This window comes from Cornus florida, unplaced genomic scaffold, assembly GCF_030987335.1.
Source record: "Cornus florida cultivar Cherokee Brave unplaced genomic scaffold, ASM3098733v1 CherokeeBrave_3.0.0_Hap2_Chr09, whole genome shotgun sequence".
NCBI lineage: Eukaryota > Viridiplantae > Streptophyta > Magnoliopsida > Cornales > Cornaceae > Cornus > Cornus florida.
This window is the reverse complement of record NW_026775579.1, coordinates 82217811-82280988: the sequence shown is the minus strand read 5'-3', so window position 1 is coordinate 82280988 and position 63178 is coordinate 82217811. Positions and strand designations below refer to the sequence as shown.

At 35.3% G+C, this 63178-nt stretch overlaps 5 protein-coding genes and 1 long non-coding RNA gene across 8 annotated transcripts; 3 read left to right on the top strand and 3 right to left on the bottom strand.

The window, feature by feature from the left end:
• Positions 1-2868: 2868 nt before the first annotated feature.
• Positions 2869-7321, bottom strand: LOC132274665 (uncharacterized). Its single transcript, XM_059775989.1, has 2 exons — positions 6988-7321; positions 2869-4534 (listed from the first exon to the last, which is right to left on the bottom strand). Exon 2 carries the CDS (start codon positions 3851-3853, stop codon positions 3284-3286), a length of 570 nt encoding a protein of 189 aa, XP_059631972.1. The 5' UTR covers positions 3854-4534; positions 6988-7321; the 3' UTR covers positions 2869-3283.
• A 3823-nt stretch (positions 7322-11144) lies between these two features.
• LOC132272985 (putative F-box protein At3g17490) lies at positions 11145-12302 on the bottom strand. Its single transcript, XM_059774034.1, has one exon. It carries the CDS (start codon positions 12300-12302, stop codon positions 11145-11147), a length of 1158 nt encoding a protein of 385 aa, XP_059630017.1.
• An 11526-nt stretch (positions 12303-23828) lies between these two features.
• LOC132272984 (uncharacterized) lies at positions 23829-26000 on the top strand. The gene is made up of 3 exons (XM_059774033.1): positions 23829-23976; positions 24232-24345; positions 25444-26000. The coding sequence occupies exons 1-3, from the start codon at positions 23829-23831 to the stop codon at positions 25998-26000; spliced, it is 819 nt and encodes a 272-aa protein (XP_059630016.1).
• Positions 26001-26037: 37 nt separating this feature from the next.
• LOC132274664 (uncharacterized) lies at positions 26038-28630 on the top strand. The gene is made up of 2 exons (XR_009470486.1): positions 26038-26777; positions 28359-28630. It is a non-coding gene; the product is annotated as an uncharacterized LOC132274664 (long non-coding RNA).
• A 10371-nt stretch (positions 28631-39001) lies between these two features.
• LOC132274663 (F-box protein At3g17710-like) lies at positions 39002-43318 on the top strand. The gene is made up of 2 exons (XM_059775987.1): positions 39002-39187; positions 41859-43318. Exon 2 carries the CDS (start codon positions 41876-41878, stop codon positions 43142-43144), a length of 1269 nt encoding a protein of 422 aa, XP_059631970.1. The 5' UTR covers positions 39002-39187; positions 41859-41875; the 3' UTR covers positions 43145-43318.
• A 5569-nt stretch (positions 43319-48887) lies between these two features.
• Positions 48888-55125, bottom strand: LOC132274661 (F-box protein At5g03970-like). 3 transcript variants are annotated; one of them, XM_059775984.1, is made up of 3 exons: positions 55086-55125; positions 52356-52482; positions 48888-50369 (listed from the first exon to the last, which is right to left on the bottom strand). In XM_059775984.1, the coding sequence occupies exons 2-3, from the start codon at positions 52447-52449 to the stop codon at positions 49153-49155; spliced, it is 1311 nt and encodes a 436-aa protein (XP_059631967.1). In that variant the 5' UTR covers positions 52450-52482; positions 55086-55125; the 3' UTR covers positions 48888-49152. The 3 variants fall into 3 exon arrangements, with proteins under 3 accessions (XP_059631967.1, XP_059631968.1, XP_059631969.1); XM_059775985.1 differs by lacking the exon at positions 55086-55125 and having other exon boundaries at positions 52384-52482; XM_059775986.1 differs by lacking the exon at positions 55086-55125 and having other exon boundaries at positions 48888-50391; positions 52356-52402.
• Positions 55126-63178: the final 8053 nt, after the last annotated feature.

Sequence of the window (63178 nt, the reverse complement as noted above, 5' to 3'; positions counted from 1 at the left end):
ATCTTATCAACTTCTCAGTAATCTATGAAGTGCAAAATTGTACTCATTCCACCATGGATGTATGTTTTTTTTTCCTTCTTCACAACATCTGATGGCCTAGATAAATAGGCACGAGAGAAAGTGTTGATTAATTAGTGTTGGGATTTAAGTTTGAGAATATTCAGACAGCATCCTGTTAAGACTTAAGATTACTACTAAGCATGTTATTACTATTGCTAATTATAGGACTGCAAATGAGGCCAGCAATAGTGCCTTTTAGCTATTCGAGCTGGATCTTGAGTTTGGCTGTCAATGTCTTGGTCGAACTCGAGCTCATATAATAGTCTTCGACCTCAATAGTATGATCAATTTCAATCTCGAAGTCGATCTCAAACTCGAGTGTGAGATCAAGACTGTTAAAAATAAATTTTAATTATAAGCTTGGTCTTATCTAGCTTGTTCATGAATATCTATTCGTGAACCAGATCATTCAGGACTCGACTCAATTAAATAAGTTTAAAGTTTTAAGAATATGAACTTGAGCCAAACTTTAATCAAAGCAAGGCCGTTCCAACGATCATATATCAAGAATATACCCACCCATATATATATATATTATAATTTTTTTAAAAACCAAACAAACAAAGAAAAAAGATACCAGTAATGTATATGGCAGCAGTTCGATGACAAAAGCAAATCAATTTGGTTCGACAAATGACCAAAGGCTTTCAAAAATTTTAAGTCTTTTGTTTACAAGGCGTAAAATATCTCAATGAAAAATTGTTTTTTGTAATTCTATATGCAATCAAACACGGAATTATCTGGGAGTGGCCTCAAGAAGATTCAAATTCCCGACCTCCACGTAGTCCAGAGTTTTTGCCGTTAGGCTATTTCTCAAGAATTTTTTTTTTTTTTTTTTGGGTTAAATCATAAATCACTAATTCAATACTAAATCTTCAAGCGCATAGACTAGCCAAATAACTACTCTCTCCATAGTTGTTCACTGTGACTCAAAATATTTTGTAACAACTATTTTGGGACAGAGGTAATACTAAACAGTACTATACCTTTATTCAATCAAAAGATTTTGATCATTGGGAGATCTGGCAGGGTACTTGGAGTACAAATTCTCTACTTCATATCAAGAAATAGCTAAACACATCATGAAGTGACAATATAAAATCCATACCATTCTTTCTATTGATGCCTCCACTTCTCTTTGATCACAATACTTCCAGGCTTTGGAATCTGCAGTGCTAAAAGAAGCCCACAGTGGAATTAAAGAAGAAAATAAGCTCAGGTTGGTACTAAAAAGTAATGAAATAATATCTTACACATTAAAAATAAAAAAATCTCTTACACCTCACCAACTGCAGATATGGCTAATCTCCTTTCTCCTAACATGATGTTGCGAAGAAGATGAACTATCTTTAACGACCCTTGATCGAGTTCGAGACACACTGATACAAACTACTTCAGAACAAGAGCCAAGGAACATGTATGCCATCATATGTATACCAGTCCCCTAGTCCTCTCTAGTCCCCCTCTCACGGCGTTGCCACATAAAATGACCACCTACTTGCTCGCATCCCTCAACTGGCCGTCATCAACTGCAAATTTGCAATCCTAAACGCTCACATCCTACCATAGCACAGTCATGGAGGCTGTAATTATGCAGTGAGATGCCGAAGCATACCCTTAATTGAGACTCTTCTAATCCTCCATGCTCTTTGACTAGATGCAAGCTGGAATACCTTTACACACAACAAGCCGAGTCCTCCTAAACTTCCTCTATTGCCAAACCCTAACCAGTTTCTAATTCAAATTTGCAGCACAATGCTTTATTTTCTACCATCTGACTCGTCTACCCTTTTGATTTTTCCATGTCTGATGTTTAGTAAGGAGGGTTGTGTTAGGTAACTTGACAATATGAACATAGATACATGTCTACTGACTATACCAGAGAGATTCCTTCTTGACATTCCTAATTTCTCCACAGCAATAACAAAAATGGGGAATCATTTCTATGCTTTGTTCTTTAAGGTTTCAAAACTGACTAGTTTTGACAGTAGCATTTCCCATCACATATTTCCTTTTCGTTTCAAGTTTTCGCAATTATGTTCATCAGTTCTTCTGCATTTTTCCTCATCTTCCGTTAACACCATTCCCCTCCACACACATACTCGGCTTAACAATCTCTCTAGCAAAACTCCAGAACATTCTCACCACACACACATATACATATAAATATATATATATATTTGACGAAGAAGACACTTGCGTGAATGGTTCCGTAGAAGGACAAATACTATCCACTCATCTAAATATAAGCAGAAAAGGTAGGTAGAACTATGAAAGCGAAGGGGAAACTAAACTTACCATTAATTTGACATGGATCCATCATCGAATCTCCTAACATTTTATGAAGATCCAAATTTTTCTTGACCTTCTAAAAACTCCAAACCAATAGGTCATATCGTCCTTAACGTCTCACTATTTTAGCATTAGAAATTTGTGTTTGTCTTTTTATCCACAAATTGCACTCCAAGAAGATACTGATTGTAGAAGAACAAGTGTGCAAAATTAGTATACTACTACGACATCGCAAAAGCTGAATACTCTTTCTGACGATCTGCCATCGTTTATTGCTGTTACCTTAATACTCCGTGTGTGTGCACACACACACACATATATGAAGAAACCAGAGTTGAGCAAGTTGGTATAAGAACTGGTAAAATGGGGGTGGTGGGTTGGTTCTATGTTATCATGCTAATAATAGAGAAATTTCTTCTGCTGTTGATGATGTTGAGAATAGTGTAAATTTGAGTAAATTTGTGTCATAATAAAAATTAAGCAATTAAAAAAACCCCAATTTTGAAGGCCCAAATGAAAAGACGTGTTGTTTATAGATCTTGATCCAATGATACAAATATTTCACCGCCACAAGAAAAGATACATTGAACACATGCACATGATGTATCAAGCCTTACATTGACCAACGAAGATTGGCTTGGAGTTAATGCTCGAATAATATTCTTATTTTCTTTTGTTGCCACTAAGAAGACCAATTGCGAGCATTGCAAAGTGAACACAGCTTAGGTGCAATCATGGTAGGGTATAGAAATGGTAAACAATAAAATGTCATAAGCAGTTCACTAGTTCCAATTTCCAAATGCACTAGTATATACACACACGCCCCCACTGTAACACGTAATTAAAAGACAAAAAAATCAGTACTTAAATGGAAAAGTGTTCCGACACTAAATGAAAGGTTTATCTTTACCAATACTCAAGGAAAGAGGCACTAGTAATCCACGTCCAGATCTTTTTCCTCAATCTGCCACGACGCAAAGCTGTCAACATGAGGGTAGCAGTAGCTGATGAGGACCGGACATCCGTTTTCCATGTTAACCTCTTTCATACTTTCAAAATCATAAGCATACAGAGAGCCATCTTTGTCCATGAAAATGATTTCACCCTTAACTCTTGAACAATAAAGAGGAGTCATTTTGATTGAGCAACCAACTGTGATACTATGTTGCTTTATCCAATCTTGCCCATTTAAACCCCTCAAGATCCAAATATCAATATGGCTTGTATCTTCATGAGTCATAAAAGAAAGAAGCCCACCCATTTCAACAATCCCATCGTGAGTTCTACTACGTTTCGGGAGAGGTGTCTTGTGGAATTTATCATCATCTGTTGACATAGATACTAGGTAATCACTACAATCAATGCGAGGAATCCAATGCAAAGCTCCAATTGCAGAAACTGGGTTGCACCCCAACCAACTAAAAAGTCCAAAAGGAGGTCCATCCACCATCCTCCATGATCTTGCCCCAAGAACAAAAATTTCACAACCAATGTACCGCATTTCGTCCTGAAATAAGTGTATCAATTTATATTCACGTGTAGAATTGCATAATACTAACCCATATGATTCCTTGCGGGTAGGAGATATAGTACCTAAAGGAAGTGCAATCAGCTTTTTAGTCAAAGGATTCAGGACAACCAATTTTTTTGTTCATATTGTAACCAAGCAGAATGAAACCATTGCAAGTAGCTATAATTCTTCCCAAACAAGTCACATGAAAGTCTCGTATCTTGCTCTTACCATCTTTTATTTCCATGAAATTTATACAGAACTCTGGTCTCGGCACTATATTTAGTCGCTGAGATAGAGGTAGGGATTGTGATTGAACAAGGTTAGCTTCAACAGAGAAAGTGTTTGATTTTTCTTGAGGGATTGTAGTTTTAGAACAAGGGAAGTGACTTCCAGTGAGAAAGATTACAACAGTTTCAGCGCGATGGAGGAAGGCATCAATGAAAAAAGAGCTGTTAATCATCTTATACCATGGCTTACAAACAGACATCGACCTTTGAAGAGATTCAGGAGGAAGTCGCACAAGGATACTGCAGATGCAGTCTTTTGAAAGATGGGGTACAATTTTCTCTTGTTGCTTGTTTTTCTCCTCCATTTTTGACAATGCTCTTTCTTCTACCAACCTTGTCCTCTTGTCTTCCATCAACTTATATGTCTTTGTATTGAGTCTCTCTGGTAACCATGAATAAATTAAAAGTGAGAAAATGTACAAAAATGATTGTTATTACTAGGATATGAAACAAAAAAGACAAAAAAATAAATTTCTACTGGCAAGATTATAACGAAGGAAGAATAATAAAATTATGTATATCTATTATGTAAAAATAGTTAGGATCTTAAATCGCATCCAAGATACATTAGTTTTCCCTAATTTAATGAGCAACGTCCATATCACGTCAATCTCCATCACAGGACTCCTCCTCTTCATATTTTCATATATATCCTTTTCTGAACCACCACGCGCGGTTCTTGTGTTTTTAACTTCTTAAACCATACATGAACTTTTTCGTTTCTATTTTTTTAATGGAAAATGGATCTAAATTTCTAAGATTTTTAGATCTGGTCTCATTATTCCTACTAAAAAATGTGTTATTTCTAATTTAATTTAACAATAAGAAATTTGTTTTGCTATTTATTCATTAGTACTAAGCCAAAATTCTCTTTTTGCTAAAATAGAAAACCAAAGACAAACAAAAGAGAACATGGACACATTTTTAAGCAGCACAGAGTGTGGAGAAATCAGGATAAAGAGCCCTTTTGCAGAAGGAGGGCGTGGAATGCATCCTAAATACATAATGGTTTAGGATGGGGACAGGTATCCTTTAGAGGGTAGGATAAGTTCAGGGGCTGTGCCAAACCTGTCTTCTTGCCAGTGGCGGAGCCAGGAATGTACTCTAGAGGGGGACTTTTTCAAAGCCCAGGAGGAACGTTGGATAATAACATACGCAAATAATTCTTATTACTTCACTAGTGTAAGCGACAAAGTTATTGAAGAGCATATATTAGTTTTACGCTCATGTGTAGAGTTTTGGGTTTGAATTTTGAATATTTGTAAATTAGAACACATTTATCGTTTTCAATATGTATTGGCTGGAGGCCCAAAGACGATAACCGTGGTGAAGAATAAAGAGGTTTTGGAAATTTTAAGGGGGCAACAAACCTGAAAAGAAGTTGAGTGAGGGAGGCAATTGCCATCATGGGGATTTTATTGGCTCTCTCTGTGCCTGTTTCCATTCCTAAGTATAAAAAATGAGTGCTCAAGAAAAAACTTTTGAGACTGTCAACAAGGATTTTAACATAGCATGGATATTAAAAATATAATTTATTTAACAGCGATTCCAGCAAAACATAATTTTATTTTATAATTTACTTTAAGCAATCATGCACCCAGATGCTTAGATTTAGTACACTATTTAAGTGATAAGGAATCAATAATCTCATCAAATGATTGGTATACATTTAGAACCAGCAATAATGAAATTTGCAAACTCATTTCTACTAGAAATGTACACGAACTTCCCAAGAATATTGAAATTCAGTTCACTGATGAAGAATTTGAAATTCCTGACATATCTGGAAAGCAAACACTTTAATTGTTACTAATTGGAAAAGCCACCTAGAGTAATCACAATTCTGCTTGTCAAGGTGTACTGATCGACAAAATGAAAGGATGAAAGACCAAAGCAGCAATTGTGAGCAAAAAGGCACGAGGTTGTATAAATAGAGTATGAAAAGCCTACCATGGCAGAGGAATTCTTGAAAGGAAAGGTGCATTAACATGAAAAAAATAACATTAACAAAAGGAATTGGCAGAACCAGGCACATAATCATAAGGGAAAACAAAATGAATAATATAAAAATAACAACCTAGTGAAATAAAATAACCATTGATGAAAGCTAAAGATCTTCCCTCTCTTTTCTATAAGTAGGACACACTCCAGCTTACACAGGCAACATATATATGAATATATATATATATATATATATATATATATATATATATATATATATATAATGTACAGTCCTAAAGCAGTTAAAACAAGGTAATTACTGAGAGAACTTACTTTTCTTGCAGGCTAGCCTAAACCCTAAAAAAAAAAAAAAAAAATTTTAAAAAATAATAATATCAAAATTTTCCTAAATAGAAAAGGTTTTAGTTGTTAATAATATTACTGCAAGAACATCGTTCTTATTTTAAGTTTTCAATAATCTAAAATCCCAGAAACCAGCTTGTTGTGGAATGAAATTGAAACTAAAATTACCTATCATGTAAACAAAAAAATTCTAAAATCCTCATGAAACCATGACCTATCAAAGAATTAACTAAGACATGTTAGTTTCTCTGGAATCATCATGCGAGTTTAATTAAGTTGTTGTATTAACTCCACAAAGGATCATACCAACCAATAAATCTAGAACAACAAAACAGTAATAAATCATCACACCAACCAACCATGCCAATTAAACATTTTAACCAAGAAAGAAAGAACAGGATAGAGAATTAAAAGGAATATTGTGAAGGAAAAACTACATACACATACATACATACATACATACATATATATATATATATATATATATATATATATATATATATCAGTAAAGGAATGAGAGGGTTAAATTACCTGAAAGTTTTCCCACAGATATATATACTGTAGTCGGCAAAAATCTGTCTTGCCTTTCGCTGTAAATTTCATTGTAGTGCAAAATTCTATAATACTATATTGTAGAATATCAAGCGTATATATGGTGTCACGTTGATCTTTGCTTGACTGTGTGTCACAAACCCACTTCTTCGATCTGGTTTTGTTTCTGAGACGGGAAAAATTAGGGTTACAACTCGAGATGATTGGGACGGTCGGAGGTACACGCTCGAGGCCAATCTAACGGATGAAACCCACTCCTTTTATCCAATTTTGATTAGGGAGTAAAAGTAGGGTTACAAGCCAATCGAATTGGGTTGGCGGGCTCGAGTCCAATCCTTAAAAAAAAAAAAAAAAAAAAAAAAAAAAGAAAAGAAAAGAAAAGAAAGAAAGAAAGAAAAAGAAAAAAAGAGGTTAATTTTACCTACACCTCTTACGTTTGTCCATATTTCACTGACATCTCTTTTACGTTTTAATATTCCACCGACCTCCCTTAAAGTTTTAGTTTGTGTAGCAAATTACCCCTGTCGTTAAGTAGCTCACGGTGTGTGCTAATGTCAGCATTAGCAAATTGTTAAAAAGTCAATTTTATCGTTCTAATGTCTAAAATGACATCTTTAACCTCAGTTCACCAATACGCAATTATAAAATTGTCCTTAATCTGTTAACTCAAATGTATAAGAATACCTTACCTTTCACTTCATTATATATATATATATATATATATATATCATCTTCTTCCTTCCACACATAAATCCATTAATTTAATTAAAAAATAAAATTTTAATTTTAATAAATTTAAATGGTGCAATTAAATTTAATTTCTTTTTAAATTTTTAATTACATTATATTTTTCAGTTTGCCCAAGGGTAGAGGCTTATATAATAGTCCTGTTAATCATCAATGAATAAAAATTTCGTCCATGAATAATGATCATTCGATATAACTGTAGTTGAATTTTGGTTGGATACATGCATACACAGTGTACTTTTTGTCCAAGCATAAACTGGCCAACCTCCACTTAAGATACTTTTTGTCCCTTGAATAATTGTGCAATGTACATGCCATCACGTGGGTGATGTTATATACCATTACATATATATATATATATATATATATACCAGAAAGTCAAGATCGAGGGTTCCGGCACCGACGATGTTGATCAACAGCGCAATGTTGGAGAGGCTGTAAAGGTTGGGTCCGGTCTCCCGTCGGAGCACGAGATGTTGATTTTTACCGCCGATTACGATGCCATCGAGCCTTTCGGATGGTGACAAAGTTACAGAGCTAGGCCGAATTCTTCTGCAGAGCTCTGGCGTGTCTATGGCCGTTTTGAATTGGGTTTCACCGAGGTGGGTTGAGGAATCTCTGCTCGCCGGACTGAACTAGGTTTGGTCGAACTTAGTTCGTTCTAGCTTTGAGAACGACTGAATCGCTGAATTGGGTTTCGCATAACTACATCGCTGCTGGCCGGACTGAAAAAGGAGGAATCCTTAGTTCAGTCCAAACACCGGACTTCAACTCCGTCGAATCTATGGCCGTGTACTCACCGTCGTAACGCTGAACAAGAACGAGGTAAGCCGGATCAAAGACAACGGCGGCGAAGTTCACAGCTACCTCGACCGAGTTCAGTCCGGCGATCCCAAGTCCGATGAAGGTCAGTTTAGTCAGGTGGCCTCGCCGGCAACGCTGAAGAAGAAAGGGAAAAAAATAAAAAATAAAAAAATATATATATATATATAATGTGTGTGTGTGAGGAGAGAGAGAGAGAAATTTAATTTAAACTGAGGGCTTAAAAGTCTTTTTCATTAAGTTATAAATTTTAATATATAATTCAAGAGTAAAACAGTAAAATCACACATTTCCGTTAGCAAATTAAACGGTGGTTACTGACAGGGGGTGTAGGTGAAATTATGAAACGTAGAGGAGTGTACGTGGAATATAAATAAACGTCAGGAGGTATAGGTGGAATTAATCCAAAAAAAAAAAAAAAAAAAAAAAAAAAAAAAAAAGTTCAATTTTAACTATTCAACTATAACCCAATTTATTCTTCTATTTTTCACAAATTAAATACAAATTTGAGTTAGAAAGAATTTAAATTTGTATTAATTGTATGCCCAATCATCACATGAAAATTTTAAAATAATCTTAAGTTAATTTTATATTAAATTATTCTTAAATAGAAAATATTTTTAAATTTTTTGCAAATTTTTAATAAATTATAAAGAATTTTTTAGAAAATTTATTTGTTTAAGTTTTAACATATGATAAATTAAGATTTAAATAAATGAAGTTAAAATGAAAAAGGTAATCATGAGTTGAATATTTACATAAAATGTTCAAAAACTTTTAAAAAATATTTTTTTTATAGTTAGAAGTAATAAATAATAATATATTGTAATACAAATAAAATATTTAAAAAGATGTGAAAAACTCAATTCATATATAATTTAATTAAAGTAAGGTATAAAGAATAAATTTAATTTTACTTATAACTAAAACAACACATCATCAATAGTGTTTTCTATGTTTGAGGCATATTTGGAGTTGCAAATTGAAGGTAGAGAGAATTCACGTCAGACCATTTGTCTGGTCCACGTAAACGAATGAATAATGCAATTTGTTTTTGATTAAATAGATAATATTACTAATTCAATACTAAAATTTGTCCGCACATGAAATTATCAAATTATTACTCCCGTCTAAAAATAAATAAATGTTCACCTTTTATTATTTATTTTTTTTTTTTTTATGTTCCAAAAATGTAGATATGACAATCTTCCGACACCTCTCCAACTGTAGATATGGCTCTCTCCTTTCTCCTAACATCATGTTATTGTCATGAAGCTGATCGTCTTCTCTAGCCGAACAATTGCAAGGCACTATGTCACACCCCGCTACCAAGAGGCTATGCCACGCAGACGCCCAGCAGACGATGACATGGAGCCTGCATGGATTGGAGCTTTCTAGACTTCTCTACACAAGTATGGAACTTTTCGGAATTCTCTAGATTAGTGTGGAGTTGTCTAGCCTTTTCTAGACTTGTCTAGAGTTGTCTAGAATTCTCTAGACTTGTCTTGTACATAGTAGATAGTTCTAGAGTTGTGTAGATATTTCTGGAGGATTCTAGATACTAAATCTAGGCCACACATTTGTACACATCTAGAATGTTCTTGTAAGGCCAAAGGCCTATAAATAGGAGGTGGGAGTTCATTTACACCTCACCAAGCAACCAAGTTGTAATCTCTCCTCTCAAGTAATACAAGTTCTATACATTCCCAAACTCTCTTGCTCACTTGCCTAACCTCTTCCTACACACCCAAGTAAGCAAAACACTTGTCTAGCCTTAGTCTTCACTAAGCTAGCACACTCGGGTAGGCTGACTTAGCGCTTCAAGGGGGCTTGAAAGTGTCTAGGGCCGCACGGGAGCTTGAAAAGGTTCAAGTCCGTGACAACTAGCTCTGCAACATCAGCATTCCTTTCATTTCGAAGACCTTCTTGGCTCAAAATGAGATCACAAGAGCTCATAATGTCCGGGTATGGATGCTACATGAACATAAAACTTACCGTGTGTCTCAAAATCCACTGGTATACATATACATCAATGCTCAATTGTGCCAATGTTTTATAGCAGCAATTGAACAAATCATATAATCTTACACGCTAGTTCTTGACTGCTATTAGAATCATAGGCTACAACACGATTCAGGCGCTCCCATCAGTAGCATATTCGAAAGGTCTTAACAAAATGCTTCCCATTGATGCTGCGAGTGTATATTCCATCCAAATTTTAGTTTCAGAAGAAAAAAACCTCCGTTTGTAGAGCAACAAAGACGGACGTGCAGTCAATGGTCGAATAATATTCACATTTCCTTCTTATTTTTTTATTTTGTTGCCATTAACGAGACCATTGCAAGCACTCCAAAGTGAACACAGCTTAGGTGCAGACATGGTACAATAACGGAGTACAGAAAACGTATACAATAAAATGTTATAAGCAGAATACACACACCGTAACACGTTATTAGAAACACAAAGAAACCAGTACTTACATGGAAAATGTGTTCCGACACTAAATGAAAGGTTTATATTTACCAATACTCGAAGGAAAATATGCACTAGCAACCCAAATCCTTTACTTATTCCTCGATCTGCCATGAAACAATGCTGTTGACGTGAGGCAGATAGCGGCCATAGATCCGGAATTCCTTTTCCAAGTCGACCTTTTTCATGCGTTCGAAATCATAAGCATACAGAGAGCCATCTTTGTCTTTGAAAATGATTTCATCCTCAAGTCTTGAACAATAAAGAGGAATCATTTCCATTGAGCAACCTGCTGTGATACTATGTCGTTTTATCCAATCTTCCCCATTCAAACCACTCAACACCCAAATATCAACATGGAATGTTTCTTCATGAGTCATAAAAGAAAGAAGCCCGCCCATTTCAACAATCCCATCGTGAGTTCCACTACATTTCGGGAGAGGTGTCTTGTGGAATTTTTCATCATCCGTTGACATAGATACTAGGTAATCGCTTCCATCAATGTCAGGAATCCAATGCAAAGCTCCAATTGCAGAAACCGGGTTGCACCCCAACCAACTAAAAAGTCCAAAAGGAGGTCCATCCACCATCCTCCATGATCTTGTCCCGAGAACGAAGATTTCACAACCAATGTACCCCATTTCGTCCTCAAATAAGTGTATCAATTTACATTCACGCGTACAATTGGATAATACTAACCCATATGATTCCTTGTGGGGAGGACATATAGTACCTAAAGGAAGTGCAATCAGCTTCTTAGTCACGGGATTCAGGACAACCAATTTTCGGTTCATTTTGTTATCAAGCAGAATTAAGCCATTGCAAGTAGCTCTAATGTTTCCCAAACAAGTCACATTAAAGTCTCGTACCTTGCTCTTACCGTCTTTTATTTCCATGAATTGTATATAAGACTCTGATCTCCGCACTACATTTAGTCGCTGAAATGGAGGTTCGAGGGATTGTGATTGAAAAATGTTAGCTTCAACAGAAAAAGTGTTTGAATTTTCTCGAGGGATTGTAGTTCTAGAATAAGGGTAAAGATTTCTTTTTAGTGCAAGAAAGATTAAAACGGTTTCAGAGCGACGGAGGTGGGCGTCAATGAAAAAAGAGCTGTTCACCATCTTATACCATGGCTTGCAGACAGACTCCAACCTTTGAAGAGATTCGGGAGGAAGTCGTACAAGGATACTGTGGATGCATTCTTTTGGAAGTTGGGGTACAACATTCTCTTGTTGCTTCTTTTTCTCCTCCATTTTTGACAATGCTCTTTCTTCTACCAACCTTACTAACCTTGTGCTCTTGTCTGCCATCAACTTACTCATCATGTCTCTGTAATGAGCCTCTGCTAACCATGAAAAAAATTAGAAGTAAGAAATGTACAAAAATGATTGTTATTAACGAAGGAAGAATAGTAAAATTATGTATATGCATTAGGTAAAAAGTGGTCAGATCATAGATCGTTAGTTATGTTTCCTTACTAATGACTATTTTAAGATTGCAAAAATGTCGCCATCAATTTTCACTTTTCAGTTTTCACTCATTTCCACACACCTGAACTTAAAATTCACATTCATCTATGGTGTTATGTGAAAACAACCCCTTAATCCAAGCATCACTAAAGCAAATTTAAGCCATATATGATGTCTTGATGCTTTGAAATCTAAAAGTTTCAGAAAATATGCATAAAACATCCTCAACTAAATAGTACTCAAGAGTTTATCAAAAAATTTCCTAAGTATTTGTTGATAACGTTACTCCAAGAACTTATTTCATATTTTATGATTTCAAGAAATTAAAGAGCTAACTAAGGACATGTTAATTAGTTGCTCATGCGAGTTTAATTCCAAAGGATCATCACACCAACCCGAATCATGACAAAGAAAGAAAGAACATAATAGATATTTAATGGAATATTATGAAAGAAAAGCGATATATATATTTATATCTATCAGTGAAAGAATGAAATGGGTGAGTTAAATTACCTGAAAGGTGAAAACACAGAGTGAGATTGTGAGTGTGTGTTTCAGAAAACAGTTTGGCCCTTTGAAATTGATCGATTCGTACTTTTTTAATTCTTAAGCCGGCAAAAAGTTGTGTTAGCTTTTGCTGTACATTTCATTGTAGTGGAGAAGTCGATGATACAGTCTTGTAGTGTAGTAAGCGTTACATAGTTATTAATAATTATTAATGTTATTGGGAAAAAAAAAATTATTAATGGTAATTTTGTATAAAAAATTAATGTTGGCCCCTCAAATTTTTCTAAAAAAAAATATTAATGATAATTATTTATAGTTATTAATAGTGATTTTGTATTGAAAAATTAAAGTTAACCTCCAATTTTTATTTTATTTTATTTTATTTTATTTTTAAATTCCCATTATAGTTTACCCATATATGAAAAATAAAGGAGGTTTGCCAAATACATTACTTGTAACCCACTTCAAAGCCTTTAGTCTTGCTTTTAAAATTCAAATTTAATAAAAAGAAAGTGTTGCAATCCATTTTACAATATTTTGGTATTCTATTTATGTATACACATATAAAAATTATTTTGTATGATTTAAAAAGAAAATAAAAAGAATGATCAGACAATTGACAGTCTCATTTATGGTGGTTAATTTTTCTCAACATTTTATAAATTTAAATTTAGAAGATGATTTAAATTATATAAATTAATCTTCTAGATTAATTGAACAATAAAAAGCCAGAATTTGCATTATTAAATTTATCTTAGCTATATTATTTTTTCGGTTAATCTCAATACTTGTCCATTTCTCCAGATGACAAGTGTAATGCATTTGAGTGAAAGTCTCTCTACACTAGCAGAAATTTTGAGTTCAAACATGTTAGAGAGAGAGAGCAAAGACAATGAATGAATGAGAGAGACTAGAGAAAATGTAATGACAATTACTTTTGTGTCCTTTCATCTTGTAGATTTATTTACCCTTAACATATGACATGAAATGACTCAATTAAATTATTCTATAAAAAAATTTGTTAGAATAAAATAACCCTTTTATTTGAGTGCAACATATATAAATATAACTAATATTATTTTATATAATTTTTCATTTGGATATTTAATTAGATATTATATGCGTATTACATATGAATTTAATCTGAAAATCATAAAATCTCCCAAATTATATATTTATAGGTACACACTAAAACATAGTTGAATATTATATATATTTGAAAAAAAATCAAATATACAGTTTATTTAATTAAACATATATGTGTGAGTATTATATATATGCTATATTTTTTTTATAGGAAATTTGGCGATCACACAATAAAGAATACATTCTTTATCTTGTGTGAGTATTATATATATGATATATATGTGCACAGATTTATAGGAAATTTGGCCAGCACGAAACAATTACGAATTATTATTGCATCTAACTGGAACATATTAACCCCAAGCTTGGAAAGTAGAATGTGTTTTTCACAAAACAAGGGCATTTTTTCATCTTCTCTTTGTTTCTTTTAGCTTGATGATGTTTGAGTTTGATTTTGTTATTGTAAATCTACATTATTATGTGCAAACATACTAATGTGTGGTATCATTCGTATTAATATATCAAACAATGTTATGAGTTGAATGCTATATCTTGTTTATTTTACGGAATATGGATCACTTAAGTTATATATGTATTTTTTATTATCTGCAAAATTTTTACATGTTTGACTTTGAACCACAATCCAATGCTAAAAAGCAACTATATGAATGAACTCTTTATTACGACCAAAAGCTCAAACCTATGGGAGCATTAGGCATCCTAATTACTCTAGTTTAAGAATTAAGACATATCCTAGCTTTATGGAATTATAGACAGCGAATGTCACAAGAGGAGTGATCAACAAAGTACACACAAAAATATGTCCTTTCAATGCATAGGTTAGCATTTGCACTCTTCACAAAACCTTATTTGGCATTCCCAAAAAACAGAAAACCAAATCCTATGATGTAAAATAACACTATAAAATATGCACTGCTTACTCAATGATCTCCTTGGATGACTCTCAAAAGTGTTAGAAAACATGCATAAAACATCCTCAACTAATAGTACTAAATAGTTTGTTAAAAATTTTCCTAAATAGTTGTTAATAACATTACTCCAATAACTTATTTCATGTTTTATGGTTTCAAGAATCTAAAACCCTCACGAAACCACGACATATCAAAGAGTTGATTAAATTATGTGTAACAATGGTCATTTGTCTTATATCGGATTCGAATGGAGAAATAATTAGATATAAATGGGTGGATATGCAGCATTATACAATAATTTGAATTTTTGGGTAAATGGGTAAATGTCCATCTGTTATAGTTGGTATCAGAGTCAGACCCAATCTTTGATCCGGTGTCACGCTAAACGCCCAATCCAAAGGGTGTCTAGTTTGTAGTCCTAGTAGACAGAGTGGCTCGAGCCGCAACGCCCTCGTTGCGAGTTTGGGTGGAATAAAATATAACAAGAATCATTTGTCCCACTTCAGATCCGAATAGAAAAATAATGAAGTATAAATAGATATTCAACAATTAAGCTTTTGAGAAATGGGACAAGTGCAGATACAACATACTAGTTGCCAACCAACAATCTAGATCAACAAACAAAACAGTAGTAAATCATGCCAATTAAATATTCTGACAAAGAAAGAAAGAACACACACACACATATATATATATATATATTTATAACAGTTTAGTCCTTGATCGAAATTAATCGGTCTCTAAAGAGTAGAATGCTAAACAAATTTTTTTATACTTTTAAGCCGGCGAAAATTCATCTTGTCTTTTACTGTACATGTCATTGTAGTGGAAAATTCGATGATACAATATAGTTCTATAGTAAACGTTACAACTTATATAGTGTCACCTTCAGTAAAAATATATATATTTTTATTGATTAATTTTTTATTTTTTACAGGACTCTCAGAAATAGTGTTAAATCTACACTATTAAATAGTGACAAAAAGATGAGTTAAATAACTTAAATCTACATCCGTATTAGGATATTGAGTTATATTATTTTCATACATCAATAATGAAATTGAACTCAAATATACAAGTGTGTGTGCAATATTAACAAAGAATTTAAACATTTTGATGTGGTGTCATAATAAGCATCGAACCTGTTACATAGTGTCTTAATGAAAATTTCAAATTTAAATTCGAGCTCAAATTTCAAATTTTAAATGTGTTACATTTCAAGCCAGATTTTGTTTTAGGTCGTGATAGGATTAGAATGATTTAATCTGGCCCAACCCGATCCCAAATTGCATGTTTTTATATTTTTATTTTAAATTTTCAGATGAAATCTAGCCCTTTAAATATTTGATGTAACGGTCTGAATGGGTGTATATATCATTTTTTGCTGTCCATGATAGTCATTGTAGTGGAAAATTCCATGATACAATATTGTAGTGTGGTTACTGTGGTAAGCTTTGTAACTTATGCGTTGACATTTTCTTGACAATTTTGGGCTACTTTTAATCCGGCCCAACCCAAACCCAAATTGCTACTGTATTTTCATATCTTTTATTTTAAATTTTCAGATGAAATCTAGCCCTTTAAATATTTGATCTGACGGTCTGAATGCGTGTGTGTGTGTGCACACACACACACACACACACACCCAACAGAACCCCATAGCTGAGAAATCGTCTCATCCTCGACGATGTGGGTTTGGGTAGATTATTAGGGTTTAGATCTGGAGGATGATGGATTGGGGCTGATTTGGTGAGAGATTTGGGCCACTGTAGAGGGTTTTTGGGAGAAGAAAAAGAGGAATTTTTTGGAGAAGAAAAAGAGGAATCTTTTGAAGAAGATGAAGAGGGCCAGTGAAGATGGGTTTTCGATTTGGGTAGATTTTCGAGGATGGTTTGGTTCTGATTTTGAAGACTTGGTGAGAGATTTGGGCCACCGTAAAGGGTTTTTTGAAAAAGAAAAAGATGATTTTTTTTTTTAAGATGAAAAGAGATCTTTTGAAGAAGATGAAGAGAGCCAGTGAAGAAGGGGGTTTTCGATTTCCCTGCCAACGTTTTAAACTGCTTGAAGAACTTGAAGAAGTGATGCTTGGTGGGTGGGTCTTATTTCCAAAATTACTGGCTTGAAGTACAGAGTCTATTTCTGGACGAGGAATAAAGAATTGGAATTTGGGCATTTTAATCTGAGGCCTCATCAAGAATTGTTTGTTTCTTTCATGGTATGCATTTCTTAGGGCCCGTTTGGCATGCGTTTTACTTTAGGCGTTTTGTTTTTGGCTAAAACAGAAATAGCGTTTTTACTATTAGAGTGTTTTGGCAAAAATCGAAAGTACGTTTGGGAACGATCTTTTACTCTAAAAATGTCGGAAACAAAAACATGCAAAACATGTTTGGTAAGTCATGCGTTTCAAGAATTTTAAAAACAAAACATGTTTGGTAACTCCAACTGTTGTAAACAAAATAAAACAGAAACAAAAAACATGTTTGGTTATCATTGTTTTTAATTTATTTTTATAAATTTTAAATTTATTTATAAATTTATTTCTATATAAATAGTCTATATATTTTTAATAAATATATTAAAATTTGAACACACAAACACACACACACATGTTATCTTGATCTGAAACTACACTTTAAGTTATTTGAAATTTCCTGGTATAGTTTGTTCCTTTGGTGATGATTGTCCATAGGTTTGTGTTTCATTCATTTTGCTCATTTTTCGCATTAGCGAAAGAAGAAAAAAAAATACTACACAGCTCTGATAATAATTTTCGACTCTTATAAGTCTGCATTGGTGGGAATTTAACTCCAAAATACCGATTCTTGCCTTCTCTTTTGTAAAAAAATGTAAACCCCCACCAAATTATATATATATTAATTTTTGTAATAACCTATTTACAAGTTATTTGTAATAACCTACTTCAATTTTATTATCATTATACATGTATAGTCCAATTCAATATTAAAAATAAATAATCTCTAGTCACATTTTATTATACTACATGAGAGTCAACATTTGTAAAAAAATTTGCAATAACCTATTTACAAGTTCTTTACAATAACCTGCTTCAATTTTATTATGATTATACCTGTATAGTCCAACTCAACATTAAAAATAAATAATCTCTAGTCACATTTTACAATACTACATGAGAGTCAATATTTGTAAAAAAAAATTTGCAATAACCTATTTACAAGTTCTTTGCAATAACTTGCTTCAATTTTATTATCCTGATACCTGTATAGTCCAATACAACATTAAAATAAAAACAAACTCAATTGAAAGCATAATTGAAATAGAGTGTATAACATTTACAAGTCCTTAAATATTCAACCAACAAATTAAACAAGTTTAAGTTGTACATAAAATATTTGGAACAAAGCATTAACAATACATAGTTGTCACTAAAAATTGATAAGAAGTTTATAAAGTGGATGACAATGGCAACGACACATCATCTTCATAACAGCACATGTGGCCTTCAAGAGAGTATCAACACACTTCATATCTGCAATAATAGCATTTAAATTGAATTATATATCTGTAAAAAAAATTTATATTACATATATATATTGCAAGCTCACAATAGTAACAAATATATTACATATAAAAGAAAAAATATACCATCACTTTCAGAAGGATCAAGAGTGCTGAAGAGAATTCCAAATTTGATCAGCAATAGTATTACGCAACTGATCCATTTCTCGAAGCTGAGCCGAAGGCACATGCTCAACAATCTCATTATCTTCACCATCACTTTGAGGAGGATCATTACCATCAAATATGTCATCAGGCTGATGCTAATTTTTGATGAAATTATGTAATGTGCAACAAGCCATTACAATCAATACTTGTGTTGAAAACTTATCAGGAGACATTGCCCTCAAAATAGCGAATCTCATCTTCAATAACCCAAAGCATCGCTCAATTATATTTCTCAAAGATGAATGCCTATGATTGAACACTTCCTCCCGACCACGAGGTTGTCTAGTCCTACGATATTCCTGAAAGTGGTAAATATGACCTCGAAATGGGGCTAAATAACTAGGCTTATTGGCATACCCTGAGTCCACCAAATAATACTTACCTGCCATGTTTAGAATACATAAAGATATATACAGTATGATAAACTAACCATTTAGGATTCTCGAATCATTAGCTGAGCCTTCTCACCCAGCTAGCACATATGTGAACCTCATGTCAAAGTCACATACAGCCATTACATTTTGTGTAGTATAACCCTTTCTACCACGAAATGGAAGTTGTGTACTTGCTGGCAGAGTTACAGGAATGTGGGTTCCATCTATAGCTCCCACACAATGCCTGAAGTAAGGGTAAAACCTAGAAGACTCTCTAATCTTATTCGGAATCACTAGAAAAATTAGGAGGGGCAATGATATGGGTGCCCAACTGACATACTGCATGCAACACAGCATGGAAGTGTCTAGAAATGGTTTCAGTGGAGTGTTGAAATCTCTCTGCTACAACACAATTCCTTTGATTATGAGATAAAGTGAGCAAAAAGATTGCCACTTGTTCATAAACAGTTAAAAATTTAGAATCCTTCAGCCCTATACCTTTCAGGGTACTACACAATGTTCTGAAAACTTCAGGGTACATCCTAAAATTTTCATAACATCTTTCTCTATGGCCGTTTAAAATCTCCATAACATATGTTTCCCCTTGTAAAATGGAATCCCTACAACGCCTCTTTTGATAGAAGTTCTGCTCTTCTAAAAGAGCAGCAAATATTAAGACACTCTCATTGTCCTCTTCATCGTCATATAATTGAATTATTCTTCTTATATTGTTCCACATATCCATTACCCTATTTAAAGATTTAATACAAGTAAAACATTTAAGTTAATAAGCAAATCAATTAAATAATAAACAAACATTTAAATAATAAAACAAACATTTAAATAATGGTATTAAAGTATTTGAGTACTAACAGGCATCCAAGAAATAAAATTATTTAAGTTATTATAGCCATCCAAATGTGAGATAATAAAAGTATTTAAGTTATTACAGCAATCCAGATGTGAGATAATAAAAATATTTAAGTTATTACAGTAATCCAAATGTGAGATAATAAAAGTATTTAAGTTATTACAGTCATCCAGATGTGAGATAATAAAAATATTTAAGTTATTACAGTCATCCAAATGTGAGATAATAAAAGTATTTAAGTTATTACAGTCATCCAAATGTGAGATAGTAATAAGTTAAACGATGACACAAAACACAATCATCCATAAAGAAAAACTCAAACATTCAATGCCCAACCAATTCTTACATCCTCAGGTGCCGAAAGAAAAAATTTCTGCCACTTCTCAGAATCATGTAATAACTTCGATACCTTAGCGAATTGGGCCATCTCAATTCCAGGTATTTTTTGTAAAAGGAGCATGGAGGCATCAAACATTTCATAATCTCTATCATTTTTTGAGGGAGAGGGAGCTTCATCATCTCCTTTATCACATGAAGATACACGAGTAGAAGTAGAAGATGCTTTAGCTGCTTTCTCTATTGCAACTTCCATTCTCTCAGCTCTCCTCTCAGAATTCTCATTCATGTTTGACAAGAATGTAACTATACCAGGAGATAAAGCATCTCTTTTGGCTTTCATACCTTTACGTAAAGGTGGGGGACTGACCTCACAACCCTCTTCCTCATCATCGTCATCATTGGGAGTGGGCAAAATGATTGTGGGTGGTGCTGTAGTGGATGGGTGGGCATGCATCCCTTTTGCATATGTGTCCCCAAATATAGTCGACATCTTGTCAAAATGCTTACATCCATACTTTTTATACTTATTTACATTCGTAACAACCTATAAATTTTGTTATAATATTAACCACATAACCAATAATATACAAGATTTTATTATTTATTTAGGACTAATAATTAAATTACTAACCTTGCACAACCTGTCCCATCTCTCTTCCTCAACTATAACCATGCCTGTCTCATGGTTATATCCCACGCCAGTCTCCGATAATAATTTCTTAAACTCAGTATAAATTTTCCTCAAACCATTAAACTTATTCCGAAGTTGGGTTAAACCAAATTTTCTCCCCGTTTGAACATTCATTTGTTTGACTAAATTACTCCAACCACTTTTACTAAATGTTGTGCCACTACAATTATTAGCTTTAACTTCTTCCACCATAATATTCACGAATTTTTCAATGAGTGACTCATCCCATAACAATTTTCCATCGTTCGTAACTTCAACCACTTCTTCAATTGTGAGAGAATCACCGTATTGTTCCACATTCTCAACATTCATATCCATCTAACATATTAATAACAACACTATAATTAATAACAAAAAATATATATATAATATTAAACTAGGAAAAACTATTGATGGTATTAAAGTTACTCTATCACAACTACTGATTCATGAATGTTTATACTATTAGAATATATTTATTCCCCTTTTATACATTTGCTAGAAAGAGCTTATAATTTTAGGTTTTACTTAGTTCCTAGGAAACGTACATATAGTTAATATGGCATAAGTGCTGGAAAGTCCTACGAGAAGTTCATGCTGCTAATAAAGAATACTGAATGAAAATATAAAAAATAAAAAACAAGAAGAGAAAGGACAAATTGGTGATAAATGTTACAATATTAGGTATTTTACTAAAGGGAAATATGGTTATTTCATTGTAATAGCAATTGTATATATATACACATACGTGAGAGGAGAAGGGAAGCACTCTTAGTCACAAAATTTCACTAATAATTGTGTTTTCTTATTCTAGAAATCCTAAATTCAATAAGAGTAAAAGATGCAGATATTCTTCTGAACTTATGCATATTTTACTTAAAAGTGCTCAATTCTTGATTAAATATGCCACAAACTTTACAAGAAAATGATTTGGAGAGTTTTGAGAAACTTTTGCTTCTAGATAAACTTTTAATTAAAAATTCATATCAATAACAGTATATTTTCGATTGTATGGAATATTTATCATTTAATATTGTAGCATACTTACATGTTATGCATCCACTTAATTATTCATATTTTTCTTATCCTTTTGTAGACTTGTATAACCTTGAACCTAGTCATTTTATATATGCGTATCGCCTAATCTAATTGGAAACTCTGTAACCATGTCACTCCTAAGCTCCCAAGCCAATTTTCTATACTATAACTGTGCAGCATGCCGTGGAGTCTCATTTTTTGATAAGTCATGCCACGGAGCCTCCTGTTGAAGAGAGTTTGAGTTTGCATACATGTCACCTTTCCTGCAGACCAAAAGAATAAAAAATAGAAAGAGCAGAACTTGGAACTTTCCAAAAGTTCCACACATATTTTCCATGGTTAAGAGGAAAATTAATAGTTGACCTACATGAATAAATATCTTCTGAAGGTCCAACTATGATCACCCAGTAAGGATAAGCCTAACTCACAAGGGCAAAATGGTTGTTCAGTAAACGGGTGTTAGATCTTTAGTTCTGACGTGCTCTACCTAAATCAACCATGCATGACATTCGTCAAGACTTTGCTAACCCAAAAGGTACCCAGAATCATATGTGAAGAGTAAAAGTTCAAAATATTTCCTAGAAGTTTAGTCATACATTCTACAGCATCTACCTCTTTCAAGCACGCTACACTTTACTATTACTTTACAAGCTCGCTACACTTTACTATTACTCTACAAGCTCCCAAATAGGCGATTCCCATCTAATCCTATTGCCACTGTCTCTTTTTAAGGACGATATTTATTTCAATAATTTCAGATAGCAAAGTCACTGTACAATAGAGCTACTTGGGCAAGGCAGTGATTTAAATGCTTATGACAGTGTGACGTTCTATACATTCACATCCATCTTCCTGACTCTTTGCTGAAACTAGCGTATGCTTACTTTAGTTGATTCTATGCTTCACAGATTGAATTAGAGATCTCATAATTCTACTTGCTACTTGTAAGCTACCAACAGCCGTCAAAGTTAGACGACGTCCATATATGAATAAACAATCATACCACCAGGTAAATTGATAGAAAAAAACTTAGAGAGCAAACATATATGCACATTGGGATGGATAATCTGATTGTATGGGACTAGCTAGGAAGAAAGGTATAAGACCAAAATGATCCCGTAATTCATAAAATGCATACAATAAACAACTTTAAGCCTTCGATTGAGTGGATAAAGCATCTACTTAAAATTTCCAAACAATAATATCACCATTTGGGATTTGCTTATAAAAGAGTACATCTCAATTCATTAAGTTCTCTATATATCTGAATTTTGACAATCTTTTTGATAAGTCAAATTTAAATTTCAATATGCACTTATCTCTCTTCATCAACCAATTAAGTCTCCTATTGTGACAATCATACCTACTCACCTGGTAATCAATTACTTCTCAAGACCATCATCATACTTCTTTTCTATTGGTATGTCAGAATCGTAACCACATTAAGGAACCCTCAAGTCTTATATCTAAATTATTTGAGTTCATTATTAACTATATTTTGTATTAGGAGTTCAATATTTACTATATTTTGCATATCAGACCATTTAATTATAAACTAACAAGACACAACAAATTCCTCATCGCCATCGTCGATTTCTTGGAAAAATAAAAAAAGAAATTGAAAAGCTAGAGACTTTAACTGCATTAGATCAGAGAATTTTCCATAATACCATTTCCTCAAAATCCAAATAATTGAACAGAGAGAAATAAAAATATGAAATTACTACTTTTATCTTTTTCTAAAATTCTCCGTATAAAAGAAAAGAGAGCTCAACAAACCTAATTCATATGATTATTAGAACGGCTGCTGGGCTCACAAAAAGAGCTAAAACAGTTGAATTAGCAGTGGTAAATGCAGCCAGAGTACTAGTATTCCCAGTTGCTGTTGTCAACCAGTCCACGGCAAGCTTGAATAGAAACACCACAAACTTGCTCAGTAATCAATAGTCAATCACTACATTTACTTCCTCAGCAACAATTAATTACTGAAAATCACACTCTTGGTAGATGTAACCCAGTAGCAATTACAGAGACTAGAGATACAAACTACCACCCACCTTAGCTTCAATCAAAAAAACACAAGGCAATAACCACCTACAAAAGAATACAAGACATAAGGAGCCCCAATTTATATATATACATACATGTATCAGCAAACACGCACATGTGAGTGTTTGTGTGTGTGGTGTAGAATTCGACATACAGGTTGTTGTGAAAGAAATCACCGGATTTGAAGAAAGGACAGCGGAGGAGAACAGGCCGCGAGAGAGAAGATCGGCGAGAAATATGGAGGCTCCGCCGTCCGGTTGGTTTGAAATCGACGGCGGAGCAGAAGAGCCTTCCATGGCGCCCAAAAGCAAAAACCCTTGACAATTTTTATACCAGAGAGAGAAAGAGAGAGAGAGTCGAAAGAAATTCGTCTTTGTGACTATATGAGAGTATACGTATAGATTTTCTTTACAGATTTGGACTTCGTGCTTGCAGATTTGGAAACAATATCAAAGGAAACAACAAAGAAAGGGAAATAGAAGACAGTACTCACAGTATATCGCGATTCCTTTTTGTCGCCTCCCAAATCGCTTCTCTAGGGTTTCAGAGGAGAGAGAAAACATCGGGCCAAAATGTTGCAAATCCGTTTTAAGGCTACTTCATCCGCTACAGTATTGGACCAACTTACTTCATCCGCTACAGTGTTTTTTATTGGGCTACAGTACTGAAACAACCAAAAACACCATTTTGGTGTTTCACTTTTGGACCCAAATTCAGCACTGTTTAAAACAATATTTTTGTACTGTTTAAAACAAAATAAGTGTCACCAAACATGTTTTTGGGCCTAAAATGAAGCCCTGCAACAAAAACACCAAAGTAAAACACATAACAAACAGGCCCTTATACTTCCATTTTTTTTAAGGCAATTTTGATAATTTAGTATTTTAAAGTGACATTCACTGTCTACTTTTTAAATAAACTATGAATTCCAAAATCGTGTCTTTTGCCTCTGAAGTCCATGCTGGGAGGTTGCAGAGACAGTATGGGGTAAAATTTACCATCAGTGTTAACCTTTTCAAAAGTAAAGGTCAAAACTGATGAAGAACTTGAATGGAGTTCTTGTTACCTTCCTGAATGTGGAATGTGAAATATTTAGTAGAATTTCAAATGGTAGATTCACGGTGCATAAAAAAAAGAAAAAAAAGAAAAAAAAGAAAAAGAAAAAGAAAGGATCAATCAGGTAATAGTTTTATATCCCTTTATTTGCAAATGATTCATGATGACTCATAGAACAGCAGCATTAGTTTCTGTAAATATGTGTGCAGTTTTAAGCTGGTGGTGGTCCAAGATGAGCTGGTGGACCAGCACTAGGTGGTCTTTCTAGCAGACCAGCACTAGGTTCTCTTCCTAGCAGACCAGCACCAGGTTCTCCTCCTAGCAGGCCAGCAGCAGCTCCTAGCAGACCTGGAGGATCGGGTTGTGGCCGTGGCAGACCTGGAGGAGCGGGCTGTGGACGTGGCAGTGGCAGACCAAGAGGAGCGGGCGGTGGCCGTGGCAAACCAGGAGGAACGGCAAAACCAGGAGGAGCGGGCTGTGGCAGTGGCAGAACGGGGGGAGCGGGCGGTGGCCGTGGCAAACCAGGAGGAACTGCAAAACCGGGAGGAGTGGGCGGTGGCGGTGGACGTGGCAGACTGGGAGGAGCGGGCGGTGACTGTGCCAAACCGGATGGAGCGGGCTGTAGACGTGGCAGTGGCAGACCAAGAGGAGCGGGCGGTGGCCGTGGCAAACCAGGAGGAATGGCAAAACCGGGAGGAGCGGGCCGTGGCGGTGGCAGTGGCAGAACGGGGGGAGCGGGCGGTGGCCGTGGCAAACCAGGAGGAATGGCAAAACCGGGAGGAGCGGGCCGTGGCGGTGGCAGTGGCAGAACGGGGGGAGCGGGCGGTGGCAGTGGCAGAACGGGAGGAACTGTAAAACCGGGAGGAGTGGGCGGTGGCGATGGACGTGGTAGACTGTGAGGAGCGGGAGGTGGCTGTGCCAAACCGGGAGGAACCAGTGGCAGACTGGGAGGAGTGGGCTGTGGATGTGGCAAACCAGGAGGAACTGCAAAACCGGGAGGAGTGGGCGGTGGCAGCGGACGTGGCCATGGCAGACCGGGAAGAGCTGGCAGTGGCCGTGGCAGATCAGGAAGAGCGGGCAGTGGCTGTGGCAGACCGGGAGGAGTGGGCGGTGGCCGTGGCAGAGCAGGAGGATCGGGCAGTGGCAGAGTAGGAGCAGGTAGTTGTGGTGCTGCTGCTAGAGTAGGTCCAGGAAGTGCGGGCCCTTGTTCGATGTCTTCTGAGGGCTTTTCTTCAATGTCTGCCGAGGAATATAACCCATTTTCAACATCTTTAAACACTTGTAGCCTCCTTGTTTTCTTCTCAGTTTGACTTTTTGTCTTAACTGCTTCCTCCCACAGCTCCTTGAAAAAAAAAAGCTTTCAATGATTACTTATTTATCAAAAAAGAAAAACAAATCTTCAATCAATTCTATCAAAAAGATGATTGATGTTTACCTCGAAATTTTTTCCATCATCCAGATGTGCCTCTGTTCCAGAAATTTTTAGCCATTCCTCACATAAATGCTGTAAATATTTCAATGAATAGTTAGATAAGCATATGAGAAGGCAAGATCCATTTCAAGTGGGAAAGAAAAAGACAAGTGGAACCAGAGGGCTTGGAAGAATTTTCCAGACAAGGTTATATCCATCTGGTAAGTGCACTGACTATAAATCCTCACCAAAATGTCTGTTGTTGTGGGGATATATGTTTCCAAAGTCAAATTTTAGACAGCTAGCTAATTGTATGTTGGTGCTCTCAGTGGCTTCTAGAGGAATTGCTGTTTTTTTTTTAATCCCAGGATTTTGTCTTTGTTGCTTCCTATGCTCGAGTGCTTGCTTCAGTTTTTGGTTTTCCTACTTTTCATGTACTTTTTCTCTTTCTTTACTATGCTGTTCAACTGATGCATCCAAGAAAAAGAACCTATATATTAACATGAACACATGTATTGACAAATTTAAATATATATAAACATGTAAGTGTATATATAAAATACGTGTACATATTTTAGTACATGCTTGTATATATACTTGCTCATAGAAATTTTTAACAAAGTGAATGATGAAGCAATTAGAACCATAATAGGAAGTTACGTTTTACCTCTTTGGTGCTAGTCCATTGGACAGTCTCTTCCTTCATCTGCACAGAAATTTAAAATTTCTGTTAGAGTTGGTTAAATAATCGAAATATATATTAACTAAGGACTCTATACTGTGTTCTTTATAGGCATGTTGACTGTGTATTGCTTATATCCCTAAAGTTAGAACATTAATTTACTTGTATATATTAACTTAGGACTCTATACTGTGTTCTTTATAGGCATGTTTACAATGTGTTAACAAAAAGATCAGAATAGAGCGCTAAGAGTCAAAAGTAGATAGAGCTCTGCTCGTGCGCAATCACTCGCTTCGGGGATTCGCTTGTTAGGCTTTCTTGTTTGTGTGTATAAATATATTAACATGAACACATGTATTGACAAATTTAAATATATATAAACATGTAAGTGTATATATAAAATACGTGTACATATTTTAGTACATGCTTGTATATATACTTGCTCATAGAAATTTTTAACAAAGTGAATGATGAAGCAATTAGAACCATAATAGGAAGTTACGTTTTACCTCTTTGGTGCTAGTCCATTGGACAGTCTCTTCCTTCATCTGCACAGAAATTTAAAATTTCTGTTAGAGTTGGTTAAATAATCGAAATATATATTAACTAAGGACTCTATACTGTGTTCTTTATAGGCATGTTGACTGTGTATTGCTTATATCCCTAAAGTTAGAACATTAATTTACTTGTATATATTAACTTAGGACTCTATACTGTGTTCTTTATAGGCATGTTTACAATGTGTTAACAAAAAGATCAGAATAGAGCGCTAAGAGTCAAAAGTGGATAGAGCTCTGCTCGTGCACAATCACTCGCTTCGGGGATTCGCTTGTTAGGCTTTCATGTTTGTGTATAAGAAGGATGTTCTAGGAATTGTCCATATTGAGTTCGAATTAGAATCCGTTACTTGAACGGATTGGCTCGATCCAAGTGCATTCGTCTTTCTTTGCTCTACTCAATCTGGTTAATATTAGTAGCCATTACTGTTGTTTGTTAAATCCATTCCTCTCAAGTCTCCACACAGAGTGTGTAAACTTTATAGCAAACAAACTAAGGCAAGAAGCCTTCAAAGATTCATCAAAGGCATATGCAGATGTTTATTTGTATTGCTCAATTGCAGGTGGTTCAGCTTCTAAAAGGCGAACATGGAAGTTTCGAAGTTTCGAGTTGGTGAAAAGATGTAGCAAGTGCAGAAGAGTATAAAACAACCAGGACTCAAATGGTTGCAATCCACAGAAACAGATGGTTTTGGAAGTCTTGAACTGCTGGATTGATACAAGTATCAAGCAAAAGCTCAAATGTTTTGTTTAACCAAGTCCTCTAGAAGGACTCTGTATGTGAATGCTGTGTTCTTTACAGACATGTTCAATGTGTATTGCTTATTTCTCTAAATTTAGACATGGTCACTGGTTTTGCTTATTTCTCTATGTTTTGTTCACTGTGAATGCTGTGTTCTTTATACGCATTTGCTTATTTATTTAGATGGCTGTTGCAAAATAATAAAAATACTCTCTATGTCAATCTCGTTAATACAGTATTAGTAGCTAATTAACCTTGCCTTTACCTTTGTTAAAGCCCTTCCTCTCAAGTCTACGTGCATACAGTGTGTAACTATGGACGAATTTCAAGTTAAACAAATAAATGTAAACAGTATTTCAAATTGTTCATTTAAATTCACATTTCAAATTAGACATTCATTTTAAATTATTCATATAAAGTTCACACAGTAACTCATTGGCCGTTTTAAAATTCAAATAGGCTTATAATAAATACACACGCACTATAGTTAATCAAATTCAAAAATTATTTTTATATATATATATAAACATATGAAAAGTTAGACATGTTTATTAATTCACACAGTATATATGTATAATTAATCAAAACATGTTATGATCAAATTTGCGTATTCAAATCTCTATCATTATCATTTTTCTCCTAATCAGTCTGTTATAATCTCGATTAGATTAATAAGCTACAAATTTTACATATAGAATTATAAATTCACAAAGAGTACATACTATCAAATTCGTTTTTATCTCTTCATCGATCGAGCAGAAAGTCAATCTCCATTATCTTTCAAGTTCTTTCAAGCGTATACACATGTCGAAATTATAAATAATTATATATGCAAAGAAAATGAATGAACCTGATAATGTTCTTCATTCTCATCATCTGTCAACACCAGTTCCATTTTATTCTTCTCAATTGTCTGTTACATTGATCAATTACAATAAGATCAGACAACTCAATCAGATTAAGTCAGTCAAAATTCTAGGTATACAATTCACACTCAAATATACGTATGCATATACATTCATCGTCATCGTACCTGACTCTCTCTCTCCATTTTCTCTGCTTTCTCTGTCTCCTCTCTCTGCATTTTCTCTGCTTTCTCTCTCTTTGATCAATTACAATAAGATCAGATAAACTCAATCAGATTAAGTTAGTCAAAATTCTAGGTATACAATTCACACACAAATATACGTATGCATTCATCGTCATCGTACCTGATTCTCTCTCTCCATTTTCTCTGCTTTCTCTCTCTTTTCTCTCTCCATTTTCTCCGCTTTCTCTCTCTTCTCTCTGCTCTTACTCTCTTCTCTCTCCTCTCTCAGCACAATCGCAGCACAATGTAGTACTGTATTGTGGTTAGTGTGTGGTTTTTAATTGGGGAATGTTGGAAGAAAGTGGCGCGCTGTGAAGTCGGTTGTGCTTGATTGAATTTTCCTCACACGAGGTCCGAATGTGTTTCTGTGTCAAATTACGGAGACACCCCTATACCGAAATAAACATTAGGAAATTATTAATATAATTTTTCAAGTCAGGTCATTTTCGAATGAATTTAATGGAAATAATTTTTAGTTAATGGATGTCATCATAGAATAGGTTAAATAGATACAAAAATGATTATTTTTCGTATTTAAGTTTAGATTTTCCACTTAAAATTCAAGATTTGAATATTATATGTTTGAAAAATTAAATATATAATTTATTAAATTAATAAACTCTACATAATATACGTATTATGCGATCTTCTGTGTTGAAAATAAACATAAATTACATCAAAAAAAAAAAAAAAAAAAAAATGAAGCAGCAAAAGTCATGTTTTATCACAAAAGTTTGCTAATGTATGCTTTTTATTAATTAATTTCACCATTACTTCATTCTTTTCATTATCAATTCACAGTAAAAAAAAAAAAAATCATTCACAATAAAATTCATCAAAATTTTATATTAACCTTCAAATATTGAAAAATAAATCTTGCCCAAATTGCAAAGTTAGTAAATTATTATAATCGTGTTATAAAAAAAATATTCGTTTAATTCAATTCAGTTGCTATATACCAATGGATAGCTAAAATGATTTGTAATATGTCTGAGTTAGAAATTTTACTTCCAAGACTACTAAAACCTATATAATTTAATTCAGTTGATAGAAAAGAGAACAAATAAACCTATACAATCGGATGGGATAATTTAACGGCAAAACTTTTACTAAAATATTTTTTCTAATAATTGTCTCATGCATATTGGATGAGAGATTTTATGTATTTAGTGGTGAATTTTAATATTTTAAGAGGTGTGACACTAATAGCGTAATATATATTTTATTAGATGATTACGGTGAATTACAAAGTCACAGTGTAAAACAAAAATTTGTGTATGTATAATCAAAAAATTGATTAAAAAAATGTGTGGAGGTTTTAACAATTGGTATAAAAGCAAGGTCATGGGAGAGAGAAAGCACGTGAACTAGAAAGACGTTAGATGCGAGTCCTCAAATATGTGGGTACGTTTTTAATCAATTTTTTGATTACATACACAAATTTTTGTTTTACACTGTGACTTTATAATTCACTGTAATCATCTAATAAAATATTTAATAAAGCTTTAAAAAGACAATTATTTGACCTATTTTGTATGCAATCGATTTTCATATAATGAATCACCTTAGTTTTTTTTTTTTTTTTTAGCTCGAATCACCTTAATCAGTAGACTCACTTTTTTTTTAGTTCCGGTGATGGTTGACGGCCCTCTGTGGTGGTCTGACTCAACAAATGGTGGTCAAAGTCAAACGACAATTGAGAAAATAAATTAATAGACATAATATGTACTACTATATAATATATATATATATATAACTCTCACGCTTCAGTTCCTATTCTACCACCACAGAGGGCCGTCAACCACCACCGGAACCCCATGGCCGCCCTTGGACAACTGGGTTCTCGCCCCCTTGGACTACTGGTTTCTAGCTTTCAGTTCGCAATCGCAGCACCACCACCGGCCGTCAACCACCACCGCAACTCCATGGCAGCCCCTTGGACGACTGGGTTCTGGCTTTCAGTTCGCAATCGCAGCTCCTCGTTGTCGCATTCCGTTTGCAATCGCAGCTTCTTGGTTCGCAATCGCCACTCCCAATTCATCAAATCAGTTTGCAATAGCGGCTCCTCGGCTGTCGCATTCCGTTCGCAGTCGCAACTCCAAATCAAATTTATCAAATCGCCGGGTCGATCAATCCCGGCGGAGGATGATTTAGTCCGAAAATGAAGAGAGAAAATTATTATCATCAATCCTTTTCCTTTACTTTTTCCGGCTGTGTTTGCACGTTGTTGATTGTCTCTGCCGCCGCAGATCAATTCACCGATGAGATGTGGTGGGGTGGGATACACTGGTGGTGGTATTTTTGGGGTGGAGACGGTGGTGGTGGTTCTTTCGCCGGAATACACTGGTGGTGTGGAGAAGTGGGGTGGTGGCCGGAATACACTGTTGTTAGAATTTCCATGAATGTGCTTGTTTCCATAAATCAAAATCATTGTAATTTCCATAAATCAAGAGTTTGTTTTGTCATTTATGCGATACAAAGGTGGACCTGTCCCAAACCCGGCCCAAAAGCAAGACCGGACCTCTATATATGGGACAAAGCTCCACTTTGATGTTAATAAATTCCTAGTTCTAATTTGACCAGATTCGGAGACCCAGGTCAGTTGCTATCTACTCTACCTTTAGTTTTCTTATTCTCTTTCTTAATTTTCTAATGTTCCTTAGTCACTGCTATAATGTATTATTAGGGTTGCTTGTCTGGGCGCGAAGAGAAAACTACGTTGAATTGATGCTAATTTAAATTAGAATTTAGAAACTGTTATAATCCATTCCTCTCATTTTGTAATTTTGATTTTGATTTTTTTCCTTACTCTGTGTGTTTGTGTGTGTTTTTATAATATCTCTATTGGGTTATGCAAACACCTTGATGTTTTCTTGACATTGTTCACAGCATTACAATGGTCAATTAGGAATGCTTTTTAGAAAATTTGCAATGCTCTTCTTTAATTGGTAATATTATACCTTGATTGAGTCAGTTCTTTAGATAATTTGAGATGCATAAAATTACATGAATGATACTAATCACTCAGCAAAAGACTAAAGCTGAGCAGAGGCCTCATTAGATATTCAGACCAAGGAGATATGGTAGACCTTTTAGTCTGGTCCACCTTAATAGCATGGACTCTCTTGTGAGCCACCAAAAAAAAAAATTTGGACTTTAGAATGGAGCACTAGTCCTACTTATCCATATTGCTAAATAAAAGGGAAGTGGATTGTCTCTCCTAAAAGCAAAAACTTGCTTTGTAGTAAAAAAGCCACTACCATCCAACCTCCAACAGTTTCAGTACTTGGTTTTGAAATATTCAAGAAGGTAAAAGAGTGAAACATGCTCTTCAGTTTTCGATTTATTTAGATTCCTAAAGAAATTGAAACTCAAAGAGAATGAGGGGTTTCACTGAATAACAAACAGAAGATTAGATAGATACCCGTGATGACAAAAAACGTCTAACAAGTTGGAAAGAATTTAGGAAGTTTACTCTTCACTACAGGTCCTCCCAAAAAATTCATAGGTGTACAAATATGCATCTTACAAATAAAATGTCACCAATTCAATACTTCCAAACATAGCATCAAGGTTTTTGTGTGCTCCCTTTATGGCCAAATCTCTTGGAATTCTCAATAATTGAGATTCTCAGGGTTTTTATGTATGCTCTGTTTAGGGCAAAATTTTATTACTTATTTGATGAGTATGCACATTTGTAGCCGGGCCTTGCTTGTGTTATGGCTGGTCTTTCCACTGGAATGACGATTAGGGTTGCTTGTGGAGTTGTGGATTGAGAAAGACATAGTTTCTTATATATTGCTTTTGAATTAGTTCCTATGTTTAATTTGGGTTTGATGGTGGTCGGATTTTTCATTTTTTCATTTGACTTGACTTGATCATGATATGGTTTTCATTTATTATATCATTTTATTTGGTTTTGATAGTGGTGCTCCTTTCCACTTATTTTATTTTCGATTGCAATTGGATGATAATCAAGTTCAGCTCTGTTCTTGATAGTATTCTGATGCTTTGCTAATTGCAGTTCAATTATGTATTTGGAGGGAAATCTGGAGACTAAAATCTTCACTGATCTAATAACTAATCTTGTTTGCCGCACAAGAGAGATTGCCATACATCAAAATGGTACATTCATTTTGTTCTCTACACTGCCCAAACTATTTAAAGATACGAAATGTGAAATATTGCCTTATATAATGCATTGTTGCTTTCTGATGCATTGTTCTGCTTATCATTTTAATGTCCCAAAAACTTTTAGTTGTTTGAGCTCTAACAATGTGATGAAAATGTAGTGACTATTTTAAATAAATATGTGAAAGTTCCCAACTTGAAATTTTCAAACTAGTTAAAGCAAAGCAAATTTCTGATCTTATCTTGTGACATAATTTCGGGAAAATATAGTTTTGTCATGATTTGCTTTAGCATGCAGATCACTATCCAGCATAGCATTGTTATATATATATATATTTTTAAATGCTTGTGGAAACAACAACCCTTGATCAGTGTGCACACACCAAGTATGGAAGAAGAGCTCGTGTGTGTGCTGAAGAAAAAGTATAAAAAAGAAGATGAGATGCATGGAGTAGAAATATTGATTGGAGAAATGTATGTCAACACTTTAATTACTAACATTTTTGGAAGCACAAGCATTTGGTTACTAAAATGGGAGCTGTACTAATATTAAGTAGTTATGGCACAGGCATTTCACTGTGTTACTGAAGATATAAAGAATCATATACAAAAATTCATGCACTAAACATAATTAAGTTATTGGACCGTAGTGTTTTGTAGCAGTAGTTAGATGCTAAATTTGCTTGGATGGGTTTGCAGCGGATTGCAAAAACAGATTGTTCACTTGTGTTTTACAGAAGTTGCAATTTCATATAGGTTCCAATGAAGCAATCCTCACTTATGAAACTTAGTTTTCTAGCACTAATGTACCACTGTGATAGTAGACTTGATTTGTTGAACTTATTTTTGTTTTAAAATGTACTGTTATCAGAATATACCTGATTTATAAAATTACATTAGTTTTTCTTTCATTGAGATTTTCAAGCGGCTTTTCATAAAGATCAAAAAGGAAATAGTCAAACTTTAGTTTAACTTTCAAAATTCCAAGCATAATAAAAGTTTTTAAGATCTGAACAAAAATGACGTTAAAGCAAATAACTCAAAAAACTAACTTTTAGATGGAGATAAATTCCAGTCTGACAGAACAAAATAGCATTAAAGTAGCTTGCTTAGGAAAAAGAAATAACATTAAAATATTTCAAATTTGTTATGCATCATTATATTAGTAAATCATATCTTGATTACTATATCATTTTTTTTTTTTTTTAATTATGATTTTTTCTTCACGTGCATTGCACGTGACCCTTTTCCTAGTAAGTAAATAAAAAATTGAAAGGGAATAAAACCAGATCTACCCCTTTTTAGGGGTTAACCAGTTCTGCTACAAGTCCAATACTCTTTCACTGCTTCAAACATTTTTGTGCACATTAAGGTATATGAACTCCATTGATCCTCACCATCAAGAACATCTCGCAACTGGCACCGACTCTGTATGTCGCCTGGTGATTGTGGAGCGGACAGAAGAGGCGGCAAAAATGCTCCCCATTTGCTTGAACTCAACTTACTGTGTTGTTATGTTCTGCAATATTTATTTCTAGAAATATGTAGTTATATAGCATCTGAAAATGGGATGAGAGAACTGATAGAGAATCATGGTTTGATTTTAGAGTGGCAAAGAGCTGGTTTGTGGTCTTCTCAGCCCTCTCTCTTGCCCCTTTATTTTTCTTCATGTATTCTTGCAAAAGGAATACCATGATTCCCTTGACGCTTGAGATGTGTTGTGACTTGTGAGTATTGAATCATCTACACCCGTGGCTGGAAAAAAATAAGTTATCCGTCTTCATTTCCGTTCATTTTTTAATTTCTTTATTTATAATTAAGGTATCATTGGACCAATTAGCGGCTGGGAGAGTCCCTCCTCATTTTTTAGGAGGCAAGTACTTTCTCTCTCACACACACACAGAGTTGCATCTTTGCATCCTCATGGTTTGTCATGTAGTTTCTGGTGTTTCCATCAGGTTGTATTGAGAGAGCTATGGAGGTGGTCAATGGCGATCCTTTTAGTGTTGACCTTCTAATTGAGATCCTACTATGACTACCATTGAAAGATTTATTTGCTTTCAAGATCGTTTCAAAAAGGTGGTATAAGATTATTTCAAGTCCTTATTTTCGACAACTCTATCAATTTCAGAGGAAGGAACAAGATGTTTCTCTTTCCGCTCTGTTAGGCTTCTTCCAATCAGGAGAGCATGATTCATTTATACCTTCCAGTCCAGAGTTGTCTAATTATGGGGTTGTTCATTTCAAATTGTATCGTGATATAATGATTGGTTCTTCCAATGGCTTGTTGCTCTACTATAACCACTTTTTCATGGTTTACCGCATATACAATCCTATCACGAGGGAATGGCTTTCCCTTTCTCCATCACGCAGGGATTGGGACCATCTCAACAATGCAATTGGATTTGACGTTGAAGGAATTTCTCACCCAAATTGCAAATTGGAAAATTTCAAGTTCAAGCTGGTGTGCATTATGTTATCAAGTTTAACATGTCCTAGTACGAACCTGCAAATGGAGGTTTTTTCTTCAGAAAATGAATATACAGTCGTAGCATCAACAAGATGCATTTTGTTGAGACGTTTGGAGTATGCTGTGGTAATTAATGGGGTATACTACTGGCAGGAGTGCCTGAATCGTGTTGTCACCTATGATTCTAATGGTAGTCAAGAAATGGTGGATAACATTATAGAAGTTCTTCAATTGCCAGAACAAAACACTGTCCATTTATTTTGGGCGAGTCCAAGGATGGGCTACTACAGTATGGGACTAGTGATAGCTTCAAAATTGTAATCTGGGTTCTTGATGGCATCGGTGAATACAAGTGGATTTTGAGACACACGGAAAGTTTTATGTTCATGTACCATCAATACCCGGACATTATGAGCTCTTGTGATCTCATTTTGAGTCAAGAAGCTCTTCGGAATGAAAGGAATGCTAATGTTCCAGAGCTAGTGGCCTTGCATCCACTGAATCCCAATATTGTTTTTATTTGGCTAGACAAGATTATCCTTTGCTATTGTTTTTATAGTGGGAGTTTAAAGATAGTTCAACTTCATGTCAACATCATGCTAGAAGAAAGGAGATTGCCATATCTGCAGTTGGAGAGGTGTAAGAGATTATTTCCTTACTTTTTACCAACCTGGGATTCTTTTAGCACTGCAGATTCCATAGCCTAGAAGCATTGTGATGAAAGAGAATTGGTGGCTTCAATAGAAATGGTGGTATGGGTTTTGTATTGGCACTTCATGATGTGTTCAACTATTACCTGAAGATGAAGTAGAGTGTGTATTCCAAGTACTCCCTCCGTATCTCCTAATGATCAAAATCTTTTGGTTGAAGACTTGAACTTTACATTTGATGCCATTATTCATGAGAGATGCTAATGGGATATGGTGGGAGATATAGCCTGTAAAAAAGATAAGAAACAAAAAGAGAGCATCTTTAGGCCATGTTTGGTACATTGGAAAAGAGAAGAAAAGAAAAGAAAAGAAAGTATAAGATTAGTCGAAGAAAAACAAAAAAAGAAAAGAAAAAAAGGAGAAGATGTTGCTAACCACTTATAATAAAGGAAAAGAAAGAACATGATAGTAAATAAAAGTATTTTAATGCCATAAATTTTGTCTTTTATAAAAATTAGGATAAATTTGGTATTAACAAAATTTCATTAAATATGCTAGTCTTCCCTTTCATTTCATTTCTTTTCATTTCTGGACAGATAAGAAAACCAACACATCAGGATAATTGGTATCCCTAAGAATCCATCAAACATAATATTTCATTTCCTGGAACCGTCTCTTGGTTACTTTTTAGTTGTTATTTGGTTAGTCTAAACTTAAAACATTTTTATATATATTTTTTCAAGGCAAGAAGTATTAGAAGTTAAATTAGTAGATGCATAGAGGTAAAGTCTGACACTTCAAAGTTCACCGAAGACAATAGGCCAGTACTTCAAAGTTTACCAAAGGTATTAACCCACTGGGCTATCGAGGCATTTACATCTTCAATGTTTGGTTAAAAATATAAAATCATTTATACATATATATATATATATATATATATATGCATTCCTAGTATTTTTTTTCTCCTTTTCTCCTATAAGCATCTGATCAGAAGATGCTAACAAACAGTTTGCCCATCCTGGAAGTCCTTTACTTAAAGCTTGTTTGATAAACGAGCCAAGTTTCAACTAGTGAACATGACTCATTTATTTGGGTATTCTTAATTTTAGGTTAGGTAAATATTTTTACACACACAAATGTTTACCATGGGACAAGAATCTCCCGACTCTCCTTTGAAGGAGGAGGGGTATACCGGGAGTGATGAATTATTTATTAGGTATTTTTTAAAGTTATGACTCATTTATTAGGGATTGTTCGAATTTAGAGTTGACAATAAATTTTTTTTTTTCATTAACAAGAAAAACAAATTATATTCACTCATGCACACTTTTTGATAACACTGGGTTTCAAACTCCTCCAAATATGAAGTTGTTACATCCTATTCAGTAATTTCCCAAGGTCAGGCCGGATTGGCGGGTGGGCCTGATACAACACCATAAAAGCCAATCCATGTTCGACCAGAAGTTGCCTACCCTAGCCCAAATTGACACACACACATACACTGATACACACTTATTGACAAAGTGAAAAGGCACGTATATATTACAAGCATGAATCACAATTAATTTAAAACAATTGATGGAAAGATTTTATTTTAATTTTTCAAAATTTTTTTTTATGTAGATAATAATTGGGTTCAAGCCGCATTCCGAACCCAATTCATACCCATTTTCTTGACCCATTATCATATATTTATAATGAGTTTAATTTAATTTGGGTTAGATGTCATAACTTAAGTCTTATAAAGCAAGAGCGATAAAATTTAAATCATACAAAATCGAATAGAGAGTTAGAGTGTGCTCGAAACATTATACCAATTTGAGAAAAATTATACTACTTAACTTGTAACTAATTCAAATTTATTCCCAAATCCTCAAACACGTCTAATAATCTTTACATTATCATCTTTCTAAATAGAAGATAGAAACTTTTAAGTTTGGAGGCAAAGTGTGTGTCAAAAAATTTTGCCCTTATTTATTTTTTTTTATAAGAAGAATACTTTGTACCATTAAAATCTCGGAAACAAATCAGATCAAAATGAGTGGTTTGTGGTGGCTTCAGCCAAACACAACACAAGAAGTCAACGCTGACTAGACTGGACTAGACTACAATATAGCAGTATCATAGAAATTTCCACTACAATGAAATGTAAAGCAAAAAGCAAGACAAAATTTTGCCGGCTTTAACTCTACAAGAATTCTTCAACTCAAGAAGCTTTTGCCATTCTTCTCTGTACGGATCGATCAATTTCAATTTTTAGGGCCAAACTGTTCTCTGAAATACACTCACTCTGTGTATTCCACTCTCAGGTAATTTAACCCATGCCCTTTCATTCCTTTACTGATAGACTGATCATCTGATATATATATATATATATATATATATATATATATACTGTTTTCTGAAATACACTCTCACTCTGTTATTTCTTAGTCAAAATGTTTCATTGGCATGATTGGTTGGTATGATCCTTTGGAGTTAATACAACTACTTAATTAAAATCGCATGATGATTCCAGAGCAACTAACTGTCCTTAGTTAATTTTTTTTAATATGTCATGGTTGCATGGGGATGTCAGATTCTTGAGACCATAAAACTTGAATTTTATTGGGGTTTTTATTTTTTATTTATATTTATATATATATTTTTTGGCTTAAATGATATTCCATGAGTGTGTGTCCTATTTATAGAAAAGAGAGGGAAGATCTTTGGCTTTCATCAATGGTTATTCTATTTCACTAGGTTGTTACTTTCATATTATTCATCTTGTTTTCCCTTATAAATTTTTATGTGCCTGGTTTATTCAATTCCGTTTAATCATGTTAATTTTTTCATGTTAATGTACCCTTTCAAGAATTCCTCTTTTTTCTGTTTAAATGATTATGACGTTGTTTGGCACAAATATATTTTAATCTTCTGATAATTAATCGAGGATGTTTTATGGTTATTTTCTAAAACTTCTAGATTTTAAAGCATCAAAGACATATATGGCTTAAATTTGCTTTAGTGACACTTGGATTAAGATTTAAGGGTATGTTTTCACATAGGACTATAGTTAATGTGAATCTAAACTTTAGGAGTGTGGAAATGAGGGGATAGTGAAAACTGGCGTTGTGGAGATTTCGGATCGTGACTGTTTTGCAATCTTAAATTAGTCATTACTAAGGGAAGGGCGGAATAGAACATGACTTTTTATTCCAAGAACTAGAGGTTGGTATCATAAGCAAGTTTTGCTTTTGGAATGTTGCTTAATTGGCATGGAGATAACCCAAGTGTGTATTTGGAACACTTGTAAACAAGTGGCCGTTACCATCTTTTGTGTACTTTGTTGACCACTTCTCTGATACTAACAGTTGGGAAGTACATCATCTGACATCCGTTGTCTATAATTCCATAAAGCTAGATATGTCTGATATTATAGTAATTGGGATGCCTAATATTCCCATAGTTTTTAGCTTTTTGTGTGTAATGAATCAACAGTAATAAAGAGTACTTTCATCTAGTTGCTTTTTAGCATTGGATTGTGGTTGGAAGTCACATTTGTGATTTTTTTTTTTCAGATAGTAAGTAATACATAATTGATTTATAAATAAATAAGATATAGCATCCAATTCATAACATTGTTTGAAATATTAATACAAATGAAACCACGCATTAGTATGTTTACACATAATTATGTAGATCTACAATTACAATGCTTCTTAAACAAGCTAACATTACAAAATCAAACTCAAACAACATCATGCTAAAAGAAACAAAGAGAACATGAAAAAATGCCCTTGTTTTGTGAAAAAACACAAATCTTGATGCTTACAGGGTTTAATTTTTTCACTTTTTGATGCTCAAATCTTGGTAGGAGAGTGAAAGAGTATGTCATTCTCTTGTATGTTTCGCGGAGCAGAGATGGCGTTCTCTGGGGCCAAATGAAGTCATGTGATTAGCTCGAATGGATCCAAACTTTTGTCCGACTCTTTGAACCTTGAATTGGGCTGCTAGCTACTAATTAGCAAAATTAGATTTTTCCTTTCAAATATATTGACGACTCCATGGTTCCATGAAGAAGAATGTTTATAGCATCATCGGGAGGCAACTTTAATGTCTTCAAGTTTCGGTTTGCTGATACTTTCCAAGTTTGGGCCTACGTTGTTAATATTTCCACTTAGATGCATTAATAATTCTGAATTCACAATTGTTGTGTGATGTCCAGGTTCTAGTTCTGTCTCTGCAGGGGACAACCCTATGTTCCTTGGTGTTATTCTGATCCTGGATTTGACATAAAGCCTATGATATTTCCTAGTAGAAAAATTATGTATATATGCATATGGAGGCTTATTCAAATAACTTCCTCTATACTTTGTAGATTTAGATTTTTTTATGAATCCATCTCCAAAAATAAGCATTGAGGTGTGCATGACACTTCATGTCCTCCTCCTGCAAAGAGCTCCTTATCCTGATTCCTCCATACTCTGTGCTGCTTAAGAATGTGTCCATTTCTCCTTCATTTGTCTCTGGTTTTTTATTTCCCCAAAAAGAGAATGTTGGCCTTGTACTAATAAATAAGGTAGCAAAATAAAAAGAAACTTCTTATATGTGAAATTTAAGCCTAAAAAAAAATGAAATAGCACATTTTTTAATAGGAATTAATAATGAGACCAATCTATTATCTTAGATGTTGAGATCTATATACTATTAAAAAAAATAGAAATTGAAAAACTTCATATATGGTGTAAAAAATTTAAAAACACTAGAAACCATGGTGGTTCAGGAAATTATATATGCAAAACTGTGGTCATTCCGCAGACATAACTAGCAATTTATGATCCTCACTACTTTACATAATACACATACATTACTTTATTATTTTTCCTTTGTTATCATCTTGCTATTTGAAATTTATATTTTGTCTTTTGCGTTTCATATCCTAGTAATAACAATCATTTGTGTACATTTTCTCACTTTTAATTTATTCATGGTTACCAGAGACTCCTTACGAAGGCATGATGAGTAAGTTGATGGCAGACAAGAGCTCAAGGTTAGCAAGGTTGGTAGAAGAAAGAGCATTGTCAAAAATGGAGGAGAAAAAGAAGCAACAAGAGAATCTTGTACCCTATATTCCACCCTATCTTCCAAAAGAATGTATCTACAGTATCCTTGTGCAACTACCTCCTGAAGCTCTTCAAAGGTTGAGGTTTGTTTGTAAACCATGGTATAAGATGGTTAACAGCTCTATTTTCATTGATGACCACCTCCGTCGCGCTGAAACTGTTTTCATCTTTCTAACTAGAGCTGTAAAAGGAAATCTTTGCCCTTATTCTATGCCTACAATCCCTCAAGAAAAATCGAACACTTTCTCTGTTGAAGAAAACCTTTTTCAATCACAATCCCTACCTCTATTTCAGCGACCACAGAGACAGCCGATGTTGGAGTTCTACATTCAATTCATGGAAATAAAAAATGGCAAGAGCAAGATACGAGAGTTTAATGTGACTTGTTTGGGAAAAATTAGAGCTACTTGCAATGGTTTAATTCTGCTTGATAACAAAATGAACAAAGGAGGGTTGATTGTCCTGAATCCTGTGACTAAGAAGCTGATTGCACTTCCTTTAGGTACTATATATCCTCCACACAGTGAATCTTTTGGGTTAGTATTATGCAATTATACAAGTGAATATAAATTGATACACTTATTTGAGGATGAAATGCGGTACATTGGTTGTGAAATTTTAATTCTTGGGACAAGATCATGGAGGATGGTGGATGGACCTCCTTTTGGACTTTTTAGTTGGTTAGGGTGCAACCCAATTTCTGCAATTGGAGCTTTGCATTGGATTCCTGACATTGATCGAAGTGATTACCTAGTATCTATGTCAACGGACGATGAAAAATTCCACAAGACACCTCTCCCGAAAAGTTGTAGAAGTTACGATGGGATTGTTGAAATGGGCGGGCTTCTTTCTTTTATGACTCATGAAGAAACAGGTCAAATTGATATTTGGATCTTGAGGGGTTTAAATGGGGAAGATTGGATAAAGCAACATAGTATTACTGTTGGTTGCTCAATGGAAATGATTCCTCTTTATTGTTCAAGAGTTAAGGGTGAAGTAATTTTCAAGGACAAAGATGGCTCTATGTATGCTTATGATTTCGAACATATGAAAAAGGTTGACATCGAAAAGGGGTTTCCGATCAATGGCTGCTACCTGCCTCACGTCAACAGCCTTGTGTCATGGCAGATTGAGGACAAAGATCTGGATGTGGGTTACTAGTGCATCTTTTCCTTGAGTATTGGTAAAAACAAACCTTTCATTTAGTGTTGGACCTCTTTTTCCATGTAAGTACCGACTTCTTTGTCTTTTAATAATGCGTTTATAGTGTGTGTTTACTTGTGTATTTGTAACTAGTGAACTGCTTATGACATTTTATTGTTTACTATTTCTGTACTCCATTGTTGTACCATGTTTGCCCTAAGTTGTGTTCGTTTTGAAGTAATGCGTGGTCACATTGGAATGCTTGCAATGATCTCATTAGTAGCAACTAAAGAAAAATAAGAAGGAAATAAGAATATTATTCAAGCATTAAATACAAGCCCATCTTCATTGGTCAATGTAAGGCTTAATACACCATGTGCATGTATGTCTGTTTCAATGCATCATTTCTTGTGCTGGTGAAACACTTGTATCAGTTAAATAGAGATCTATAAACATCAATTGTCTTTTCATTAGGGCCCTCAAAATTGGGGGCTTTTTTACTGCTTAAATTTTATTATGACACAAAATTTACATTACTCTCAACATCATCAACAGCAGAAAAATTTCTCGAATAAATAGCATGATAAAATAGAACCAGTCCACCCCTTTTTACCAGTTCTTATTACCAACTTGCTCAACTCTAGCTTCTTCATGCGTGTCTGTATATATATATAACAAATACATATAAAGGTAACAGCAATAAATGATGACAGAGCGTCATAAAGAGTATTCTGCTTTTGCGATGTCATTGTAATATGCAAATTTTGCCCACTTGTTCTGCTAAGATCAATATTTTTGTGGAGTACGATTTGTGGAAATAAATACAAATACCAAGACGTTAAGGACAATATAACCTATTGGTTTTGAGTTTTTAGAATGTCAAGAAAATTTTGGATCTTCGTGAAATTTTTGGAGATTCGATGATGGATCCATGTCAAATTATTGCTAAGTTTAGTTTCCCCTTCACTTCCGTAGTTCTACCTACCTTTTTCTGCTTATATTTAGATGAGTGGATGGTATTTATCCTCCTCTTCACTTGTCTACACGCAAATGTTTTCTTATTCAAAAATTATCTGGTGAGAATATTTTGGAGTTCTAGAGAGTTTGTTTGAAGTTTTTTTTTTAATCTGCCTTTGTATATCATATGTAGGAAAAGGATGAACCTGAGGAGTTGGAGAAAAATGGTGTTAATCGAAGATGAGGAAAGATGCGAAAGAATTGATAAACATAATACAGAAAACATTCAGGAAAAAAAAAAAAAAACATAATACAGAAAACTTGAAATGAAAAAAGATATGTGTTTTGGTTAAGAAGTCCTACTGTCAAAACTAGTCAATGTGAAACCTCCAAGAACAAAGCATAGAAATGATACCCGATTTATGTTATTGCTGTGGAGAAATTAGGCATGTCAAGAAGGAATCTCTCTGGTAGAGTCAGCAGACATGCATTTATGTTCATATTGGTCTTTGACAAAAGTTTTACGTATATTGTCAAGCTACCTAATGCAACCCTCCTTACTAAATGTGACATAGGTGCAGTTAGTCAGTACACATGGATATAATGGAGAAATTAGGCAATATCAAGAAGCAAAACCCCTCTGGCGGACATGAAAATATCAAAAGGGTAGACAAGTCAGATGGTATACTAGTTGAAAGAAAGCAAGGACACTTTTTAGAAAATAAAGCAGTTTGCTGCAAATTGGAATTAGAAACCTCTTAGGGTTTGGTAATAGAGGAAGTTTGAGAGGACTCAGCTCGTGTGAAGGTATTCCAGCATGCATCTAGTCAAAGGTCATGGAGGATTAAAATCGTCTCAAGGGTATGCTTTAGCAAGTAGGTGTTCATTTTATGTAAAATGATAACTGCCATGCCGAAATGAATATTAGAGAACAGTAAATATTAGGCAATGCCATGAGAGGAGACTAGAAGACTAGGGGACTGGTATACATATGATGGCATAAATGTTCCTTGGGACTTGTTTTGCTGTAGTTTGTATCAGTATGTTGGAAGAACAGCCTATAGTTGTACTAGCAGAGGAGATCTGGTGCTAGATGTGGAAGGCAAAGAAGAGACTCCTTAAGCATTTGAGATGGTGTAGGCTAAAGATGCTGGATGTGAGCCAGTCATCTCAGAAAATGGATATACTCTGGTTTAGGATCCAATTGTCAAAAGATAGGAGTGGAAGAACTTATTTCACCAGACGTGAATTTTTTTGGAGATGTGCAAAAGCAACTTAAAAAGAAAATTAGCAGTTGAAGCAGGTTCAAAATGAGAATCAACTTTTTGGCCTTCAAGAGTAAGAAAACAATGTGGTTTTGAAAGGTGAACAACCTGCTGGAGGAAAATGAGAATTTCTAGAAACATTCCAGAATTGGATTGACTTGAAGCAGAATCCAAGAATGTAACTCTTTTTTCATGCCAGACTTACTTGTTCAAAACCAATCTCAAACAACGTTTTTCAAGCAAGTCAATTCTGAACCCTTGGCTAAACTTGTTAGTCTTACAGATATTCGTGAACATTACTTGTTTTTTCAGTTCTAGTTTTGCTTGAAACTAGTTCTCTTCTTCCAAATGTTCAAGTGTAAGCTTGATCTTCGCTAAACAGATGAGGTCAACCACTTTTACCTAGGGTCAACTTGAGTTAAAACCAACCTCAATTATCTGTTTGAATCATACTGGAACAACTAGATGCTCAGCTTCACTCAACTCAATCGCAGTCCTAAGCAGTGCTGAGAAATAAAAAAACCATTAGGTCAAGCACCATAGATGTAAACAGAATTTTATCTATTCACTTAAATTAGAGGGAGAGAGAGCTAGATGATCGAGGAATCACAGCGAAATAATATTGAGTACTACAAAGTAGATCATGGTTAAAAATGCCACTTGCCTAGCAAACAAAAGATTTGAAAGCTCATTTAAATGCTGCAGAAGCAGGTTTTGGGTAGTATGGAGAAAAGATATTGAGGAGCTGTTCAATTGTAGTGTATTTCAAGTCTGAGTATAGCAACATAAAAGGAGTATGACCTTTTAGAAGGGCCACTGGTGAGGAGGAACTCTCTTCCCACCCCCAATGAACTTTCCAAATTGGTCATGCTCCTATATACTTTGTACTGGTGTACCTGGATTACGAGGAGAGAGTTCCTCACCACTGGTGTGGAGGCAAGTACTGTCCCCTCTCTCTTTCTCTCCCAATTGCATCTTTCTACATCCTCATGGTCTGTCATGTACTTTCTGGTTTAAGCAGGTTGTGTTGAGACATTACTATAGGGTAAGTTCTATGTTCGTGTACCATCAATACCTGGACATTATGAGCTCTTGTGATCTCATTTTGAGCCAAGAAGCTCTTCGAATTGAAAGGAGTGCTAATTTTCCAGAGCCTGATATTGCTTTAATTCAGCTTAGACAAGATTATCATGTGCTATTGTTTCGATCAAGAGTGGTTAAAGAAAGATAGTTCAGTTTCATGGCAACAACATCATGTTTAGCACTGCAGATCCCAATGACTAGAATTATTGTGATCAAAGAGAAGTGGAGGCATCAATAGAAATGATGATATGGATTTTGTATTGGCAATTTATCAAGTGTTGGACTATTTGTTGAAGGTGAAGTATAGTATTTGTACTCCAACAACTCCTGCCATATCTCCCAGTGATCAAAATCTTTTTTTTTTTTTTTTTTTTGATTGAATTAGCAAAGGCTTGTTTGAATTCTGCATTTGATGCCATTCTTCTTGAGAGATGCTAAAGGGGATATGGTGGGGAGATATTAGATATGGCCTGCAAAAGAATCATCTTTAATGGTTGGAAGTTGGAACCTTCTCTTTGTGAATGGTTTAGTTACATTTTTTTTTTAAACATAGATTAATTAATTAAAAAAAAACTCTCCAAAGGGATAGCCTAATGGCAAAACTCTTACCTCACTATCCGGAAGTAGGTAATCATCTTGAGGCCACCCCAGAAAAATTAGAGATATTTTACGCTTTTTAAGTAAAAGACTTAAAAATTTTGGAAGCCTTTGGTTATTTTTAAAAGCAAATCAAATTTGCTTTTGTCGTTCGACTGCCATATACATTCCAGCACTCAAGCTCACCGGACAAATGTAGTTTTTCATTCCATATGCACTGGTTAGTTACACAGAAATTTTCTTGAGGATGGGATTTGAACCTCGACCTTCAAGTTATGAGCGGTCTTCGCTGTTAGACTATACCCCTTGGGTTTGACAATCGATGAATCGCTATTAGGTTATACTGTTTGGGTAGGGCTGCAAATGAATCGAACCGAGCTTGGGTCTACTTGGGCTCGGCTCGCGATGAGTTCAAAAACTTGAGCTTATGTTCAGGCTCGTCTAATAAAAATAATTAAAAAAAAAAAAAAAACTTCTTCTCAAAATTAATTAGTATTTCACAAATATATATATATATATATATATATATATATATATATATATATATATATATTACGAAAGGTAAACTTGAATTATAAATATAAAAATAATGTACATCAAGCTCATAACATAAACAAGTCCAAATTAAATGATATAGCCCAAATAAGGCACCCTAGTGATGCTTTCAGCTTCAATTAGCAAAACCCAACCTATAAACCCAAAAACAAAGCTGAAAGTCACATGTATTCTCAAAGTCACTATCTTGAATCATCTTTACTTTTTACATTTAAATATATATATAGATATAAAACAAATCCGAACCTATGTTCGCTAGTTCATACGAGCCAAGCCCAATGTTGTTAGGGCTTAGCTCGTTTATTAAAAGAGTTTGGAAATTGGGTTCGGGTTCGGCTTATTTACTAAACAAGCCCGACCTGAGACCGAACTGTTTATGAATAACTTGGTTCGTTTGCAGTCCTACCCTTCAGTTGACAACCATGAAGGGGAAAGGATATTTCATGTTATGGAAAGAAAAAAAAGAGAGCACGCATCCCTGGTGGAATAAGTACAATTTTGCACTTTATAAATTATCATGTTTTGAAGAGTTGATAAGATATCTTGATAATTATGTACAAGTGTTCTGTTTTAAAAAGTCTTTTTACTTCTGTAATTATTTTTTATCAATAAGAGTGTGAAGGAATGACATAATAATAATAATTTTAGAATCTTTTGAAATTCTTAATTTGATTTTAGTATAGTGTAATTTATGCCTAATATGATTTTTTCACATCTTGTTCAGTAATTTTCAAAGACCAGATCGAATTGGATCATGGACTTGACACATCTAGGCAATCCATATTCAAATCGAAATTGCCAATCCTAGCCCAAATTGACACCCAAATACATGTAGATTAATAAAAAAAAATACACATATATATGAATCAGTTTTTTTTTAAAAAAGGTCAGATTAAAAAAAAAAAAAAAAAGGACAAAGGCACAAGGGTCTCCGCAATGCAGGGTTTGAAAATAGTTTGATTTATGCAATCTTACCGTCCTATACTAACTCGTGACCTACCTAATTGAAACCCTTCAACCCGTCGAGTTTTACTTACGAGTGAAAATTGGACGGATCATCTCAAACCCAACCCAAGTTCAACTCATTTTTTCAAGAATTTGGGCAACCATTTTTACAATTGGAATTGGAATTGGACTTGAATTGAGGTGCTAGCAACCCAAGCCCCGCAACTCAAATTCTAATATTATATATGTGTATATATATATTTAAAATCAATAGCATCACCAACTCAATACCAACATTTAGACTCACCAAATAACTACTCCAAATAAACCCATTAACAAAGAGACAGTTCCAGCTACCATATTGCAAAGTGCACACTAGCCTTTCTTTATTCAATCAAAAGATTTTGAACATTGGGAAATATAGCGGGAGTACTTGGAATACAAATATACTCACCTTTATTTTAAAGTAACAGTTGAACAACACATCATGAAAGTGCCAATATATATATATATGTATATATATATAATTCATACCATTATCTCTATTGATGCCTCCAGTTCTCTTTTGATCACAATGCTTCTAGCATATGGAATCCGGAGTGCTAAAAGAAGCCCACAGGGGACTTAAAGAAGAGAATAAGCCCAGGTTGGTAAAAAGTAAGGAAATAATGCCTTACAAATGTCCAACGGCTGTTTTGGCAATCTACTTTCTCCTAACATGATCTCGTTGCCATGAAGCTGAACTCTCTTTAAACAACCACTATCGAGACAATATTGGAAGATCATCTTGTCTAGCCGAATAAAAACAATATCGGGATTCAGTGGATGCAAGGCCGCTAGCTCTGGGACATTAGCATTCCTTTCATTTCGAAGAGCTTCTTGATTCAAAATGAGATCACAAGAGCTCATAATGTCCGGGTATTGATGGCGCATCAACATAAAACTGACCGTGTGTCTCAAAATCCACTTGGATGCACCAATGCCATCACGAACCCAAATAACAATTTTGAAGGTATCACTAGTCACATACTGGAGTAGCCCATCCTTGGACTTGCCCAAAACAAAGGAGCGCTCGATTGTGACACTGTTTCGTTCTGGCAATTGAATAACTTCTACAATGTTAACAACCAGTTCTTGACTACTTTTAGAATCATAGGCTACAACACGATGGAGGCGCTCCCACCAGTAGTATACCCCATCAATTACCACAGCATACTCTAAAGGTCTAAACAAAAGACATCCCGTTGTTGCTAAGAGTGTATATTCCACCCAGATTTTATTTTCTGAAGAAAAAACCTCCATTTCCAGGGTGTTAACAAGAAATGATGATAACTTAATGCACACCACCTTGAACTTGAATTTTTCCAATTTGCAATCCTGGTCAGAAATTCCTTCAACGTCAAATCCAATTGCATTGTTGAGATGGTCGCCTGAGTGAGGAAGGGAAAGCCATTCCCTCGTGATAGGATTGCATATGCGGTAAACCCTAAAAGAGTGGTTATAGTAGAGCAACAAGCCATTGGAAGAACCAATCAATAAATCACCATACAAATTGAGACAAACAAATCCATTATTAGACAACTGTGGACTGGTAGGCATGAATGAATTCTGTTTTACTGATTGGAAGAAGCCTAACAGAGCGGAAAGAGAATCATCCTGTTCGTTCCTCTGAGATTGATAGCGCTGTCGAAAACAAGGACTTGAAATAATCCGATACCACCTTTTTGAAACGCTCTTTAAAGCAAATAAAGTTTTCAATGGTAGTCGTAGTAGGATCTCAATCAAAAGGTCATCAATAAAAAGACCGCCATTGACCTTCTCCATCTCTCTCTCAATGCAACCTGCTCAAACACCACAAAGTACCTGACAAACCTTGAGGATGCAGAAAGATGCAATTGTGTGTGTGTGTGTGTGTGTGAGAGAGAGAGAGAGAGAGAGTACTTGCCGCCTCATTTGTGAGGAGGAACTCTCTCCCAACCAGTAATTGGTCCAATAATACATCTTTAATTATAAAATAAAGAAATTAACAAAAGAAAGGAAATGAAGCGAGATAACCAATTTTTTCCAGTCATGGGTGTAGGTAATTCGAAACTCACAAGTCAACACATTTCAAGCGTCAAGGGAATCATGATATTCCTTTTGCAAGAATACATGAAGAAAAATAAAGGGGCAAGAGAGAGGGCACTGATAAGACCTCAAACCAGCTCTTTGTCGCTTTAAAATCAGACCATGATTATCTATCAGTTCTTTCATCCCATACTCGGAATGTATATAACTACATATTATAAAAATGAATATTGCAGAAAATAACAGCAGAGTAAGTTTAGTTCAAGATAATGCGTCTGTTCGCCCCACAACCACCGGGTAATATACATAGTCCAGTGTGCCCGTTGCGAGTTGTTCTTGACAGTGAGGATCGATGGAGTTCATATACCCTATGGGAACAAAAATGTTTGAAGCAGTGAAAGAGGGCAATATTGGACTTGTTGCGGCTGTATTCCCTTTCATTTTTTATTTACATACAAGGAAAAGGGTCTTGTAGTAATCAAGATATGATTTAATAATATAATGATACGCATAACAAATTTGAAATATGATGTTATTCCTAAGCTACTTTAATGATGTTTTGTTGTGTGTGGAATTTATCTTCATCTAAAAGTTAGTTTTTTGAGTTATTTGCTTCAAACATCATTTTTGTTCAAATCTTGAAAACTTTTATTGTTCTTGGAATTTTGAAAGTCAAACTAAACTTTGACTATTTCACCCAGGAAAAAAAAAAAAAAAAACTAAGTATTTCCTTTTTGATGTTTTTAAAGAGCCACTTGAAAATCTCAATGAAAGCAAAACTAATGTGATTTATTAAATCTGGTATATTATGATAATAGTACATTATTAAACAAAAATAAAGTAGTTTAACAAATCAAGTCTACTATCATAATGGAAAATCAGTGCTAGAAAACTAAGGTTTCATAAGTGAGGATGCTTCTTTGGAACAAAGATAAAAATGTAACTTCTATAAAACACAAAGTGAGCAATCGGCTTTTGGAACCCGCTGCAAACCCATCCAAGCAAATTTAGCATCTATCTACCACTACAATAACTTAATTATGTGTAGTGCATGAATTTTTGTGTATGATTCTTTACATCTTTTTAGTAACAGTGAAATGCCTCCACCATGACTACTTAATATTAGTACAGCTCCCATTTTAGTAACTTTTACAAATGCTATGTTGGATAGGGATCTACATGCTAAAGCAAATCATCACAGTAGTTATATTTTCCCAAAATTATGAAACAAGATAAGATTTCAGAAGCTTGATTTGCTTTAACTGGTTTCAAAATTTCAAGTTGGGATTGCTGGATTTTGTTGTTGGGTTTGTTTAGGTTCAGTGGGTTATGCCCGGTCTTCCAAAGGCTTGGTTGAGGCTGGGAGAGGTTGTATAGTGGGGGCCCAAGTCCGTGATTTCTAAAGGGTTATGCCTTTATGCATTTGGTGGTGTTTGTAAATTTTTTGGGTTCGTTGAGGGTTTAGAGGCCCTATTTGACCTTGTGTAGCTTTTGAGGGATGCGTTCCCCTTTTCAACGCTTTATATATATATATATATATATATAAATAGAAGTTGGGAAGTTTCACATATTTATTTACAATGGTCACTACATTTTCATCACATTGTTAGAGCTCAAACAACTAAATGTTTTTGGTACATTACAATGATATGTAGAACAATGCATCAAAAACCAATGAAGATTTACATTATCTACAGCAATATTTCACACTTTGTATCTTTAAATAGTTTGGACAGTGTAGAGAACAATGACAAATGTACCATTTAGATATATGGCAAGATCTCTTACGTGCCGAACATCATCAAATATTGGATCAGTGAAGATTTTAGTCTCCAGTTTTCCCTCCAAATACATAATTGAACAGCAATTTAGCACAGCACCAAAATCCTATCAAGAACAGAGCCAAACTTGGTTATCGTTCAGGTACAATCGAGGAAAAAATATGTGGAAAGGAGCACCACCATCAAAACCAAATAAAACAATATAATAAATGAAAACCATATCATGATCAAACCAAGTCAAATGAGAAAATGAAAAATCCAACCACGATCAAAGCCAAATTAAAAAATAGAATAGGAAAACAGCATTAAGAAAATTAAATCTTCATGACTTTTTAGAAATTTTATTAGATAGCAAATGTCTTTATAAAAAGGTTGAGAGAGACCAAAGGAACTAATTCAAAAGCAATAGATAAGAAACAATGTCTCTCTCAACCCACAACTCCACAAGCAAGGCCCGACTACAAATGTGCATACTTGTCAATTAAGTAATAAAATTTGGCCATAAACCGAGCATACACAAAAACCTTGAGAACTCCCTTTATTGAGATTTCAAAGAGAATTGACCGTAAAGGGAGCACACAAAAACCTTGAGAATTCCATTCAGATTAAAGAGCTGTAACTATTGAGATTTTCAAGAGTTCATCATCATAATATATTGAGATTTATAACTTCTTCTTTTTTTCTTTTTCTTTTTTTGTGTCAGCATATGATTAGGCCAGATCACCCATCAGGAAATAATTCAGGCAAGTATTATCCAAGAAAAATGACCAAAATAAGTTGCCACTTAAAATTTACAAAAAAAGAAAAAAAGAAAAAAAGAAGAAGAAGAAGAAGCTGTCAATGTTAAACAAATTATAAGCCATATCGCATGCCAACAGAGACCCACACAGTTTACGGGACAAAGAGAAAGGGGGAAATAAAAGAAGAAGAAGAAGAAGAAAGGAACAACCTCACAAATCAAGGCTTGAAAAATTTAAGTGATATAATCAAGGAGAATAAGTGCTATGCTAAATGAGTTTGTGAGTACATGTAGGATGACATTTTATTTGTAAAATTAACGTGCATGTACACACCTATGAATTTTCAGGAGGACCTGTAGTGAAGATTAAACTTCAAAAAAAAATTCCGACATGTTTCAATCTTTTACATTCTTAAATATCTCAAAACCCAGTACTAAAACTGTTACAGCTTGGATGGTAGTTGCTTTTTTACTTCAAAACAAGTTTTTGCTTTTAGGAGAGACATTCCACTTCCCTTTTATTTAGCAATATGGATAAATAAGATTAGTACTCCATCCTAAAGTACAAGGTGATTCTTTGTTTTTTTTTTTTTTTAATTAATTATTTTATTTTTTTCGTGGCTCACAAGAGAGTCTATACTATTAAGGTGCTCCAGACAAGAAGGTCTACCAGGTCTCTTTGGTCTGGATATGTTCTTATTATTATTAAAAACAAAAAGAGTATTGAGGGTCATCTTCAATCATAGCTATTTTTCCTAGAGTTTCAGTACATTATTGTATTTATTAAAGTGTTTTAGTATATTATTTTTTAATAATAAATTTATATGTTTCTTTTTACAATTCAATTTATATGTACGTTTCCTTTTAGAATAACACAAATTACCTATTTATTATGAGTTTTTATTTTAAAATTAATATAAGGTGTTTAGAGGAGTTTCTATAAAACTCAAATTACCTATTTATTATAAGTTTTTCTAACAAAAAGAAATCTAATTAGATAAGGAAATATATAAGGAAAATAAATAATTTAGTCTTTCTAATTAGACAAGAAAATATATAAAGGAAATATATAAAATAAATAAATAATTTTCTCTATTTAGTCTCCACATCTTTTCTAATTTTTTTAAAATATATATAAATAATTTTATAATATAGAAATAAATAAAATATTAGTATATTGTAATAAAAAATAGTCTTGATTTTGATATTGTTTTAGGAGTTTGAAAATACACCTATCAATAATTGAATTCCTATTGTAAAGTTCAATTAAAAATTATTATTTTTATCTCAGTGTCAATTTTATGTTCATGGATATTTTAGAATTTACAATTATTTAATTACTTTGTTAAATATTAATTTTAAATTAGATTTTACTCACAGTTTTACTAGTCTGTATATATATATATATATATATAAAGAACTGACTCTATCAACATATGAACATTACCAATTAAAGAAGAGAATTGAAAATTCTCTTAAAAAACAGGCATGATCGGCAATTGTATTGCTTAAAATACTTGTAATATCACTAATGCTTCGAAAAATGTCGAGAAAACATCAAGGTGTTGCATAACCAATAAAGATACTATAAAAACACACACAAACACCTACAGTGTAAAGGGAGAAAAAAAACAAAAAACAAAATACAAAATTACAAGATGAGAGGATTATAACACTTGTTAATTCAAAATAGCATCAATCCAACTATACAACATAGTTTTTTCTTGCTCGCCCCAGAAAAGAAGCACAACGCATGACTAACAAAAAAAAAAATACAATAAAAAATAAAAAAATAAAAAATAAAAAAGAAGAAGAGAAAGGTTTAATGCCTAAATCAATATAGCATACACATGGGGGCATAAAAGCAAATTGAGAGAAAACCCTAGTAATAGATTATAGCAGTGACTAAGAAACATCAGAAAATTATTAAGAAAGAGAAGAAGCAAATGGTAGAGTAGATAGCAACTGACCTGAGTCTCTGAACCTGGTCAAGGATAATAGGAATTTAACAAGAATGCGGAGCTTTATATATAGAGGACCAGTCTTGCTCTTGGGCCGGGTTTGGGACCGGTCCACACTTTTATCCCAGTACATAGTACAAAACAACCCTTGATTTATAGAAAATTTAATAATTCGATGCAGAAAAATAATTAATGTTGTGTTGGGCAGCAAATTATTCTCGCACCGAATTGTAAAAAATTGGTAGACTTACTCTTTTAATTGATAAATTATCTAATAAATAAGGAAGTAAAACTCTTTGTATTTAGTATAAATAGTTAATTAAAAATTATTGGGTTAAATAATTCACTGCAAGTGTTGGTGTGAGTATCCCTACTCGATGGTAAATACAAATTCAGGATTAGATGTTCCCAAATATGGTATAACTATCTGCAAGCTTGATTTAATGGAACTATAATGAGTTGTGAAAATTATTATAATTTGTGATTATGTTTAACTTTCCAAATAAAATATATATGAAAACAATCACATACATAAAAATACTAAAACGATTATTTCAAAAGTCAAATATTTTCTTTTGATATCTTTCATATTTTATTAGATTCTCCTTTGATGTTCTCTCCGTAATCATTTCCATGTATGCTTACTTTCCTTTTCTATTGAAATACCAATTTTCAAATGCATGGGTGGAGACGGATTCGATGGTGGTATGCCCAGCTATAATGAATGAGGATAATTGCCCTATTGAAATTCAAGCTCTAGTTTTTGATATCAAGGCAAAGTTTCGGAGTTTTTTCTCAGTTCAGATTAACCATGTGCGTAGGCATGGTAATGAGGTCGCCCATGCAGTGGTAAAAATTTCCAAATGTCATGTTGGTGAAGATGCTGAGTTACTGTTTTTTTCTAGTCATATACAGTCAGGTTTTGAAATGATGTATCCCAAGACATATAGTAGGTTTTGTTTGCCAAAAAAAAAAAAAAAAAACCTATACCGCTATATTCATAGTCAACATAAGAGTTATGTGACCTTTAAGTTTTTGATTGATCAAAACATTGATTGAATTTCTTTGTCAAAGTTTATGAAAAACATGATCAAAACCTATTTTTGGGTAATTTAAAAAATCAAACATGGGTCATGATAATTCCTTTAGTCTCATCTCTGCCTTAACGACAACGAGACAAGTATCAAAAGATTCATTTCACGACAAGTATTAAAATATTTTAAAGGTAATTTTTTTTTTTTTAAAATGTAACTTAAAAAATAAGTAAATATAACTCAATTACATTCGAATAGAAATAACTTAGTAAGCAAACTAATAAGTTGTGCTTTAGTGATTTAACATTTATAATAGGGGCTATGGGCTTAAATAAAAGCCAATGTGATCACTTAAATGGGCCTGGACAACTTTTCAATTATTTGGATTGGGCTTAAGTTAAAAGTTTGGATCAAAAATTAATTTAATTTGGTTTCGGCTGAGGTATTCAGCAACCGAAGACCAACCCAAGGCCAAGTGCCAACCTATAGTAATATTATATATATAAAAAAGGTAATCCAAGCTCAAGAATAGATTGTTGGACTGGGCATCTAAGTAAGGCTACAAGGCTACTCACGGTTTTATGCCTTGCATTAAGCTAAACCTAACTTTGCAACCCAATTCAAAAAAATTTGGACTTGGATAATGTTATTTGAAATTCAGTCCGGGCTTGGAGTGAAAAAGAGAAACCCAAAATCATTTCGGCCTAGGTTTGGGTTCATTGTCAGGCAGCCAACCATGATGTTGCACTATGATTGTCTCACATTCGGTTTTTTTAATGTGAAGAGTAGTCATATGGGCAATCCGATTTTATAACTCAAAACATCAGAGCTGCAAATCTAAATTCAACTCAAATTTAAAATTTTAAGAATGTGTTAAACTAAGGTTAGGCAGTTCGAATTAAAAGCCGAGTTATGATTGAACATGTCACATGTCTTATAGATTATATCTTTAATCCGCTTGAATTGCAGCCTTATCGTAAGCACCTTACTTATCCGAGTTATGGTTGTTTTTGACCAAAATACCTTTATCTTTAAAAATAAGGGGACGTGTTTCCAATGAAGACTTTGTTCAACATTCATAAAATTCAATATTAAAAGTGGTTCTCAATCCAATAATCAAAAGAACAAGTCCTATGGACCGGAAAGAATTATTCATGGAATCTTGTATAGTACAATACAAAAATATTGTCACTCTCATGTTAAGAGAGAGATTTTCTTGGATTGACAATAGCATCAATTGCCCCAATTTTGATTTTCCTCACTTCATATGTCCAAGCAACCATGCTTTTGGTTGGTTTCTCAATAATAATGTCTTCTTTCTTTTTTTCTTTTTCAATCTTAAATTCCTAAATCATCCATTTATACCCTTACTAAATTATATATTTACAAAATTAAACAAAAAAAAAAAAAAGTATTTCAAGATTTTACCTTAAAAACAAGTATCAAAAAGATACATCAGTTCTTAATTTCAGGATAACTATTAAAAAAAAAAAAAAAGTATTAAAAGATTTTGAAGCTTTTTTTTTTTTTTGTTTTTTAATATAATGTTGAATAGGGAAATATAACGCAATTACAGTTTAATACAAATAACATGTAAAAAATTAATTTGAACCAAAGACCAATCCAAGCCCAGCCTATATTATTATTATTATAAATTAATGGTAATCCAAGCTCAAGTATAGATTGTTACACACACATAAAGAACTCATATGTGTATATATATATATATATATATATATATATTGAGGAGGCCCCGGATGACATGGGCCAGGTCCGACTCGCAAAACACAACCTTCAGTCCGAACAGCTGGGTCAGCCCATAGAAAGACACTGCCATATGGGCCGAGCGGGAGTAAGCCCATCAAGGGTGACCAGGGCTTACAGAGGAATAGGCCCAGGTCCAGCAATTAGTAAATATCTTGTAAATATCTTGTAAGTGTCTATAAATAGGAGTTGGAATGAAGAGGAGGGGGATCTTTTCGGGGTTGAGGTGTAAGAATTCTAGAGAGAGAAAGAATAGAAGGAGTTTCTTGCATCTTCAATTGGCGCCGTCTGTGGGAAACGCATGAAAGTTTGGTTGATTAATGAGGAGTATCGAATGGATTCAAACCAATTCGGTTGATCGAGACTCGATCTTGCGGATTTGAATCCAGATCTGAGCGATTGTGACCTACTCTGGAGGAATTACGATTCTTAAAGCTTTGGCAGGAGTGACTTCAGATCTACGCAACCACGAGTTGCTCGATTGTGGCAGGATCTGACGGATTTAGAGTTTAGACAATTCAGATCTTGTAAACAGTGAGCATAATTCGGAGAATTAGAAGCCAGATCTAAAAATTCCTACTCACGAAGCTCAGATCTACTCGCGAACTTGAGATTAATGCCTTTACTCCGTTCGGGAATAATGATAGGTGAAAGCTCCAATCCGATGGAGGCTGTCCAGCAAACAAAGCTTGAAGAGTTGATGAACTTGATTGAAGCTCTCAGAAAAGAAAATGCAGAATTGAAAGCTGGACTGCAGCATCGGCAAATACCTGCGGTTTCGCATCCACTTCCGGTCGGAGAAGGAGGTGTTCCATCTAATATCGCGCATCAAGGCGATCAGGACGAGAACAATCAGTCAGCTCACCACCGTGACGAAAGGATGATGGACAATTTGCCGCCAAATGTTCGTCGAGTTGAAGATCACGAAGGATCGACTCACGTTGATCCGCAGCGGGAAAGGTTTGACCGAGAGGAAGTGATGGAGGTTGATCGCCGTCGAGTAGCGTCGCCTTGGCAAAGAGAGTTCATAGAGGAACGGTCGTTCGATCCGTCTTACCGGCCCTCCATGGTTACTGTCACTCATCACGGTTCGGAGGGCAGAACCGTAACTCACAGAGCTACCGCTGGACTCCAGAGAGAGAATGAAGCTCTCCGATCCGCGGCTCGGACGGTGGATTCACCATTCACCGACGAGATCTTGAATGCGCCGCATCCAAGGAAGTTTGCTATGCCAGTCTTTATTCTGTTTGACGGAACGACCGATCCGATCGATCATGTGTATCATATCCAGTTGAAAATGGCCCTGAATACGGAAAACGACTCTTTAATGTGCAAATGTTTCCCTACAAGCCTGGCCGGACCGGCGCTCAGCTGGTTCAAAAACTTGCCTAGGAGCTCCATTGGCAGTTTCAGAGACCTGTGCGATCGGTTCATAAGTCAGTACTATGGGAACAAACGCCCGCCGAAGGACATCTCGAGCCTCTTCACGATGCGGCAGCACAAGGATGAACGTCTCCAGGCCTTTCTTACCAGGTTTAATCTCACTAAGAGTATGGTGATCGAATGCCACCCTTCTACGGCAGTTCAAGCCTTCAAGTTAGCCATGACACGCGGAACTCCCTTTCACACCAGTCTGGTAGTGAACACGCCGGCTACCATGGATGAACTCAATGAGAGAGCCGATGGCTTTGTGCGCCTCGAAGAAGAGGAGGCAGCTAATGCTCGGACAACGTCGCTTGTGTCGACCGAGGAGAAGTCCAAGGCAAAGATCAGGCAGAAGCAGGCTCAGCCACAACGTCAGACCACTTGGAAGGCCGAAAAAAGGTCCAGGGAGGAAGAGTTGATTACTCCGCTGAAGGTCACTCTGGCAAGGCTGTATCAGGAGAACAAGGACAAGTTTCATCCACCACTGCCAATTAGACAACCCCTCGAGCAGAGGGATCAAACTAAACATTGTGCTTTTCATTCTGATTTCGGACATCAGACTAACGAATGCAGGAACCTGAGGAGGCAAGTGGAGATGTTAATAGCTAAAGGGGAGTTTGCGAGTTATGTTCAAGGCTCGGCGATGGAGCAGAATCGACCAGTGGAACAAATAAAAAGGAGTCATAAACAAAGCTCCCACAATTCGCAACCAGTTCGTATAATCAATGTTATCCATGGTCGACCCGAGCCTAGTGAAGAGTCAGATGAGCTGCTACGGGTGCGCCTGCGGCAGGCGCAGATGAAGAAAAGGGTCGGCAATGTGTCCACTCTACACCAGCAGAGCCCGTCAATGCAGATAAAGTTCGACTGGACAGACCTGCAGCGTGTTCAACTGCCTCATGACGACCCGTTGGTAGTCAGTTTGACAGTGGCAGATTGCTTGGTGCGCAGAGTTCTGATCGATCCTGGGAGCAGTGCGAATGTTATGCCGAGGGACACATTTGACAGGCTCGACATTAAACCAGAGAGGCTCAAGCCCACCGGAAATCCCTTATTAGGGTTCGATGGGAAGAGGGTGGAACCCGTCGGGATGGTGGAAGTAGAAGTTCAAGCTGCAGAACGAGCGCTTATGGAAACTTTTGTGGTTGTGGAAATTCACCCCTCGTATAATCTCCTGATGGGAAGAGGATGGATTCACAGAGTCCGGGGTGTACCCTCAACTCTGCATCAGGTCATGAGGTGCCTCGGGCCCGATGGGGATAGAGTAATAGACATTCGGGGGGATCAGGTCGCAGCCAAAGAGTGTTATTCCGTCACACTAAAGCATGCTGGGAAAGGAAAGGCGCCCGTCCGTTCGACAAGCCCCAGATAGCAATTACAGAAACCTCCGCCCGAACAGAATAGGGTGGAGGAGTCAGTCGACTTGACCGAGGAGCCCCTTCTGGATGTGCAGATCGATCAGTCCAGGCCAGAACGAACTGCCAGAGTAGGTATAAGACTGACCAGAGAAGAGCGGCAAGAGCTAGTGGATTTTTTGTCCCACAATGTCGACGTATTCGCATGGAGTCACCTAGACATGCCTGGAATTAGTCCTTCCGTATCCTGTCATTCCCTGAATGTCAATCCCAGTTTCAAACCAGTGAAACAGAAGCAGCGAAGATTTGCTCCAGAACGTAATCAGATCATAGCGGAAGAAGTCGATAGGCTGCTTGATGCGGGATTTATCAGAGAGGTGCACTACCCTGAGTGGTTGTCCAACGTCGTTGTAGTGCAGAAGAAAAATGGGAAATGGCGAGTATGCATTGATTTCACCAATTTGAACAAAGCCTGCCCGAAGGACAGCTTCCCGCTGCCTAAGATTGATCAAATGGTGGATGCCACCACTGGGTATGAGCGTTTGACCTTTCTGGACGCATATTCAGGTTATAATCAGATTCCTATAGACCCCGCAGATGAAGAAAAAACTTCTTTTGTCACCGAGCGAGGTACATACTGCTACAAAGTTATGCCTTTCGGGCTAAAGAATGCCGGAGCAACTTATCAACGACTTGTTAGCAAAGTTTTTAAGAATCAAATGGGTAAGATTGTCGAAGCCTATATTGATGATATGGTGGTAAAGAGTAGGAAAAAGGATGATCATCTGAAGCATCTGCAAGATGTATTCGATGTACTAAGGCGATATGGAATGAGGCTCAATCCGACCAAGTGCTCGTTCGGTGTGAGTTCCGGGCAGTTTCTGGGACACGTGGTCAACCGCAGGGGCATCGAAGTTAGCCCCGCTCAAGCAGAGGCTTTGATTAAGAATGCCGAGTCAAAGACGATCAGAGAGGTGCAAGCCCTAACAGGACGAATAGCTGCGTTAAGTCGATTTGTTTCAAAGTTGTCAGACCACTGCAAACCATTCTTTGACACGATTCGGAGCCATGGAAGGCAGGTCTGGGGGGATGAGCAACGATAGGCATTGACTCATTTAAAGCAATATATGCAGAATCCTCCAGTCCTGTCAGCCCCAGAACCGGAAGAAAAGTTATTTCTATATCTTGGAGTATCTGGTGTCGCGACGAGTGCCGTTCTGATTCGTTGCAAGGAAGGGGTGCAATACCCGGTATTTTATGTAAGCAAAACACTGATGGAGGCAGAAAAAAGATACTCAAAGGCCGAACGGGTGGTACTTGCACTTGTACATGCAAAAAGAAAGTTAAGGCATTATTTTGAATCCCACCCCATAGCTGTTCTAACAACTTTCCCAATCAGAACGCTCATGCACAAGCCAGAGCTCTCGGGCAGAATGACAAAGTGGGCCATAGAGTTGAGTTCATTTGACATAACGTACGAGCCGAGAACAGCTATTAAAGGGCAAGCGGTGGCCGATTTCCTACTAGAATGTGATGCCGAAGATATGGAAAAGGACCTTAGAAGCGGCTCTTGGAAACTTTTTGTGGATGGCTCTTCTAACCAGATGGGGGCTGGGATTGGGATCAAACTGCAAACCCCAGAGGGTACTTCCTTGAGCCAAGCACTCAGACTTGAGTTCCGAGCCACCAATAATGAAGCGGAATACGAGGCGTTGCTAAATGGATTAAAGTTGGCCAGAGAGCTACAGATCAAAAGTTTGACAGTGTATAGTGACTCGCAGCTGATTATTCGGCAGGTAAATGGTGAGTACGCAGCCAAGGATGACATGATGGGGGCATATCGTTCTACCGTTCTGCGTAGAGCCAAGGACTTTGCAAAGATTGAATTCATACAGTTGCCGAGGGAACAGAATGCAGATGCAGACCGTTTAGCATGCAGTGCTTCGAGTTGCGGTGAAACATTGGCGAGGGTGATTCCAGTGGGAATAGTGACCCAGCCGTCCATTTTCGAAGAACCGATGGACTCGGACCCTTGGCAAGTCAACGTCATACCGTATGAACCGAGTTGGATTGACCCAATCATTACCTATATTCGAGATGGCGTTTTGCCTATGCAAAGGGATGACGCTAGGAAACTCAAAAAGAATGCTGCCAAGTACGCCATCGTGCGGAACCAGCTGTACAGAAGGTCCTATTCTGGCCCGTACTTGAAATGTGTCACCCCCACGGAGTCGCAGCAGGTACTGCGAGCTATTCATGAGGGAGTGTGTGGCAATCATTCTGGGGGAAGATCGTTAGCGCATAAAGCAATGACACAAGGGTATTTCTGGCCAAACATGTCAAGAGATGCGGAGGAGTTCTCTCGAAGGTGCGATAAGTGCCAACGATATGGACCACTGATCCACCAACCACCTGAGGAATTGCACGTAATGGCCTCGCCGTGGCCTTTCGCGCAATAGGGGATGGATGTGGTCGGTCCTCTGCCAACTGCAAGAGCTCAGAACAAGTATGTGTTACTGGCCAC

Coding starts and splice junctions, on each gene's coding strand:
- LOC132274665 (XM_059775989.1), bottom strand. CDS start 3,853: ATGCGGTACATTGGTTGTGAAATTTTTGTTCTTGGGGCAAGATCATGG.
- LOC132272985 (XM_059774034.1), bottom strand. CDS start 12,302: ATGGAGGAGAAAAAGAAGCAACAAGAGAATGTTGTACCCCAACTTCCA.
- LOC132272984 (XM_059774033.1), top strand. CDS start 23,829: ATGATTATTAGAACGGCTGCTGGGCTCACAAAAAGAGCTAAAACAGTT. Junction 23,977..24,231: donor AAACACCACAAACTTGCTCA/GTAATCAATAGT, acceptor TGTGTGGTGTAG/AATTCGACATACAGGTTGTT. Junction 24,346..25,443: donor TATGGAGGCTCCGCCGTCCG/GTTGGTTTGAAA, acceptor TCTTCCTAGCAG/ACCAGCACCAGGTTCTCCTC.
- LOC132274663 (XM_059775987.1), top strand. CDS start 41,876: ATGATGAGTAAGTTGATGGCAGACAAGAGCTCAAGGTTAGCAAGGTTG.
- LOC132274661 (XM_059775984.1), bottom strand. CDS start 52,449: ATGTATTTGGAGGGAAAACTGGAGACTAAAATCTTCACTGATCCAATA. Junction 50,370..52,355: donor TCTTGCCATATATCTAAATG/GTACATTTGTCA, acceptor GTGTTTGAGCAG/GTTGCATTGAGAGAGAGATG.